The sequence below is a fragment of the Camelus ferus genome, chromosome 10, assembly GCF_009834535.1.
Source record: "Camelus ferus isolate YT-003-E chromosome 10, BCGSAC_Cfer_1.0, whole genome shotgun sequence".
NCBI classification, from domain to species: Eukaryota; Metazoa; Chordata; class Mammalia; order Artiodactyla; family Camelidae; genus Camelus; species Camelus ferus.
This window is the reverse complement of record NC_045705.1, coordinates 55,907,673-55,959,291: the sequence shown is the minus strand read 5'-3', so window position 1 is coordinate 55,959,291 and position 51,619 is coordinate 55,907,673. Positions and strand designations below refer to the sequence as shown.

At 35.9% G+C, this 51,619-nt stretch overlaps 2 protein-coding genes and 2 pseudogenes across 2 annotated transcripts; 1 reads left to right on the top strand and 3 right to left on the bottom strand.

Moving 5' to 3' along the window:
* Window positions 1–1,987: 1,987 nt before the first annotated feature.
* On the bottom strand, window positions 1,988–3,069 carry LOC102520031 (annotated as a pseudogene).
* An 8,934-nt stretch (window positions 3,070–12,003) lies between these two features.
* LOC102516620 lies at window positions 12,004–12,974 on the bottom strand (annotated as a pseudogene).
* Window positions 12,975–25,350: 12,376 nt separating this feature from the next.
* Window positions 25,351–26,330, bottom strand: LOC102516364 (olfactory receptor 51V1). The gene has a single exon (XM_006183087.2). The coding sequence runs from the start codon at window positions 26,293–26,295 to the stop codon at window positions 25,351–25,353; it is 945 nt and encodes a 314-aa protein (XP_006183149.1). The 5' UTR covers window positions 26,296–26,330.
* An 11,975-nt stretch (window positions 26,331–38,305) lies between these two features.
* Window positions 38,306–39,493, top strand: LOC116666682 (olfactory receptor 51G2-like). The gene has a single exon (XM_032490514.1). The coding sequence runs from the start codon at window positions 38,483–38,485 to the stop codon at window positions 39,491–39,493; it is 1,011 nt and encodes a 336-aa protein (XP_032346405.1). The 5' UTR covers window positions 38,306–38,482.
* Window positions 39,494–51,619: the final 12,126 nt, after the last annotated feature.

Here is a 51,619-nt window from a genome sequence, read left to right as displayed (position 1 = left end):
AGACTTTGTTGTAAACATACTGCATAAGTTATGTGTAACTATTGTTTTTCTTCTTACAATGTCCTTAAAAAGTAGGTCCATTATTAACTCCTTTTCACTAATGGGAATTTCAATTATTTATTTATTTATTTATTTATTGAAGTATAGTTGATTTACAATGTTATGTGAGTTTCAGGTGAACAGCAAAGTGATTCAGTTATACATATATATATATATTACATATATGTATATTCTTTTTCAGATTCGTTTCTATATAGGTTATTACAAGATATTGAATATAGTTCCCTGTGCTATTGTTGTTGTTGTTTATCTATTTTATATATAGTGGTGTGTATATGTTAATCCTAAACTCCTGATTTATCTCTCCCCCTATTTTCCCCTTTGGTATGTTTTCTATGTCTGTGAGTCTGTTTCTGGTTTGTAGATAAGTTCATCTGTATCATTTCTTTTTTAGAATCCACATATAAGCGATACATGATATTTGTCTTTCTCTTTCTGACTTACTTTACTTAATATGATAATCTCTAAGTCCATCCATGTTTTTGTAAATGACATTATTTCATTTTTTATGGCTGAGTAACATTCCATTCTGTGTGTGTGTGTACATATATATACATATATATATACCACATCTTCTTTATCCAGTCATCTGTTGATGAATATTTAGTTTGCTTCCATGTCTTGGCTATTGTAAATAGTGCTGCTATGAACATTGAGATGCATGCAACTTTTTGAATTAAGTTTTCTTCGAATATATGCCCAGGAGTGGGATTGCTGGATTATATGGTAACTCTATTTTCAGTTTTTTAACAAATGTCCATAGTGTTCTCCATAGTGGCTGCATGAATTTATATTTCCACCAACAGTGTAGGAAGACTCCTTTCTCTCCACATCTTCTCCAGCATTTAGCATTTGTGGACTTCTTAATGATGACAATTCTGACTGGTGTGAGGTGATACCTCATTGTAGTTTTGATTTGCATTTCTCTAATAATTAGTGATACTGAGTATCTTTTCATGTGCTTATTGACCATCTGTATGTCTTCTTTGGAGAAACATCTGTTTAGGTTTTCTGCCCATTCTTTGACTGGTTTGTTTGTTTGTTTTTGATATTAAGTTGTATGAGCTGTTTGTATATTTTGGAAATTAATCCCTTGTCAGTCTTGTCATTTGATAATATTTTCTCCCATTCCATAAGTTGTCTTTTCATTTTTTTTTATGGTTTCCTATGTTGTGCAAAAGCTTTTAAGTTTAATTAGGAACACTTATGCACAGAGAGCCTTGATCACTTTGTTCCTGGATACATAGCAGATACATTAGAGTCCTGATTTTAGTTTAAACAGCATACTTATCTTCAACTAAATGTGAAATCCAATTTAATATACCCTGAGGAAATTAATTATTCATTACATAGATGGTAAATTTTAGATGTAGTGCTTTGTTATATTTTTCTTTAATCTCTTACTGAATTTTTGTGTTGGGGGTTAGATTAGGGTGCTTTCAGAAAAAGAGTCATAAAGCATAAACAGATTTAAATAAAAAATATAAAAATAAAACCTCTCATCTTTCATTTGGAATATTTCCCTCTGTAACATCTCAAACTCCCCAAAGATAATAAATGTCTATGTAATAATATAAATATCTTTTTTTAAAATCAGATTTGAGCCATATAGCTATTTACAAGGGGGTATTCTGTAGAAAATATTTGTAAGACTATTTGGATAGAAATGGGGCTCACAGGTAAGTGGTGTGAACTCTATGGATGAGAAACATAAAGTAAAAGCCCAGGAACGTTTAGAAATATATTTCCTGATCTAATATTTGAAGTTAAAAGGGAAGCTCATAATTCCAGAAAGATTGTAGTAAAACCATACAGCAGTGTACCAAAGGACATCAACACACAGGAAAAGAATCTCCTTCTTTCTTCAACATCCCTCATACCTTTTTTTTTTGTACTTGAGAGCTACTTTTTTTGTTGTTGCTGTTTCTCAAAACACTCTTATCTTGAGTGGGAACAGTCTACATAGTGCACTTCTAATCTGTTTTGTTTTCACACTATAAACTAATGGGTTAAGCACAGGTGTGAGAAAAAGGAAAATGTTGGACATGGTGACATGGGGGAGAGGGGAGTTGTACCGGCCTATCCTGTGGATCAGAGCTAAGGCAATAAGTGGGACATAGAAAGTGAGGGCAGTGAGAATATGGGAAACACAAGTGTTGAGTGCCTTAAAGCGTCCCTCCCTGGAAGCAATGCTCAGGACTGTCTTCAAGATTAGAGCATAGGACAGAACAATATAGAGTCAACCTCAAAGGAGCAGAGCACCAAGGCCAGCCCATAGATAATGTTCACATGAATAGACCCACAGGGTAGCTTCATCACATCAGGGTGGAAGCAGAATGAGTGGGATAGAATGATGTTCTTACAGAAGGGAAGCCATTTGAGCAGGATGGGCAAGGGGGCCATCAGTGCCACTCCTCAAGCCACAGCAGCCAGTCCCATCTGAGTAATGTGGGAGTGGGTCAGGACTGCAGTATAGTGCAGGGGGTTGCGTATGGCCACAAAGCGGTCAAAGGCCATGGCCAGCAGCATGGCTGACTCCATGGAAGAACACGTGTAGATGAAGAACATTTGGGCCAGGCAGCTGTGGAACTCAATCTCTCGGTGGTTGAGAAGAAAGACATTAAGAACAGTGGGCAGTGCAGATGTTGACATGCCTGTGTTGGTGGCTGCTAACATGGACAAGAATACATACTGAGGCTCGTGAAGGCTGGGATTCTTGTGTACTATGTGAACGATGATGCCATTGCCCAGGATGGCAATCACATACATGATGCTCAATGGGATGGAGATCCAGGTATGAGATGCTTCCAGCCCTGGGATTCCCGAAAGAAGGAAGAAGGGTGGCTGAGAGTGGGTGCCATTGAACAGAGACATGATGGTGAGATCTGAAAAAGAGAACATGTGTAGGAAAGTCAAGCAGTAAAGTTAATTCAGGTTCATTCAATGGTTGAAGAGAGAATTTAGAGGTATAGGCAAGCTAAGTATCTGTTGTGTTTAGAGAAAATTCAATAGGGTTGAATTCAGTTTAATTCAGAAAGCCTAGGTGGATATTTTTAGGTGATTTATAACAGCCATTTTGTGGGTATATTTGTTGAGACAGTGGTAGCCACCAAACACCCCCGGATAAACTATGCCAAAAGATTTTAAACAGAAAGTTCTCATAGAACAAATGAAGGTTCACAAATCATGTGGTTAATTTAGTCAATTTAAAACATGCAGTGGGGAGCAGGAAGACGGAGGGGGTTGATTAATACACTTAAAATAGTATACAAGTGGGGAGGAAGGTCCATGGTATCTGAGTGCTAGATTATGCAATAGTAATATGTTCTGTCTCTCTGCTGATGGTGTTAGAAAGACGAGAGATGGTTTGGGCAAGGAGACCCAGCAGGTGGAAGATACCTGGACCCAACACTCACACTTACTCTACCAGACAGACAGCATCATGTAAACATGGCCACAGCTTTAATTTACCAATAAGACTGTTGGACATCTGTGAGTTTTGCCCATATCTTTTGTGCTGAGAACATGAGAGACCATAACAAAACCACAAAGGGTTTCATTAATGGGTGATTGATTTAGGTATAACATAACTGTCATTCTAGACATGGCATTATCATACCTTATGACTTTTTTTCCTATTTATTTTTATCTATAAATGACTCTTTTGTTTGTTCTATAATATATTTCACATATTCTGTATTTAACATGTCCTACAATTTACCTACAATCCACAACTTACTATAACTTATTATGTTGCTTATATCTTATAAGTTACTTGTTTGTTCTTCAAAACTGTACTTAACAAATATCATGCATCCTACCTATTTCTCAAAAAGGACTAGTTTATTCAATATCTGTGTTTAATGCATCTCGTGGGTTTTGTGTATTCCATTGTCTTTTTTTTCTATACTTGAATTGAATATTTTCAAATAATACAACAAATATCCATGACTACTTCTGGGGATATAAAGCTTCTTATTTTTTTTTTAAATAGGAACAGATTGTATAAACAAAAGAAACAATAAAAGAAGATTTATATAGACAAAACTGATCAAGGAGAAATAAAGATTAGCCATTTCTTATGACCAAACTCTTTCAAATAAGTACAATGAGAGACAGAACAATAGAAAGCTGAGTAACACAGAGGGTTGCCAAATATTTTTTGAGTACTTAATTTGTGATATGAGTGACATGCAGCTTATGATCCTTTCTCTAAAGTTCCTTGTAGAGTATGATCTATTTGGTGGAAGAAGTGTCAATTCAAAACTATGAACAAGGAAAGACATTATATTATGACCTCTCATAAATAACATAACTTTAATCAATATTTTTCCCTCAAACATTATTTTATTTGATAATGACTTCACCCCATCAAGGAGGAAGCAAGGCTTATTTTATCAAAGCCAAAACAAAAATAAAAGCAAACAAACAAGAAAAGAGCAAAGGTATGGTCATCAGAATAAGACTTATTGAGGAAGGGCACTAGAAATATTTTCATGAATTAAATGAAGAGTTGTAAAAGAGAGGGAAAGGAAAATAAGATCGAATAGGTAGAATTGAGTTTTGTTAGACACCATAAGGTCTGGTAAAGAGGGTATGGTATCATGAGGGTAACTAAGTATCAGAATGCAAAGTCATTAGTATTAAAGGCATTTTGGATTCAGTGCAAAGTTCTTGGCAACTTTTACAGCTGCTAAGAGGTCAAGTGGTGAGAACCTACACAAAAGTGTTTGATATACCAGAGAGAAACATAGGCAAGGGGATTTTTGAGGAGAGGAAGAAAAAGCAAACAAGACTCAGTTAACTAAATAAAGGGGAAGAAGCCCCCCACGTCTCATTTTACATCAAGGTTTTTAGCCTGGTTTCTTGGCTTAGAGAATGATACGAAAGGACATTTCAGACAGTTCATAGCAAGAGCTATACTTTTTCAAAGATAGAGTTGGGGAAAAAGTCTATTTTGAAAACATTTAAAGTTATTTGCTTGCATTATCTCTAATGCCTCTTGTTAGTTTGAAGCACTGGATTGGACATAGAGGTAGAACTTATGGTGAAGGGGGCATCACTCACGTGGGGATCATAGCTGTCGTCCAGGAAGCGGAATTCCCCCCTTCCCTCCTGGGTTCTTTTAGCTGTTCTAAAAACTAAATTGCCACAAAACAGATTAACAGGAAAACAATTTAGTGTGTATGGAGGTCTCCTTTATATGGGACCCAAGGAACAGCCACTGTAGGCAATTTTTATACTTTTTAGACAAAGAAACAATACATTTGTGAGGAATTAACACAGACAAAGAAACTTAGGCTTGGGTGCTTAATTAATAAAGAAACTAAATAGAGTTCGGGCTTGGAATAGTAAATTAGTAAGAAAGTAACAAGGTTTATTTATATAGTCTTCTTGGCCCTGAGTTTCCTGCCTCTGATGATAGGATGTCCATCTACCTCCTGGTTTAGGGAGGGTACCTTTCACATGGGAGATTTTTTTCCTGCTTTCAGTGGGCATTGTCTTCTTACAATGGCTGTTTCTCAAGTAAATTTAATTCAAAATAATCAATATGCCATTGTGGCAAATTTTGGGGAGGCCTGCCCTGAGCCCCAACACTATAATTTGGAATAGATGATGCCCACAATGGAAAGTTTAGTCAAGAGGATTAGGGTTGATGATGCTTAATAGATGTCCATTACAGGAACTTGGAGAAGGAAAAAGAAATAGTAATTAAGAATTGATTAATAGTAGTAAATTAAGGGGGAAAAAAAGAACTGAATAGTGAAATGTCCTAGGAATCAAAGAGTGAGAGGGTGCTTCTGCACAGCAAAGGAAACCATAAGTAAAACAAAACGACAACCTATGGAATGGGAGAAAATTTTTGCAAACGATGAAACTGACAGAAGCTTAATCTCCAGAATACATAAGCAGCTCATACGACATAATAAGAAAAAAAACAAACAACCCAATCCAAAAATAGGGCAGAAGATCTAAACAAGCAATTCTCCAAGGAATACATACAAATGATCAATAGGCACATGAAAAAATGCTCAGTATCACTAATTATCAGAGAAATGCAAATCAAAACTACGATGAGGTATCACCTCACACCAGTCAGAATGGCCATCATTCAAAAGTCCACAAATGACAAATGCTGGAGAGGCTGTGGAGAAAAGGGAACCCTCCTACACTGCTGGTGGGAATGCAGTTTGGTGCAGCCACTGTGGAAAACAGTATGGAGATTCCTCAAAAGACTAGGAATAGATTTACCATATGACCCAGGAATCCCACTCCTGGGCATATATACAGAAGGAACCCTACTTCTAAAAGACACCTGCACCCTAGTGTTCATAGCAGCACTATTTACAATAGCCAAGACATGGAAACAGCCTAAATGTCCATCAGCAGATGACTGGATAAAGAAAAAGTGGTATATTTATACAATATATGGAATACTATTCAGCCATAAAAACCGACAACATAACACCATTTGCAGCAAAATGGATGCTCCTGGAGAATGTCATTCTAAGTGAAGTAAGCCAGAAACAGAAAGAAAAATACCATATGAGATTGCTCATATGTGGAATCTAAAAAAAAAAAAAAAAAAAAAAAAAAAAAAAAAAAGAACATAAATACAAAGCAGAAACAGACTCATAGACATAGAATACAAACTTGTGGTTGCCAAGGGGGCTGGGGGTGGGAAAAGACAGACTAGGATTTCAAAATTTGTAGATACTGACAGGCATATACAGAATAGATAAACAAGATTATACTGTATAGCACAGGGAAATATATACAAGATCTTGTGGTAGCTCACAGCAAAAAAAAATGTGACAATGAATATATGTATGTTCATGTATAACTGAAAAATTGTGCTCTACACTGGAATTTGACACAACATTGTAAAATGACTATAACTCAATAAAAAAATTTTAAAAAATAAAAAAGAGTGAGAGGGTTTCAGCAAATAGTCAATGGAAGAAAATGTCCTATAATTGAAGTTGGAGAGCTGAGAAATCCCCCATGTTGTAGTTGATAATTAGAAGGTTGTTGGTAAAAGCAGTTTTGGAATAGAACACCAGAAATCAGGAATGAGAGGAGGCACCTAGGATTGAATGGATAGTGAGAAAAATTGAATGAATGGTAGCAGAAAAATATAAACTATAAAATATAAATAGTAAAAACAGTACTAGAGTTTTTTGCAAGATAACAGAGATAAGAAAGGCAATTTGAACAGAGTTTAAGAGTTTAAGCTCTGAAATCAGAAATACCCAAATCAGAATCCTACTACCACCACCCCAGCAATATACTAGATTTGTGATCTTAGACTAGTGGCTGAACCAGTCTGTTCCTCTGTATTCTCTTCTGTAAAATAAATCCATGGGTTCTATCACATTGCCATTAGGGGAAGACTTTAAATGAAGAAGGCAAGCAGAGAGTGCACTGTTGGAAGTAAGGAACTGTGAGAAGGAAGTAAGGTAGATAGAGCTTAAGAAGAAATATGATGATTTGGAAAGAGAGAACATCTTCCTTGCAAAGCCCTAGTTCTGTAAAGTCCTTCCATTGCAGAATACAAAAGAACAACTGCATTGTTATTTACCAGCTGTCATTTGTCATTCTGCACAATATACACGGACTTGCTTTCTCTTCTAGAGTATACCTGTACATTCAGAAAATACAATGTATCGCATATTTGCCCTGGGAAAGAGTGACAAAAAGGAGACACTTAGGTATGGCATCTTATCTTCTGCAAGTCATCTTAGGGCCATGGAACAATTGTCTCTCTGAACTATTCCTGGGTCAGGGGTGGGGAAGACTTTATTGGTTGTTATAGGGAAGAAACTTCTCCATGGATCAGGCATGAGGAACAATGAGACCAAATTACCTAGTAACTCTCATCTGATACATTATCCTCAAATATCCCTGCAAAATAAAGAAAGTGAGATTCTGCCTCACTTTCATAAGAGAGGGTAAATAGTACTATGGTAAACCATCTCTGTGACATTTAACATTTGGATAATTTAGTAAAACTCTTGAACTCAGTTGCTGCCATAGATAGTAAAGAATTAACAATAGGAAAAATAAAAATGTTTGGGAAACAAAAATAATGGATTAATGGGAAGCCTGTGGAAATGGAGATGTTAAAAAAAAAGAAAGAAAGAAAAGAAAGCAGAGTAGGAAGTATATCAGCCTCAGCAGTACTTCAGGGGATGGGAAGACATGCAAAGTAAAGGCGACCATGATAAACAGTCTTGATCTGGCTCAGCTAAATGAGGGAACAAACAATCTTAATGGTTTGTTTAACCCTAAACTCAGCCATCAAAAGAGTGTCTTTCTTTCCAGCTTTAACAAACCTATGCCCATCTTCCAGGAACTTCCCCTGAACTGTAATAACTTACTGCTTTCAGGTCTTCATACTTAAAGTTTAGTCAAATAAGTCCTGGGTCACATTTGGGGCCAAGACCCCTGGGAAGAGTTGCATCTGCCTGGACTCTGAATAGTGGTTGGATTTTTTATTCACGTGCTCCAGTATGTTGACACTGCTGGTGCATTTTCCAGGTGGAAAAACTTAGTTACAAAGCTGTTAGTGTGTCCACCTCCCTTGAGGATTGGCCAGGTCTTATGATGTCTTAGGAGATCTCAGAAACCGTCAGAGAATAAGGTTGGCAAGCTAAAAGTGAAGAAAATGGGCCAAAAAAAAAAAAAGTCCTCTCATTTTCCTTGTATGGGATCATTTCTAGCAAAAACATTCCTCTGCAGATAATGTCAGTAGCTAGATCTATAGTAAGATTTAGTGTTGTGTCTGCATGTGTGTGTGTCTGTGAGTGGAAGGGTGTGAGGACAAGAGATTACAATTTATTATTTTAGTAAAAAATTTGTTTTTCAAGCACCTTCTTTCAAAATGTCATTATCAATCATACTCAATGTGAAAAACACTGTCACACATTTGGGACAATGAAAGTGTATAGAATAACAGTTGAGCCAGATCAATTTGAAGAGAAAATTTAAAGCATGCTAGATAGTTTTGTTTTGGATAAATTAACAAACTCAAGATTATTGGAAGAAAATCCTCCCTGCCCCCAAAAACAAACAAACAAAACTATGCCAACTCAGTTATCAACAAGTCTTCTCTTAGAGGCATACCCACATAAAATGTTAGAACAAAAAGGGATTATAGAGACCATCATTATAGATTTCTCATTTTGTAGATACGAGACACTGAGCAGAGACATGAATTGTCCATGTTCATATGGCATGTTTATAGAGAAGTTAAGAACATAAATCCAAGTTTTTTACTGAGTTTAGTTTCGAGAGTCACTGAGAAGCAATTAAAAGCTCAGCTCCTGCTGCTGGACTGCCTGGAGTCAAAGCTCCACCAGACTTGGCCACTTACCTTTGGTGTCCTTTAACACCTCACTATGCTTTTGTGTGCTTATCTATAAAATGGGTATTTGTGAGTAATAATGCATTAATACATGTAAAGAATATAGTACATGTGGCAGTGAGTATTGTCTAAGCCTTATGACCATGGAACACAGCTGTTAACCTAAAACAATAAAACAGCCAGTTATTTTATGAGCAAAACAGGTCTATCCAGAAGCAGCAAAGAATTGCAGTTTGGAACATGAAACTGTGACAAGCCACATGCAAGTTCCATAAAGCGAAAGAGAGGAAACTTTTTATAGAGAAGGGGAAGTTGGGGGTGAGGGGTGTTGTAAACAAAAAATGCCATTGGAGGAAACTGGGAATTTGAAGCAGAGGCTTTTCATTAGCTGAGTTGTAGCAGTGGCTAATTGACTGAGCTCTTGTCAGGCAAGGAGAAACTTTTTCTTCCTCCTGCTAACAATAGTAAATTAGTGTCACTTCCTGCCAGAGATGCAAGGTATGCCTCTCCCTGTTGGGATCTGTATTGACATCAAGTGATATGTTCATGAGAGGTTCCCCTTTTGCCCTTCCACTTGCATTTTTGCAAGGTTTCCCTTTATTAATTTTCTCACAGCAAAGGTTAACAATTCCCTACACAATAGTTAAGGAAACTGTTTACACCAAGGAACCACATTTCCCCATATGACATAGATAAGCTTCAGTGATGCCTTCTTTTTTACTTGTGACAAGGCCAGACACACACCATTTAAATTCCCATTTTTAAAAAATCTCATTAATGATCAGCTGAACTGTTCTGTCTCCACTGATCAATCTTTCCTCCCTTTGCAATAATCCTTTAAAATAAATTCAGATTTGTTTTATACTTGAAAATTTCCTGGCACATATTAAGCACTACAAAAGTGTTACTTATAATTTTTACTATCTGAAGTTATTATTATCAGAAAAACTGAAACTTTATAAAAGAGGCTTACAGACTTTTAACCTAAGATTTTTAATGTAAATTATGGAAAATTTAAATTATTTAAGATAACATAACTGAAGTTTTAGATGACAATTATAAAAAATAACATTTACTAGAAGCCTGGAGAATTTAAAAGTGTCTGAATCACTCAAAATCTCCCCATTTCTAACAGAATTATTATCATTCTTGGTATCACCTTTTTATAGACAGTTAATTTTAGTTTCAATCATAAATATATACTTTTAAGAACTCTTCAAATTTTTATGCTTATGAACTAAAGAATAACTATGAAATTCACATACCATTGTACCCTTTTAAAGTGCACAATTCATGGTTTTCTGTATTTCAAAACGTTAAACATACATTTTTAAGTTACCTTTAAACAAACACAGACCCCTATTGCAACAGCAATGAAGATAGGAGTTGATAGGTTTTGATGTCTGATTTTGAAGGGACAACGGATCCTGCTTTCACCATAAAGGAGATATAAACACAATAGTATGTCATCTTTGATTTGAATTATAACTGCTTGAGTTCCAACTGGAGGTCCCGTTCTCAGGTGCTAAAGCAATTTGGAGAAAGGGAAGAGTTCAAATTTTCTTCATAAATACCCTCTCCCTTAAATGTAGATCAAGAGCACATCTCTCAAAACAAAAAACAAAAAACCCACAAGAATTTGAAGAAGTGTGGGATTTTTTTTTCCTTTTTTTTACCTCAGGGAAAGAGATACGTGTATGTGTGTTAACTAGGCATATTTGCTTGCCTAGCAAACAATTGTCACCTCATCAAGACCCTCTCCAAGACCCTTAACTCACAGGATCTGTCAACCCTAATCTATTATATCATGAATTTTGCTCAATCTTAATCTCTAGATTGACTTTACACTTAAAATCATTACTTTCAGATAGAGTCACATCTTATCTAGGGATTAATTTTCTCCTATAGAGTTCTAATATAACGATTACTGTGCCATTTGAAGGAGGAAGTTTTTAAAGTCCAGGTAAAACCTCCCTTTTTCTTGCACTCCACAGTTACATAATATCATGATATATTTTACTTTGCTTCAAATTTGGACATTAACTTTATCTGAGTAGATAGAATTTATTTTATGTGGAATTTCTAATTAATAATTCCTTTTTGTTGAAGAAGAAACATAAACTTCCTTTATTATAACCCTGTTGCTATCTGCCAATTGCACCCTTCATTCTATTATATTTCTTATTTTTCTTCTTTTTGAAAACAAAACAAAAATTTCTCAAGTTTATTAAGATTTGACATATAATATGTGTAAATGTAAAGTATACAATGTATTTATTTGATATACTTATATATTGCAGAATTATTATCATAGTAGAGATAGTACCTCCATCATGTCACATAGTTATCATTTCTTTTTTTGTGGTGAGAACATTTAAAATCTACTCTAAGCAATTTTCAAGTATATAATACAGTATAGTTAACTATAATCACCATGTTTTATATTAGATCCCCAGAGCTTACTTATTTCATAATTAGAAGTTTGCACACTTTGACCAGCATTTCTCTATTTCCTCAACCCTCTAGCTCCTGTCAACCACTGTTCTACTCTATGTTATAATCAGTTCAGCTTTTTATATAACACATCCTTGATTACTTAAGCAAATTTCCCCTACCCTTGAATATCTTGTGCACCACAGATCTTAACTGTTTGGTTTTTAGGCTATAAACCAAGGGGTTAAGGATAGGGGTCAAGAAGAGGAAGAGGCTAGCCATGGTGACATGGAGAAGAGGAGATGAGAAAGTACCAAACCTATGAATTAGAGCCAGCACAATGAGTGGCACATAAAAGATACAGACTGTGAAAATGTGGGAAACACACGTATTAAGTGCCTTAAGCTGACCATCTTTGGAGGCAATGCCCAGCACTGTTTTTAAAATCAGGATGTATGAAATGACGATGAACAGAGAGTCAACTCCAAAGGAGCAGAGGACAAGGGACATCCCATAGATGATGTTGACTCTGATAGGGCCACAAGCCAGCTTCATAACATCTGGGTGGTAGCAGTAACAGTGCAATAGAGTGACATCCTTGCAGAAGGGCAATCACTTCAGCAGAATTGGCAAAGGTGCCATCAGTACCACACCCCTAACCATGGCTGCAAGCCCTATCCCAGTAATCCGAGGAGGAGTTAAGACCCCAGCATAGTGCAGCGGGTTGCAAATAGCTACAAATCAATCAAAGGCCATGGCCAGCAGGATGGCTGACTCCATGGAGGAGAAGATGTGGATGAAGAACATCTGCGTTAGGCAAGAGTGGAACTCAATCTCTCTGTGATTCAGGAGGAAGACACTAAGTACTGTGGGTAGAGATGATAAAGACAGACCGACATCTGTGGCTGCCAGCATAGACAGAAAGATGTACTGAGGCTCATGAAGGCTGGAGGTGCTTTTGATCACAAAGAGGATGGTGCCGTTCCCTAGGAGGGCAGTTAGGTACATGACACGCAGTGGGACTGAGATCCATATCTGTACAGCTTCCAGTCTAGGAATGCCTGTTAGAAGGAGAGCAGGTGGCTGGAACCAGCTACCATTTATAAGCCCCATAAAGATGTTTCTTGGCATCCAGCCTGGGTGAACTTTTAAATGTTTCTATTGGGAGAAAAATACAGATTTTAAGATAGGAGGATATAATGCATTTGACTCCTCTGGGGCATCATTAATCCCAGCCATGTTCACATCAAGAAATTGTTCCTTAGAATGTTTCCAAGCCTTTCTGAATAACTACCTGGAGTTAGGGCAATGGACAACTGCTATCAAAGTGTAAGAGCTACTAGACTTCCTTTGGCCTAGAACACTTCGATCATTGATGAAGTGACAAAATTAAGAATTCATTTTTCATTTTTATCCTAATGCTTAGAAAAATTTCATTCTCAGTACTCTTATTTCTTATTGAATTATGTTTGTGAATACTTATATTTTTAGTCATCTTAGCCAAAACTCTGAAAGAAGTTTCTGTACTTTCCCCACATTAACAGCATACCTATAAAAATATTCAACATCTGGAAACTTGGGCATTTTTCCTATTATTTGTACCTGCAGAAATAAAGCATAGGTTATTTCAATAACCCACATAAACCCCAAGTCATTTTTAAAAATTTCATGAGATGCCATTCATTTTTATAATTAATTTCTAGGTTGTTTATTGTATTATTTTTAAATAATATGTTGATTTTTTTCTAAATGTGAGTGAGTAGTAAAATCATCAAAGTGGGTATTGTGTTACTTCTTAGCTGGTGCAAAAATAGTATCAAACATTAAGAAATAATTTCTTGAATAAAATTTTAACTATATTTCAATACACACAAATAATATACTAGGAAATAATAAACACCAATACTTTAGTAAATATCTTAAAAATAGCATAACTGGAGGAACATGTTAGCATTTATGTCTTTAGCCTACAAAGAAGAGTAGGAAGAGATTATATATGATTGAATACAATTAAACTTAAGTGTTTTATTTAAAATTATAAGCAGAAACAAAATAGATAGATGATAGATAATATATAGTTATCCCCCCAAATTTACATCTACAATAATTTCTCTATTTATCTACTTACTGAAAATCATGAATGCACACAAATACAACCTTGAATCCAGTATCAAAAATTTTCTCCCCTTTCACATTTGTGACTCCCTTATTTTTCAGTGAAAAATCTTATACACTTTAGCTTCAATCACATTCTTCATATGATAATTTTTTTGTATGTAACCAGTCTAGCATTGCTAAGGTCCTTTGCCCAGTGCAGATGGGTTCTGACATCCTGCATAGGTTCCCTATGTGGGTGACTCCTGCCATGTGGGTGACTCCTCACCCTACTTGGATTACAACACTTTATGTCAGGCTGCCATCTCCTTTTGTGGGAACACCCTTCTCAGCTCACACAGTTTCACCCCTCATTTCAGAACACCTCCCACGAGTGTCCACTCACCCCACTCTGCTCAGGCTCTGTCTCTCATCACTAGACCTCTACTTCATTAGGACCATATTTCAAATCCAGTTTCATGCCGGGCTAACACCCTCTCGTCCATACCCATCTGAACATCCTCTATGCTCTCTTGTTCTGACATCCTGTGCTGGTCTACTCCTCACAAGGACACCCTCCTCATGACTCTCAGGGTCCAACACCCTGTTTTGATCTATTGGTCATACCCACTCCCTGACCCCACGCACACCAGCATAGATGTCTACACAGCTGTGCTTCAATCAGTGGTTTTAGGACAAAATCATTCAGGATGTGAAAGAAAATAAAAGGAAGGGAAGGAAAGGGAAACAAAAGAGAAAGAGGAAGGGAAGAGCTAACTTTGTTTATATTAAATACAGTGTTTTATTTTACTACTCATTTTTATTAGGTTGATTTTGAGTTGAAGAATAACTTTATACGCCTTGACAATCAAGCCATTGTGTGATAGATATGTTTCCAGTTTATTCTGAGAATTGCTTCCTTAAAATTGACATTTTTTTTCCTATGTTGCCTTGAGCTAAGCATGAGCCTTCATATATCTTTAGTAATACAATCAATGCTTTTTTAAATTAGAGCTTCTGGGTTTATATCATGAAGTGAAAGGGGTTCCAATAGTTATAAAAGTATACTCTGATACAATATACTGATTTTATAGCTAACTTTATGTTCACAACTTTTATTAATATTGGTAGTAAAAATTAGTTGATGCTTTCTGTATGTCAAGCACTGCTGTAATAGTTTGCATTTTTTCTCAGTTAATCCTGACAGAATTTGTACTACTATTATTTCTACTTTACAGAGAAGGAATCTGAGGACTAGAGAGGTTAAGTAACATTAATAAATGATGGTGGAGGAATATTGACCCAGGAAGTGTGGATTCAGAATCAGCTGTTGGAGCCATTGTATTCTAGCTTCTTAGGTTGGTTGTGTCATTATAACTGCATATAATTCTCATTTTTTCTTATGGCATGATGAAAAATCTTACATTATTCATTTAAGGATTTTTCAGATGATTAACCCACTTAACAAATCATTTAAGGATATAATACCAACTTTTTAATAAGCTAAATTCTTATAGTTAACAGTGTTAAAAATGTTCAACTAAATCTCAATAATTAGGCGGCCTTTTTTTTTTTTCAAATTTTATAGTACTGTTCTCAACTTGATCATTGTTGATGTGTATGTAATAGCAAGTAGAGGTTTCCATGAAATAATCTCCTGTTTAAGGATTAAATCATGTCCTCTGAGTTAAAGAAAGCCTTTGCTAACCTTAAACAATCTTGCCATGAATAAATTCAGTCAACTCAAATTTGAATCCCTATATTGAAACCTTTTCCTTCTAAAAATTTCATTACACTAAAAGGAAAAATCAACATGAAATACTGTTATTACTGCTTAATACTTCCTTAGATCATAACACCCACTGCTGAATCTTCTGTAGCTTGTGTATCTTGTCCAAGTTTAATAATAAAATAACAGCAAAAAAAAAACCAAACCCCAAAAAACCCACTGGTGTCATTGACCCACTCCTTACCTTGGTTCTTTGTAGCTTTACTGAAACTCACTAATGATTTCAAGGAAGGTTGGCTATCCAGTGAATAGACCTTGGCTTTAAGATCGTTGTCCTTCTCAATTTGGCACTCACCTAGCAAGTTCAGGGCAGCACTCCCAGCTCTCTTAAACTACCTTCAGTGAGGTTCCTAAGGGTCCCTGTTTCACATGGTTGCCATATGAAAGTGAAGGGAAATTCAGTAATTGCTGTTTCAGATACCCCTAAACAAGACACATACCATTTATATTCTTAAGACAACTGTTTCATGCTAGCTCACAGCTGCCTGTAAACCAGTTTTATTCCAAATTTCTAATCTGAAACTGGACCATTTGCATTCAGTGCCTCCCTTAATATATCAGGTATTTATTAACATGTCCACGAAATCCATGACTGAAGACCAGAGGAGAGGAGAACTCTGGGCTTCATCTTCTTCTACTTTTTATTCTCCTTTAAAATTAACACCATCATTGTTCACAAGAAGGACTTTTTCCTCTTTGTATCTGGTAAGAATTTTCCTATACGACATCCACTGGATCCCTATGCTAGAACTGCTTTTACTCTAAGTGACATGCATCATACTCTTCCCTTGGAAATTAATCCACAAGACTTTACTACAGAAGGAAACAAACAATTTAGAAGAAAGAAAACATACACCAATATTCTTCAATTATCTTTCTTAGTATTTTACCTACCTATTTAGAAGTTCAACATACCTAGACTTTCACTGAAAAGCCTGCTTGAGCTTTTGAAATTTGATGGAAATCTTCTTTAAGGACCTCCACTGTGCTAAGGAAGTTGCTCTGCTCCATTCTGTGCTTTATCCAAATACATTCATCCTAAGGTTACAGTACACATATGAAGGGATCTTTGGACTCGTTTACAAAGAAAGTAACTCATTGGAGATTTCAGTTCTTTCTCTATCTGTAATTAAACTTTAATCTGGCTTCTCAACACCAATATCTCATTTCTGACAGTGTTGAATGGCAGCAGGACACCAGCCAACGTTACACTTGTATCTGGCTTTACTATACGGAAGAATTTTACTCTCCAGGGAATTCCTGGCTCTCTCACTGGAGGCTAGTATAAATCCCATAACAGTGGTTTCCATCAGGGCCACTCCTGAGATGTGAAAGTTATGGGAAAGTATATTTAATTGGTGTAGGGTCTTGTTAGTGTAAACAATTTGATTCTAAAAATGCAATACAAAATCCATGGGTCCACATGAGGCATAGTTAATTATCAATGAAGATTTAGAATAATGAGTAGAGAAAAAGAACTTATATATTGTTTATTGTCTATATCAATGCATGAGAAGATTTTTCACAGTGTTGAAGCTCTACCTCTTTATTTTCAGGTCCAAGAACTATCTCTTTGTGTTCTTTACCTATCACATGTCCTCTTCCTTGCTAATTTCATATCTTCTACCATAAGAGAAGGGAAAGGTAGTGACACAATTACAACTTTTAATATCTTGGCTCTTTAAGAATTGCTTTATATTTATGAACAATAGATCCTGCTGCCCTTTCAGTTCCATAAAACCACTAGTTACTGTTGGCTGCATCATTAGTCATGACCCCACATCATCCATTATGCTGCTGGAATATATTGGATTCCTGAAGACAAACCACATGTGGACATCAGAAAGAACCAGGGGTTGAGTTATGGCATAGGGCAGAGACAATCTCTGAGTATACCTAGGCAGTGATATTTATATAGAGATATATAGATAGATCTATTTTCACACTTATTTATCCCACTTCTTTCAAATTGGGGTCCTTCTTCTTAATCTTACAGTTCTGGGTGAGGTGGATGTGTAAAGGGGTGTTGAATCTTTGTCATATAGTGTAAATATAATCCATACACTCCTATACTCTGTGTAGTATTTCACATATAAAAAATAATAAATTGCACCTGAATACTTCCTGGCTTTAAACAAATTATTTTGATTCTATTGGAGAAGCAGTTCTTTTGATTGATCACTCTTTTTTTTTTTTTAATTGATAACAGAGTGTTGTCTAAGAAGAGCATGAGATTTGACAAAGGCAAACCTTCACTTAATTTTCAGCTTGATTTCTTACTATACGCACAGGTGAACTTTCAAGATGTCAATGTCCTCATCTAGTCATTGGGAAAATAATCGTATCAGGAATCACTGTGGTTTTAAAAGAACTGATACATCAGAAATGTGTTTTAAACCTGAGAAGTTCTATGGCAATGATGGTTGATCCTAAAGGCTGATTTCCTCCCATTATACATAGTGCATAGCTCCTTTCCTATACTAGACAGCAGGGGCTGAGGGTTGTATTATATATACTTATTTTTGACTCAGATTTAATAAGAAAAATGTTCTTAGAAATATTTGATGATAAATTGCTCTATTTTTCCCCTACATGGATTTTGTACTATTTTTCAGGAGATAGTAAATTCCTAAGGAGTGTGTTCCCTCAACACTAAAAGACAGACCCTCTAACTTTCACAAAAATCCATACATTTAATAAGTGGAACCTCAACAATACCCCATATTTCTATGATTTGTTTGCGTCTGTCAGAGCAGTCTCAGTATGGGTTGCTGCCAGTGATAGGGCTCTTGTTAATTCCCCAGGATTGTCTAAGAAGTACACTCTTCCCATAAGCCTATTTATCCATTCAGTGGGTCTTTCCTAGCCTTAATAAAAGGATCAGGGGCTCAGAGGACCACAGATAATTTTCTGGATTCCCCAGTTCTCTTGAGTTTTAGTTCTCCTGGTAAAGTGAAACACTGTAGAACCAGTCTCTGAGCCAGCATTGGGACCTAGATCAGGGACAGACTGCCTATCATGTGCAATGTCTGTGAGTTAACAATTGTGAAATAAAGACGGTAATAAGCACCTGGTATTCCATATTGGACGGTAAGTGACTGCTGGGTTCTGAAGGTGACCCATGTGTCTCAGATATCAGATCAGGCACACTCCTGGTCTGGAGGAAAGGACCTATGATTTTTCTCCCTGCCACCTATGCCCATATTACAGCACCTGGCCGGGGCCATGGCATAAACAGATCCACAGCTGGTGGGTGGAGGCATGTCCCCTGCCTGTGAAATAACATTTGTTATCAATGGGAATGTCTGGCTACCTGGCCAAATCATGATCTTTTGAGATAATAAAGGGTCCACTGAATGGTGGTTTATGACTCTTGAAATAGCCAATCTCTCTGAGGAAGAGTTATTTCAGAATGTGAAAGTTGGGATAATTTCAAAGTGGGAGGTCAGCAGAAGAAATAGGACTGGGATTTCATTGCCTTGACTGCAGTTACTCATAGATAAGATTTTCTGTAAGTGAAGAGAGATCCCTGATTTGTTTTTTTTGGGGGGGGGGCGGTTTAGGTTATATCTCATAGGTTTTTGTGTGGTTTTCTTTATTCACTGTCAGCTTGCCGGTTAAAAATCTCTTTGAACAATTTAGTGCAGAAGGGGTTTACCTCATGTCATCCAAAACAGAAAAGATGTTGAGACACAAAGTTAGGTGCCATGGGTGTGGAAGCCAGTTTCACAAGATGGTAAGTACTGGAATCTCAGGAGGCTCTGAGCTTTGCTTTGCTTTGCTTTTCCTTTTTTGAGTGGGGGGTAATGTTTATCTGTCTGTTTGGAACAGGGTAGAATTAGGGTAATAAAGAAAATGGAAATGAGAAAATATGACATAATATGACATAAATCGCAAGCTAAGGGTATAAGAAAGAAAAATACTCAAGGTTGGGAAGAAGGAGGAAAATAAATTTGAAGGAGAGCATTTAGTGAAACTCCCTTCTTGGTGAGTGATGAGCCCCGTTGGACTGCACTTGTCTGATGACATTCTGAAGTTTCTCAAATCAGTTGGCTTGCTCTTTATAGCTTCTCCTTCTGCCGTAGTTTGTGAGTCTGATCCCACAGCTGCAATGGGACGTTGCTTTGAGTGATGTAAGAGTGGGTATTAGGGAGAAAGGGAAATGATGTAAATTATAATAGAAAATACTGGGGTTCTGCATGACTTTTAGAATAGAACTGAATGACTGAAGGTGAGGAAGGAAGCCCAGACTGCAGACTGAGAGGACCATGCCATCTCTGCTTATCCTATGAACGGTTTTCAAGTTGATATCTAAACTGGTTTCTTGGGTCTGATGTACAGTTTTAATAAATGCTTGCAGCTCTTAGACCTTTTTTAATCAATGAAGCACTTTTTAAATTAATATTTTTCTTTGTAGGTAAAGGAGGAACAGTTACTCTCCATAGCTGTACATGTAACACTTTTCTTCTAAAGAGGAGTTAGTCAGTGCTCCTATATTTTTCATTTTTTCTCAAAAGCAAGAAGTAAATACTTCAGAACTGTTAAATATATAAATAAAGTAAATAAAGTTTTTTTTCAAGTTCCTGAGGCCTGGATATTGTGAACAATGGATATTATGATATATGGATATTGTGAACAATAATACCTTTACAGATTTTATTTTAATATATTAGTACATGTTCATTTAAAACGTGGTATCCTCATTACTTCTGAAAGGAAAGTGATCCTCATTACTTCTGAAAGGAAAGTGAATAGAGTGGGCACAAGAGAAAACGATATGAATGAGGAAGCTCAACTGCAGACCCGCAGTCAGAGAGGAAAGAGGTTGGAAGGACCCAGGACAGAATCTCTTACCTGATTAGTGTCAGATGAAGAGGGCAAAACATCACACCCTGAACAAACCTGCTCTTTCTCTTTTGGTTCCTTGGCATCTTATTGATCTTTAAGAACCACTTGTCCATCTACTCATCATTTCCTTCAAGTGCTAGACAAACAATGCTCTCCTGTGATTAGGCCCCTTCTCTCTTTCTGTTTAATTTTTCTTGATTCTGGAAAATTGAATACCTGGTGAAGAAAAATCAGTTGACTCTGGTCATGTGTAGCCTCTTCTGCCAGGATGCCGTCAGCTCTACTAAAAATCTTTCTCTCGCCTCCATTCAGTAGCCTTCACCGCTGTTGGACAATTGTTTATTCATTCATTTCTGTTCTATACACCTTTTCCTCAATTGTATCTCTTTTGTATCTCTCTCTCTCTCCTTTTTTTTTTTTTCACATAAGTTTTGGCACTAACTCTAATAAACTATTGCCTTTTATTTTATTATAAAGATCTGGATCAAATGTGAGTCTTTTGAAAATCTCCCATATGCTCCTTATCATTTTTCTGACTCCTTTTTGCCTCAGAAGAAGCAGCAGAACACCCACAAAATAACCTGAATGATTTGTATTTTGTCATGATGGGAACTTAATTCCACAAGTTGTTCACTTTCTTCCTTCAAATTCTTCTTCACTACCAGACTCTCTGACCTTAACAGACATGTTTATCTTTTTTGTTCAAAAGCAGATTTCCCAGTACCTTTTGATCCTGTTTATTACTGTTTTCTTTTCCTTCAGCCCCAGTCTTCTCAAAAGTTGCTTATTACTGCTGTTTTCAGCTGTTACACATCCAGCATCTTGCAATCTGTGGTCAGACTTCATCCTCACTAATTCCTTGCAATTGGACTAGACACTAGTGAAGACCTAATATTTTTCACTAGGTGCTAGTGAAGTTCTAATATTTTTGACACCTTACTCTCAACACAGGAAGTGGCACTGAATAATAATAATGATGATAATAACATCAACAGTGCAAATAGTAGTAAGAACAGCACTGGAAAAAAAAAAAACAAAACTGAGAATGTAGTAGGAAGACAGGAATATAATGGGACCAAGGAAACCAAATGAGAAGAAAGTTTAAAGAAGGGGTTGGTCAAAAGTGAGAAATGAAGTGGTATTAAAGGTATTTTACAGCAAGACAATCTGAGTTTGAATCTCTCCACTTAGTTAGATACTAGCTGTGACCCTGGACAAGTTATTCAACCTACTCCATAGTTTCCTCATGTGTGAAATGGAGAGCATACTAGTAGCCATTTTGTTGGGTGGTTATTATAAGTAAATGGTATTTTGTGAGCACCAAATTGTATAAAGTAATTAACACAGGACATAATTCATTTTTAAGTTCCTGGACATGTCTTCCTGTGGAGCTAAGTACCTCACAAGCTCTTATCACCGTGTCACATATTAGTTCACAGATTTAAATTACAGCTGTATTGTTAGCCACAGACATTGATAGCAAATAACAGTTCACAAGCACAGACCTTCTGGAGCCTTGGATAAGCTTCGGTTATAGCTCTGGGTGGGTGCTGCAGTGTTGGTGTACAAGGCAGGAGAAAAAGTCACAGGAAATACCCTCCTTAGGAGCATGCGTTAGCAGGTTCAGAATCCCCAATATCCTTTCTTCTTAAACTCAGATCCAGAATCTCATAAACATCAGTATTCTTGAAGATTAAACGAAATGGATAAAGCATGGATCACTGTCAAACACCATGCCTATTTGGCACAGTGTGAACCCTCTAGATGTTTTCTTTAAATTGATAAAATCCAAAGAGTATTCTTCAGGGATCCTCCAGGTTTACAGAGAAGCTAAAAAAATCTGGAAGTAAGATCATCCACTGGTAAGATAATAAAAATAAAAAGGGAAGTAATTTAATTAGAATTGTAGAACCAGGTTAAAGAAACAGGCTACTAGTTACAGAGGCAATGATTCTAAAGAAGGCTAGTCCATGATCCAACTGCATGTTTTTAAAAACAATAGGATTGGAATGGTAAGGGGTAAAATGGCCGTGTAGACATAGACACAGGGAGGGTTGTGAGAACTAATGACTGAGTAACAGAATCAGTGAGGTCTCAGAAGGAGAATATTGTCCAAGTGGATCCAGCAAGTGCAAAGATTTACCATTCCAAGAGGAAAGAACCAGCCCTAGAAAATTCAGCAGGAATTCAGAAAAAATAGAGTTCTCTACAAAGAGAAGATGAGTTAGTGTCTTGGAACTATGTAAGGGTTCTCGTAGGAATCTACTGATTCCTTGCTTAGGCGTCTTAATACAGCAGTCTATAAAAAGTATCCTAGATATATAGATATCATATTACTTAAAATGAACTTTAGAATGTACATCTGACATATCAGGGGGAAACTAAAGAAATGTATTTCATAAAAGGACTATTAATAGAGGAGTCAGGGAAATGTAATTGCCGTTGGAGATTACAAGACAAAATAGTGGAGAATACATAGGCTCGTAGTAAAACTTAAGAATGGCAAAGCATAGCACTTTAAATAATTTTAGTGAGTGCAATCATTTTCATGTAATTAATCAGGAAGTACTAGTTTCAGGCATTAGGGCACAGTATAAGCTTGCAACTAAGAGGACAGTCTCTGGAGTCTGACTTCCAGTAATCAAATCTCTGCTGCACTGTTTCTAACTACAAATTCTTAGGAAAGTTGCTTTATATATGTACCCATTTTCTTTAAATTGAGGAAATATATAAGAAGCACTTATAATAATATCCAGAACATAATAAATGTTAGTAATAATTTATAAATATAGTAATAAAATTTAGTTTGCACATTTGCAGAGTCATGTTGGGGTGGGAATTGATTTAAATGTGGTATAGTGAGAAAAAAGCTTAACTTATGCCAAAAATGCATTAGCATTATTTTTTAATAAGTAGAAGTTGCTAAAATTGGGATGTATTACTATAAGGAAAGAATTATTTGAAATCAGTCAGAATATATATATATACACACACACACACAAACACATATACATAGACACATACTATATATAGTGGATATATATGATGTTTATTATATTATTAATAGGAAATATATGAGCATTAAAAATAAACTATACCAATACTAGAGAAATAGTTTTATAATCATATGGTATATATGTTTTATAACTGCTTTATTCAAAATCAAAACTATAAGATGCTAAAATGTCCATCAATTAATGAATAAATAAACTGTTTGCTGTATGTGATACAATGGAGTAGGATTCAACCATAAAAATAAGCTGTGGATACAGGCAACAACAGGAATCAATCTCAAAACTATTTTTGCAAGTGAAAGAATCCAGACATAAAAGATTACATTATTTATGACTGAATTTACATGACCTTCTCTTAAAAGCAAAATGGGGTACTTGTAGGGTGATGGAAATATTCTGTATCTTGATTGATTATGGTGGTGATCACATGACAGTAAACTTTTTTCAGAGCTCATCAGACTGTTCATGTACATCTAAACAGAGTGAAATTACCATTTGAAATTACATTTCAAAAAAACTTGCCTTAAATATATATAGTAGACTATTTAAGAATCATTATAACAATATTTTAAGTAATTTTACACATACCAGCAGAGTCCAAATGAGTGCATATTACCATCCATAATTTACTTTATTATTTTTTCGCTTTTATTTATTTTATAAATTTTTGTGACGTTGCAGAACCATTTAACCAATTTTATATTAAAACTTACAGAGGGAAGATAAGAAAGAGTTTCACGTAATTTGAAAATAAAACAGAGAATATATCCAAATCTGATCCCCTACCACCTCCTAAAAATTTGACATATTGTTTAACCTTTGCGTGTTTTGAACTATCCACGTGTGTAATAGAAAATGGTATTCACCACAGTCTTGATGGGGAGATAAATTAGAACCATATTTACATTACTTGACCATAGTAACACTCTATGCATTCTCTCTCTCTCTCTCTCTCTCTCTCTCCTTTAATAACATAGATAGAGGATTTAAATAAGCTATGGACTCATAGGAAACACTTTCAAATAGTTTTCAAGTGGAATGGCTATTTGTATTATTATTTGGATAAAAAAACTAATCACAAAAGTCTATTTTTTTCCTACTCTGGCAATTACTGATTGTGCTTCCAGTTCAATTACACTTCATAGGATGAGAGTGGAGAAAGATTGTTTGGCTGATTGTTTGGATTACCCAGCATTAAGATTAGTTTTCTATTGTTTGTTTATTTGACTAATTTTTAAATTAGCCAAATAGCCTAAACTCTCTATGATGTTTACTCAATTACATGACCATGTGGCTAAACTGCATAGCAGGGACAATGGCTAAACTATAAACAAGAATGTTGCCTAGAGTAGTGAAAATCAACTGAAATAATTGTTGATCTTTTGGTAATTATTTTAAGGACTTTAATCAGCAAAACTTACGTTTTTCATATTGAATGAATTCCAAATTATCTTCCCTCAACTGGCCATTGTAAGGTGAATTTTAATAGCTAATCTGCCTCATACATCATTATGATTCTGAGCCTATTATATGTGTATTTTCTGATTTACAGAATTAAACACAGCATAACCCATCTCAATTTCACTGACATGATAATTACAGAAAAAATACAGAGAAAGATATTTGTAACATGAAAAGCATCATACAAATTAAAGTCATTAAATATATTTTAATTATTTACTGACTCTTACCCTTTTGAGCTCCAGTTGTTGACTTTTAAATACATCCACATTTGATGTCAAGACTTACATTCCTTTCAAGTGAAACAATCTCTGGACCCTCCTTCGTATTTGCTGGGTCTTGATACTGTAAATAATGGGGTTCATCAAGGGTGGGAAAAGGATGTAGATGTTGCCCATAAGGACATGAACCAAAGGTGAGAGGTGTCTCCCAAAACGATGAACCATGGTCAGACCAATGATTGGGATGTAGAATACCAAAACAGCACAGATGTGAGATACACAGGTCTGCAAAGATTTGATTCTCTCCTCTCGTGATGCAATAGCTAAGACTGCATGTAAGATCATGATATAGGAGATAATTATGAGCACTGCATCCAACAACAGGTTACTGATCACCAGGGCCAGACCATAGATGCTGTTGAAGCGAATATCTGAACAGGCCATTCGTATTAAGTCTTGGTGCAGGCAGAAAGAGTGAGAAAGGATGTGGGGACGACAATAATTTAAGAACTTCAGGCGGATAATGACTGGAGGTATGAGTAAAGAACTCCTACATAAGATTGCCAACCCAACTTTGATAATTTTGTCATTAGTTAAGATGGAGTTGTAGCGTAGAGGGTTGCAAATGGCAATGTAGCGGTCAAAAGCCATAGTGAGGAGAACAGAGGACTCCATGAAGGACAGACCATGGATGAAATAGGACTGGGCAATGCAGGAATCCAGAGTGATCTCTTGAATGAGCCCCCACAGAATTCCCAGCACTGTGTGCATGGTGGACAGCCCCACACACAGGTCAGTAAGGGCCAGCATGGCTAGGAAGTAGAACATGGGCTGGTGGAGGCTCGACTCAGTCCGGATCACATGGAGCACCATGCAGTTCCCCAGGAAAACCATAGCATAGATGGAGGAGAAAGGGATGGAGAGCCAAAGATAATGAACTTCTAGGCCAGGAAAACCAGTGAGAATAAATCTGGAACTACTGAAGTTCAAGGTAGAGATAGCAGACATTAATAGAGGCTTAAAAATCTTCCTAGAGAGGTATTAAAAATTAGATCAGTTTATGATCCTCTAATTTCTAGTAATTGTCTGCTTTTGAGAAGAAAATAAAATATAATACAGTTTCCTTAAATGTTATGAACATTTGATTGTTTATTCCTTAGGGCAAGAATCAGTTGTCTAAACATGGATTTCCCAGTGCTAGTGACTGAGAATACCAGCAAACTAGAGGGTTTTATGCAGAAACAATAATGTTAACAGGGTCATGGGATTTGCTGGGAGACTTCTGAGATCTGTTTATTTGTAAAGGAAGATAATATATGCCCACAGGTGTGTACTGCTGCCATGGCTGGCAGTATCATCAGGAAAGTGTGAAATGCATGGGTAATTTTTCTCTTGGGTACCACAGTGCTTCTTTTACTATCACCAAAGTATCATAAGATCCCAAAGGAAATGGGCTGGCTAAAGTAACCTAACTTCACATAAAGCAAAATTAGCCAAGAGGAACCTAACTAAGTGAAATCAGAATGCTTTTGTCACATTCCACACTTTTTAGCCACTCTGTAAGTTGTTTACCTATTTTATTGTTGTACTTTATTTCTGTTCTCTATTTTCATGTATCACTTTATCCTGTACAAGATTTCTATCTTTTCTGACCCTCACAATATTTTTATCTCTTTTATCTTTCTACAAGATATAAAAAGGCTTACACTTTAAACAGTAAAGCACTAACCCAATATTTGACCCTGAGTAATAACTAGGAATGAAATGGCTAGATCATATGGTAGATATTTATTTAACTCTATGAAATACAGTTTTAAAAAAATTTTGATAGAGGCCAGTTTTTTAAGGATTGTACTGTTTTTGTCATACCTACAAACTCATTGTCAAACCCAAGATCACAAGATTTTCTTGTATGTTTTCTTCTAAAATTTTTATATTTTACCTTTAGGGCCCATTTTGTACATAAGGTGTCAAGATTATTTTTGTCTTACAACAACATTTTTTGAAAAGACTCTCCTTTCTCAATTGAATTATCTTTGAACTTTTTCCAAAAATCGGTTTAATATATTGATGCGATCTATCTGAGCTCCCTGTTCTATTAAGTGTCTATCCTTTCACAAATAACACATGCCTTGACTACTGTTGCTTTATTTTGAAAAAGTCTTAAATCTAATAGAGCAAGTTCTCCAAATTTGTTCTTCTTTTCCAAATTTGTTCCTGCTATTATAATTTATTTACCTTTACATATAAATATTAGAATGCACTTGTCAATATGTGCATAAAACATGCTGACATTTTGACTGAGAATGTGTTGAAACTAAAAATCAAACTGAGAAGAATTTATATATCTTTTAATTCATGAAAATGTAGTATTTATTAATTTACTTGTATATTCTTTGATTTTTCCATTAGTATTGTGGAGTTTGCACTGTACAAATTTAGTACAATTTTTTTCACATTTAACCTTGAATATTTGATTTTTTTAAGTGTAATTAGAATTGTATTTTTATTTTTTGATTTCAAAATCAAGTTGTTAGATTCGTGCTTTTAGTTCTGACATACAGAGACTCGAAGTTATCACATTCATTTTTATAGGAGAAATAACAAAAAACACAAACAAACTAAAAATCATGACTTTTCTTGAACCCACCAGAGTGTAAAGTCCCAGGATGAACCACCACCCAGAAATAGAGAGAAACATAAATAAATATATAATATTTATATTTTATATATTATAATATTTATTTTCTATAAATAAAGAGAATGACAACCAACATCAGTTTCCCTAGAACAGAGACTGAGGGAACCATAAACTTGTAGAAATACTTAACCAGCATTTTATATAAATTTCTGGGGGCTCAGTATGGCTTAACATGAGAGTTAAAGGCTTCTGGGGCCTGTAATATTATGGTGGCATACTTTCATGAACTTTACTTCCAGAAGCCCCCTAAAGTTCTCAAGATGAAAATCAAATTAAAAAATAATCTTGCAGCTCTAGCAGGTTGAGGGTAAAGGTAAACATTTTAAAATGTACCCAGTGTGTTGTCCACAATAAAGACCTACTCTCCAGTGAAAAAATCTTTATCAGATCCTGTCTCTATTAGGTGAAAGAAAGAAAGAGAATTACTAATTTTAACCTCTTTAGCATTCTTGTCTCATGTAAAAGGAAGGGAGCTGTAAATAAACCCTGGTGAATGCTACAACCTGAAGACTCAGGCCCACCAAAAATCAGAGATTTACCATAAGATTATAGAATGCTTTCCCTAACCCACTCTTTACCACAATATCAATAGGACTCAGTATATTAACAGTGGTTTACAGCTGAAAAAGCTGCAAGACACAGATTCTATGTAGGGAGTTCTTAGAAAACCCAAAGACAATAATGGAGACAAACAAAAAAATAGAGGAATTTGGAGACCTTAGCACATGCAGCTATAGCAAATGTTAAACAGTCCAAATTGTATGCAGATTAACATAAAATCACATATTAAATATTTTCATACCTTAGTACCTATTACTCAATATATTTTGTCCATCTTTTTAAAAAAATTTACAAATCATGCTTAGAAGCAAGAAAATATTCTGAGGAAATAAAGACAACATCAGAACCAGATTCATATATGAGTCACATTCATAGACAAGGAATGAAAATTACTATGATTAATGTGGTAAGGGAACTAATAGAAAAAGTATATGATGTAGAGGAACAGATGGATAATGTAAGCAGGAAGATGGAAATTTTATAAAATAATCAAAAGGAAATGTCAGAAATTAATAAAAAAGACATGATAGAAATAAAGGATGACTTTGATGAACACATAAATAGACTGGAAATGCTGAGGAATAAATTGATGAATTATATATGCCAATAGAAATTTCTAAAACTTAAGTACAAAGACAGTGTAAAAAATTAATGAACAAAACACTCTAGAGAGTTAGGAAACCAGAAGGGAGAACGTCCATGCTCTGTGAAGATAACCCAACAGGAATAAGACAGGCTCCTTCTTCTTTACTAGTAAAGACTCAACCAATGAAAAGCCATTGACTTTTTGTTTACTGTAGTCCTCACAACTTCCTTTTCCCTTTTATAAAAGAGCTCTCTTTCCCTTGTGAGGGTGTTCACGCATGTAGCTCTGCCAGGGTTGCAAATGCCAAATTGCAATTCTCTGCTGATCTCGAATAAACCCATCTTTTCTGGAGAAATATCTAGCAGTTTATTTGTTCTAGATGAACATTTTGGTGGCCTATAGAGGGCCCAGAAAAAAACCCAAAGGTTCTGGAGCTGGTGAGCAAACAGGTGTAATACCCATAATTGAGCTCACTGAGCTCACTGCTTTAGTTGCCAACCCTGGAGTTTGAAGGTATGTATTTCTCCTGGATCTGAGCTCATCCCTTCTTTATATTTGAAGCTCTTCAGGCTTTATTTGGAATCTATTTTAAGGTTTTATCCTTTCTGGTTAAGATCTTGTTCTGTGTGTGAGTACTCATTGGATACTTCAGTCTGATCAGATTATTTCAACTGAAACTGGCTCAGAGCCTCAGCTCAATCCTTTGGAAACAGGGGCAATTTCACTGAAACTGTACCAGTTCAACCATTGGCTTATTCCTTTGGAATAGGGGCTGTTCTGTGGAAATAAGCTGAAAAGTCTGACTCCTTCTGAACTAAGCTGTTCCCCTAAGAGCTGGCTGGTATTAGGCCTGCAGGCTGTTTGAGCTGCAAGCTGTTTAAGCTGTTTGAACATTGTTATTTAACTCTAGAGAAAAATGCCTGAGAAATAGGATCCCATTAATAAAATATTTCGAGGGTGCCTCGCCTACAGGGACTCTGGCCAAGTTTATATTTAAGAACTGCAATCCTTCCTCATGCATATATCTAACTAAATGTACCAACCTAACCAAAAGCAATTTAGGATATCAATAGCCAATATGGGGATCTTTTGAAATCCATAAACCTAATTTTCCTAAAAACCATTGGAGTACAATAGCTTTAGAATTTCCAGAAATGAATGGAATGCCTATTTCAATTGATTTCATACAAACAGAACCACATAAGCGTGTTCTTTTGTGTCTGACGTTAACTGAGCATAAAGTTTTTCAGGTTCATCCATGTTGTAGCACATATCACTTATCACTACTTCGTTTCTTTTTATCCTGGCAAATTGGCTGTTAGATGTATATGAAACACTTTTTCTTAATGATCGAAGGGTTAATGTTTATTCACCAAAAGCTGTGACCATTTTCTAGTATTATTTGCATATGTTATAATATAGGCACAGAAAGAAGGAAACTTTAAATTGTTGTTAAAGAGTTTCTTTTTCCTATTTAAACATAATGCTATCTCTGTGATTACCATCAGCAGCAGCACTCTTACCATGATTATTAGCTTTATCAGTTCATATTTAAAGTTTTTTCAGTCATTTCTCTAATATTTAAATTTTTGGAGTATTGCAGTCTTCCTTAATTAATATACTATAATATAAACAGACCAGCATCAATCTTACCCAGCATTATTATACATACATATTTCCGTGGGATTGTTTGTTTGTTTGTTTTTGTGGTTTTTTTTTTTTTTTTTTTTTTTTGCTTAGGGAACTTAAAGAAATAAATTAACATGTTAAAAAAAGCAAGCAAAATTTTGCTCATATATTTTATAGTTAGTAAAAGAGTAGGATTAAAAACAAGTCTATATAGTTATATACTATTCACACAATAGAGGCATGAATTGCATAAAATTTCTCGTAAGTCATGTGGCTTAAAATCCTAGTTTGAAGAGAAAAATACTGTGAATGATAGTACAAAAGTAAGATTTATTTAGGCCTTATAAAGCGATCGAAGAAAAATAGCTGTCTGAGTTTTATGGACTCTAGGGACCCTCTCATGATAACTTTGACCTAACAGACATGATTCTCATGGGGAAACCTCAAAATAATTCAGATACACTGGTGACCACCCCGCCAATACACACACACACATGCCCATAACTGCCCACTTCTAAACATAATTTTAGGAGCATTCCCCATACACTTACGATCTCAAAGTACTGGTCTACCTGGTGGAAAACCAGATATCTCTTTTGTTTCTAATTGGGGTTCCAGGAAAAAAAAGAAGTTTTAAAACTTGTAATTCTTAACCCTAGATTTCATTTCCTCTTCAAGTCCATTTGTATAATTAGATCAAGGCCTTTGGAAAGTGGCTTTCTTTTGAGATCTTTGGTTCACTGTACCTTTTCTAAAGATGTAAATTTCTCTCTGATTCACCTGATTTCCAGAATGACCAATGGAGATGTTAGATACAAACAACAGATCATCAGTAAACAGACAGGAATTCCATGTCATCATTATAGGAGAATTTCTTGGAATCTTATTTATAAAATTTATGATCCTCAAATTTCTCCTACTTGTTTCTGCAGGCCACAACACAGATACAGGTGACATATTTTGTTTTTAAATATAGCAAAGAAACATGTGGTACTCTACTGAGAAATACTATTAATAACCAATATTTCTGAGAAGATTCTATGTACAGGGCTGGATTTTAAATTCTTAATATGAATCATCTAATCTACCCTCACTGAACTCCTATATTATAGGTACTATTACTGTTACTGTCCATAATTTATAGGTTTAAAACTTAGACTTGAGGAGAATAAATTTATCACCCAAGGCCATGCAACTATTGAACCCAAGCAGAACCTATTTTTTGTTTGTTTATGTGTAATAATAGAGTTAATTAAGGAGATCAACACTCAGTCTGGCAAAATTCATGGACTGCACACTTTCTTTTCTCCACTTAATTAAATTCTGTCCTACTGCTTAATAGTTATCTCTGAGGAAAGTCTCTTTACTTCTCTAAATCTGATACTTCATCTGAAAAATAAGTAAAGTAGAAATTTTTACATAGGAGTTTCATAAACTTCATGCAGATAATCTTAAAAAGTGTTACAGTCCTGGGGGCATAGTAGTATTCCTTTCAGTTGATGTTAGCTATCAGTATAAATCACAGTTCCCTTGAAACAGGGAAATAACCTTATTGAGAATAATAAAATATGCCCATGTAATTAACTGACCACAGTGCAAGTAAAGTTATCTATAAAAAGCATGAATGTGATCATACCATTGACCATCTCAAAACTCACACACTCATGCCCTCAAAATCAGTACCTTTATATTTATTTATTTGGGAATTATGTAAGAATGTCTTAAGATTACTTACTTCTCCTGCCTTGTTTCATAATACTTCTTAAATCAATCATTCATCCACATCCAAAAATCTATTCTGCAAATTACTATAGATTCCAAAACTTTTCATCCCCTGCTTTGTCTCATGGATTTTCTCCTTTTCTTTCCTTTCTCACTTCACAACCCCATATCGGCATTTTTTTCCCACCCTTAATATCTCAGCTTAAATGGTACCTTCCAGAGAGCTTTCTCTGATATCTCACACATGTACTTCCACAGTATTAATCAGTCTATATTTTGACAACAAAAAACAATGTCTAGAATGGGCAGTTTTGTAAGCACATAATCATTTATATATATACATACATATATATGTTTATATTGGTAAATAAACATCAGTATAGTCAAGTAGATATTTATGGCAAGAAGATTATTTATCTAACTCCACACCATTAAAATATTTTAAAATTAAAAAATACTTATTTATGAGAATAGAAGCAGTGTAGCCAACATCATGTTGCTAGTGTCAGATGTAGGAATAGAGTATGGATTTCCTGATCCCCAGTCTTGCTCTTTGGTCCACACTTTTAAAATTAAGTTGAGGGAGAAAGAAAAAAATTCAGAAAAAGTGGAGCCAGAATTTTATTTTAACATGACTCTGGGATTATGTATCAGTAGAGGAAGATTCTAATTTAATCATTTAATCATATGAGGCTGTTTTCCCTGAAAAGATATGGACTCTGTAGGAATGACATTCATGTTTTCCTGTTTCCATCACTCAATATACTTAATGAACATGAAAAGAGAGAATAAGCCTAAGTATAAGGGAGAGGTTTTCCTACTTCCTACCTCTTCCCCTAGTTTAATCTTGAAACTAGTTTTAGGTGGTCCTCTCATAGCATCCATAACATATATTATATTAAAAATTGAAGATAATTTCAGAAACACTAGATACATACGATATTTCATGTATTGAGTAAAACAGTGCTATGTCGGGAAAGCAAATAGCTAATATGAGTTTCATATTATAATTTGTGTATAAAACTTTGAGTGCCTGTATGTTTCTCTTTGACTATAGCTTTGGAAAGGTGGTGAAGGGGATTTATGTAGTAACCAGCATAAGCACATCAGCCCATAGACTCTTGTTTTTAGTAAAAGAAATAAATGTGGCCATAGATGAAAAGACTATAATAAATATGCAGAAGATAAAGATAGAACAGGGAAAAGAAGTCCTAGAGAGAAGGATACACTGGAGAAATACATAAGGAAGTAGATGATACAAATTATCCTCTCTGATCCCCTTTTTCCTCCTCCTCTACATCTGGTCCAACAGCAAACTTTGTTGGTTGTACCTTAAGTTGGTCTCAAATCATTTCATTCACTTTATCTTGACAACCATCATCTGAATTCAAACCACTATTATTTTCTTCTGGTGTACCCCAGTAGTCAATCATCCATTTGCTCCTGCCTCAAACTTAATGGTCATCCTTGATTCCTTTTTGTTCTTCACAATCACTTCATACATTTAACTCCAAAACAGATGCATAATCCATTCATGTTTTATATTTTAGCTACCTTAGAAAACTTGACATCATCTTAAACCTGGTCTTTCAAAATAGCCTTAGTATGGACTTTGTTTCCACTTTTGACATCCTATAGCAGTTCTCTAGAGAGGAGATCAAGTTACACATTGCTGAAAAAAAAATGGTATCTTATTGTGCTTAGACTGAAATTAAGCTTTTTTCTTTGATCTCTAAGGTCTGAATGACCAGACCTGTGCCTCCTTTTACCTTCCCAAGTACCCTCCTTCCCTTTGTGTACCTTGTTTCAGGTATCCTACCCTTTTTCTCCCCCTCAGTACTTAGCAAGAATTTTCCCCCGGTGTACAAGGTACTATTTCCATCATTTCTTTTTCTTGCAGTATTCTTCCTCAGTTTTTTGAATGGCTGGTGATTGCTTATTATCCAGGTCTCAATTCAATCATTACCTCCAACAGACTTCTCTCCTGATCCTTTTTCTATGCTCTTCTACCTCTAGTCAGTCTCTATTACATCACCTCTTAACTCCATCAAAGAACCTTATTTCCTGAAACATTACAATTTTTAAAGTTTATTATTGACTTTTTACACTACAAGAAATATTCCTAATATGAAGGACCTTGTGTGCTTTATTGTATTCCTAGTAACTAGAATATTACTGATTACCTAATGTGTAGAAAGAAGTCAATTTAATGAATAAAAGAGTTGTTTTCATGAATAAATGCAGTAATGTGAAAAAAGCTCCATGTGAATGTTGTGCAGTAAGAGATCACAAAGCTTCTTTGCACAGTCACGTTCAGAGCAGTAGATGCTCATAATTTTGTTTTTTCTTTATTTGTATTATTTCTGTCACACTTACCTAAAGAATTAATCTTCATATTTCTTCCTAATCATTGAAATGATTAAATAACACATTTGTTCAGGAACTGGAAAATGGTTAAATAAATTATGGAATATACATTCAGTGATATATTTTGTGACCTTAAAATTATAATGATGAAAACTTTAACATTAAAAGAAAGATCTTCGTTGTATATTTTCTCATAGGAAATTAGGAATTATGTATACTTAGCCAAGTCAAAAATTGTTACTTGAAGCCTATGTGGTTATAAATTTGAAACAATTTTGTGAAAAAACTATATATGTAAATTAATTATTTTGACCAACCAGTATGTCCCCAGAAAAATAGTTTTACAGTAAAAGAGATTCCACTGGAGAAATTATCTGTTTATTCCTAACTTCCAGGATCTTTAAGGAAAATAGCAGGAGGAAAACTGAGGACTTGTTTCTGTCTTCTGCTCAAAAATCTCCGCTCTGGCATATGCTGGGCTCCACAGGAAACCCATGCACACCTGGGCCACTTTCTTGGCTCCTGGGAGGCCGTGGCTCTAGAACCATTAATATAGTTGAGGTTAGCTGAGAAAGCAGTAGATTATAATGAAGACAGACCGGGAGCTTCTGGCGATACACGACAGGTGAGGTTGAGGATAACACAACCACCTCAATATCTCCCTTCATCACCAAAGGTATGGGGCAGGAGGCCCTGGGTTTTTCATCAGGGCCAAAGAGAATCAGAAAATGGAATGATACTGGAAGATTAAAAGCAGTGCAAGGGGTGAGTAAATGACATGGCGATGATGATAGTATCTTCTAGTAAGGAAACTCCTCATCAAGTCAAGAAGATGCCATAAAATCTTTTTTTATTACAGCTTTCTTCTTATTTTCTGTCCATCAATTCAGGGTCTGAATCAACAGTGGTATTTCTTGAATCACCAGATCTTACTTCTCTAGGATTTTCTTTTTCTCCAGAAGCTTTATATTCTTCCCATTTGATCTTATCTCTAGGAAAGAATGTCATTCAGTTGAGGTTTTCTATGGATAATTAATGCCAGAGGAGACACCAAAGTAACAGTCCATTGACCCCACCCTGTTCAATCAAACTGTAGGGCAGAATAAACACATCAGCATTTGGTATGTATCACAGATGCAAGAATAAGCCAGGTTATTGAAGATATTTATCCAGGACCTGAGACTGAAGAATTCTAGGCTGTGCTACAGAAAGAACTAGCTAGGGGGAGAATGTGTTTACTTTCTTTTCCAATTCTGCAAGCTCAGGAATGCTACCTACACATGTCAATTCTAAATTATATATTATTGTTGCTGAAGTAAGAAGCAGAGGCTTTGTGATCTATTGAAGAGAAGTCAGTTCCTGTAGTGGCAATGAGCCAAGAAAGAAATTCTAAGCAAGTATGGTGTCCAGGTGGCTTCTGGGGAAATAGACTAAATGATGGTGTCCTAAATACAGCCCAGGCTGTCTGACTCTTTGCTTTATCACACTCCACTGTAAAAATATCTTGATCTGAATTTTTAATTGAGGGCTTATTCACTAAATCTCCAGAAGTAAGTGCCATAAAACTGTGAGTCTGAGGGTTGATGAATATAGAAAGAAAATCTGGGCACAAAAGAATATCCTTTTGGCAGAAAAATAGTGAGCCACTGTATGGACCATTTAATCCCCTAAACTGCAATGTGTGTAGGATTTCACATTAAATATACTATTTGCTATTCTGCACTTCTAAGTTTGCTTAATTGGCTTTTATAGTTTTTCTTAAACTTGGTACTATTTTGCCAGGTTTGATCCTCTTCTAAATGGCACTCTCTTACTTTTTTACATTTCTGCTAAATCCCATTTTTTTTCTTCTCACTATATCCTTTCTCCTGTTTTTCTTGGGATTATTGTTGGTGTTGTTTTACAATTCTTAATTCAGAGTTTCTTTATTAAATTCATTTTTATCATTCATCAAAAAGCATAAGCAATGTAGTTAAGAAATTTATTACAAATATCAGAATTATAATTATGCCATTCACATGGCATATGTTCTCATATTTTATAATTATATAAGTGGGTATTACTTTGAACTTGGTTTACTCTTTAATTGAAGAGTTGTTCTGAAAAGCAAATTTCATTGCACAAACATGGGTGTGCTTTACCTATACTTTGTATATTAATATCTAGTTTCTAAACTACTATTTTATTTGCTTTAGTAGAGCTGCTATTATTCAAAATAAATCTTGAACCATATGTATCAACCAATTTCCTATTTTATTACCAAATAATTTTAGATTTTCCTTTTGCCTTTTCTCTGTTTCGTTTTCTAATGAGAAATATCTGCCCATGCTCAGTGGTTGTCAGCTCCAAAATTGAGAGATATGTCTACTTCTCTCATGCCACCCTCGAGGCTTTAGGACTTGTCGCCCTTTTTAGCTCTCTCACCTGCACTTGAAAGAGATGTTGAGGAGCACAGCTCTGAGAAGTTACGCGTCTTCTGTGTATTTCCTAATGGAGATGGGCTTTTCTGCTTAATCACCTTTTTGATCAAATTAGAATAATAGTGGTAGACTGCAAATTTTTTTTTTTGAAAAGGGTGAGTTTCCTAGATCTTCTCTCGGCTTCTCTATTTTTACAAAATTCAAGATTAAAAAAAGCTAATAAAGCTTCTGAAGCTAATTACAATTTTCTTAACTTTTAAAGATAATGTGTAGAATTGTAGTGGATGCCTTCTTACTATCTCCAAAAGAATCGTCCAAATTCACTCCGATTGTGATTAAAAAATTTTAGGCCTCTAATTAAAATAAGATGGATATGATTTTAAAAAATAAATAACATGTTAAAGATTTTAGTTTTTAAAACAAATAAAACTAAATTATCATTTATATATGAACTGACAAAAAATATGTTAGTATTCAACAATGAATTATATAACAGTGCTTCATAAACTGTATAGTGAAGGATCATTTCCACAACTTTCAATCAATCACAAAATAATTTTTTGTAAAATACATCTAAAGTGATATTTAAGAAAAATGAAATAAAAATACATCCAAAAGCAAATAATTACCTTATTATTGTATATTAATAATAACTGTTACTATGTATAAGAAATATAATTATTATGTCAAATTAATGCAAAAGTTTCTAGTGTTTATTTTAAATTTCTACACTGACCTCATGGCAGACAAAATAGGATATAAAGTGTAACCTTGAACTTCAGTTAGTAGTAGCAACATCTTATATGTATCGTGTTGACCAAGGTAGTAAGAAATACCATAGAATGATATATTACTGTAATTATAATTACAGGAATGAATTTGCATGAATTTTTAAAAGAAATTTATTTTAAGCACATTACTTTGGGCTTTTTATTTTAAAGTGTTATTTATCAATTAAATGACTTATGGAAATTAAATATCACAGGTATTTTTTCCTCAGTTTTTCTTCAATAAATTATAATCTCTGTGAAATTTGATCAGAAACAAAAAAGATCTTGTTTTCTAGTTCAAAGGCTCAGATGCTCAGTATTGGGAAACAGCACTTATTCTCATTAGACACATATCAGGTAAATAAGAAGAATTAAAATAAGAAGTATTACCAGTAGTCATATAAAAGCTCAAGTCAATTTCTAAGGTCTGTGTCTGACAATGCATTTCACTCTAGGAAAGGCATGCAGCCCTGGCATCATGTTTCCTACCAATAGCACCAACTCCATATTCTCCACCTTCCTGCTGACAGGCATCCCTGGGCTGGAAGCTGTGCACGTCTGGATCTCCATACCTTTCTGTGCCATGTTCTTGATGACCGGGGTGGGCAATGTGACCATCATGACACTTATATGGAAGGAGCACGCCCTCCATGTGCCTATGTACCTCTTCCTGGCCATGCTAGCTGTCTCTGACCTGGGTTTGTCCCTCTTCACTTTCCCCACAATGCTGAGGATATTCTGGCTGGATGCTCGAGAGCTCACGTTCCCTGTTTGCTCCACCCAAATGTTTTTCATTCACACTTTCCAGATTTCTGAGTCTGCTATCATGCTGGCAATGGCCTTTGACCGCTATGTGGCCATTTCTCGTCCACTGCACTATTCCTCCATCCTCACCAACAGTGTAATTGCCAGGATTGGTTTGGCAATTTTTGTGCGAACCTTGACTGTGCAGGTGCCCCTCCCGATCCTCTTAAGGGGGTTGTGCTTCTGTCACTCCAACGTACTTTCACATTCCTACTGCCTGCATCCTGATATCTTAAAGCTCTCATGCTCCAGCACTAAGATCAATAGCACTGTTGGACTGTTTGTGGTACTGTCCACCATGGGACTTGATTTTCTTCTCATTCTCTTCTCATACGTTCTGATACTGAAAACTGTACTGAGCATCGCGTCCCACGGTGGCCGCCTCAAAGCTCTCAACACCTGTATTTCCCACCTCTCTGCTGTGATCCTCTTCTTCACACCCATGATATGCCTCTCTATTCTGCACCGCTTTGGCCCAAAACTTCCTGCCCACGTCTACGTGACCATGGCCAACATGCATTTTCTCATTCCTCCTGTGATGAATCCCATTGTGTACGTGGTGAAAACCAAGCAGATACGAGATAAAATTCTGAAACTTGTCATCAAAAAAGGACCAGGAGAATCTCAAGTCACATTTATTACATGAATGAGCAGTATCCTAACAGAGAAAGACTGCCTCATGCAACAAAGAGCTTGCTGATATTCCAAATGCCTGCAAAGACTCTATTTGACCACTGATTCTTCTGAATTATATGGACTATTAGGTTGGATAACCTCAAAAACTATTTCTGCTCTATGATTTGAATGAAGATATACTGAACAATATTATCAGTAAAATAAACTTTGAAATAGGTAACTCTTCTCATTATTTCTTAGCCCAGTGGTTCATATATTTCAGTCAGAGAAGTTTGTAGTCTTAGAGTTCATTCTGGGCAAAGCAAAGTGCTCGTTGTTACCATCTATGTATGTATCACCCTTGACAGGGTGATAGCTATTTACTGAATCTACTTTATCCTTAACTTTTTGAAGAGCTGGAGATACACTGTGAATTAAACAAAGTTCTTGCTTTCACAGTGGTTTGTTTTCTTAATGTTGAAGTAGAAGATGACATGAAAGAAACAAACAATCATCTAACATTGCTGTTGAAAAGAACTATAAAACCATGAAATTTACAATGTCAACACTTTGATATATCAAAGTTTCTAGTACCAGATTCTAAAAACCACCATCATTTATAAAAAATGTATAATGTTTAAATTCAGTCTTTCAAGTATGCTCTCACTGACTTCACAGCATCTGGACTTTGGCCTTGAGATCTCTAGTCCCACTCCTTCAAAACCCTCACCTTCTATAAGTCTATGATAACCATTGTTATTTCATTGTCTTTGATATTTGCTATAGATCACACATACTCCAGAAAAAGGCCATCAATGTTTATTCTTTCTTGTGTTTTATATTTTTCAACTCTAAACATAACTTTGGAATCAATTTAAATATGTTTATATTTCCTACTCTTACACTCATGTGTTTGAATTCTAATTAAGACTAAAAAATGTTAATATTTATATTGTAGTAAGTATAAATGAATTATCTTTAATTTTTCCTTCAGTGCCTAAATACATATTTTTTAAACCCTTGACGACATTTTACATAATCTACAGTAGCAATTTCAAACGTTCACAACTCTTCACTAGGACGTACGTAAATGAATCTATTATCTAGCTGTGCCCTCAAATTCTTCCTTCCCATATCAAAGACGTATTGTTAAACTCCTTTATTCAAAGAAGATCAAACTTTCTCTACTTTTGAATTCATTTATTTCAATATTATCAGAGGTGTTCATGTTTGCCTGCCTCCCCATACTTTTTTCTCTTTTGTTTATATATTATTACATAATAGTTCAAGCATACAAAAGATGTATAAAACGATACAACAACCTGCATATATTTTTCTACTTGGTTCCATTGAACTTTTTGCCACCAACTGAGTCCAAATTTCTTAAGTAAAACAAGTTACAATGAAGGAAAAGATTTCTTGCTAAATCAGAGACCTCAAAGTCAAGTCACAAAAGTAATCACACAACTTAATCTTCTTGTTTGTTCTTCCCTTCCTTGTTTTATTATATTTAATGCATATGTGTGTATGTGTGTATAACAAGTATATGCATAAGCATATATAAAAAGAATATATATGCTATATAACATTATTTTAAACACTTTCCCAAAAAGTCACCACCAAGTATTTTTGTCACAAATATGTTTTTGAGTTTCACCTGTATTGTCACATGCAACATGAAAAATTCATTTTCATTGTTGTAAACATTCCTCCGTTGTTCAGAATACAAGAAGGAGTTCTGGAGATTCAGTTCCTCCAGCTAATCCTGCCTCTTTCTCTACCCTGCACATCACCATTCGTAGGATAGAACTCTACATATTCATCCCATCTGCTTAACATCCTGTGACTCAGCCCTGATCTCTGGGTGAGATCTTCTGGAGTAATTTCATTATACCTGCTCTTCCTGTATATATGACTCTCATCTCATCCATTGGCTTTAATTCTCATATGGCTGCATAAAATTCCTTTTGACTTATATTCTGCTGTTTCAACCAAATTTTTATCCTGCCTCTAAAGTTTCCTCCAGCAGTAGGCTTAATCTTGGCCCATGAAATGTCTCCACATCAGAATGAATGTGTTACCTACATGGCAAAAGGAACTTTGCAGATGTGATTAAGTTAAGGATCTTGAGATGAGATTACCCTGAATTTACTAAATGGGCTTGAGATAATCATAGGATTCTTATAAGAGGGAGGCAGGATGTCTGAGAGAGAGAAGATACTACATTGATGGTTCTGAAGGTTGTGGAATGAGGCCATGAGTCAAGGAAGGCAAACACTCCTGAGAATCTGAAAAAGACAACAGTTTCTTCTCCATAGTCTCCAGAAAGAGCTTGTCCTACAGGTACCTTGATTTTAGCCCAGTAAGGTTCATTGTGGATATTTAATCTCCAGAACTGCAAGATAACAATACTGTGTTGTTTCTAGACACTGAGTTTGTGGCCATTTGTATCAGCAGCAACAGGAAATTAATACATTTTTCTTACCAAGGCTGAATTTACTCCACTTCTGTAACTAGAAAAAAATTATCTCCAGTGACCCCTTTTCCACTAGCTGCTTCACAACAGTTTAAAAACTTATCTAGGACTTTTCATCAGATAAAGTTGTATTAATCATATGGCCATCTCTAAGCACTTAATCTAATTTTTCCCTTTGGCCCACAATTAATCTACATAAAAACATTTGCGTAAATTGTTCTACTCTTTTTCTTGTCAAATCATTTTAAAATATATTATGGGGGAATATAAAACACATACAGAGAACTTCATGTGATAAACGTGCAATCTGACAAAATGTGATAAATGTGCATTTTTGTAAAATGATAATCCATGTAAATATCACCTTAGTAAGGAAATAATAAATTGTCAACATCCAAATTTCCTCTGCAGCTTTCCTGAATATAACCTCACCACTGTCACTATATTAAATCAGTATATTGACTTTTATAGTGTTCATTTCATTTTTTATTGTGACTATTTAAGTGTACCTCCTTAAAGAATATAGTTTACTTGTAATTAAACTGAAGTAAAAATTGTTTTCTCTTCCACTCCACATACAATCATATTTTGTGTCTACTACTCCATTGAAATTGCTTGGGCAAAGGTCACCAGTGAACTCTAAATGACCAAAATCAAATACCCTATTTGGAATCCTGCCTCTTCATCACTGGACCTCTGGTTGATATTTCACGCTAATAGCTATTTACTTGTTATTAAATATCTGTGCTTTGTTGGCTTCTCCAGTATCTCTGCATTCTGGTTCTTCTCTGATCTCTCTGGATAATTCTACTTACTGCATTTTCTGCCAGCCCCCTGAATACAAATGTTTCCCTCCTCAATCCCAAACTCACCCTCTCCCCTGGATTCTAGGCAGGTTACTGCCTCACTCCTGGATAACTCCCTGTGTGTGCTACACAGAAATCTTAAACTCAAAAGCCCCAAATACAACTTCCTGTCTCCTGCTCCGTCCTCAGTGCTACTTCCTCATGCTCCCACTTTTGAGTTCTGCATTGGTGTGAATGGCATGTCCATTCACTTCTTCACTCCAGCCATAAGTATGAATTATCTCCTAGGTGGTCCTCTCCCTCCCTCACTCATAATTTCCAATCACTTACTAATATTGTAGATTTTCTTTCTTAGTATTTTGCCGTCAGTGCTCACTTTTACATTCCACTGTTCCTGCCTCAATTTAGACCTGAATAATTAAGCAGATTATTGAACCGTTCTGCTGGTTGGCTTCTCTGCCTTCATTCTCAACCAACTCCAAGAAGAACTGTAAATAGCTTTCAAATCTAAACATGATTATGGAGCACACTTGTTTAAGCTTTTTCATTGTTCCTCTTCACTTACAGATTAGTCTGTGCACACAACTACGTCTGTTATTCTTTGATAATTTTCTAACTTGTCATGTTCATCTCTGACTATATATTCTATGCTCTGAAATGAATAACTTTCCCATTTAACCATCTGATTATCTCTAGCAAGCTCTTACAATTGCTACTGCAATACTCTTTTCTTTAAATATTCTTCTTATTTTTTAAGGGCCCATAAAGTGCCACTTAGTTTTGAATTGATAATTGCAGTCCTAGTTTGTCACCTAAGATTAGAATGATTTTTATGTCATATTGGAAGCTAGTCATGTTTCACACATGCTGAATGAAAACATTTCTAACACATGATCAGTATGGTCATGGCAAACTCCTGAAAATGCACAGAAGATCCGCATAAGAAAAAAGTTAATGCAACTGATCTGTTTTACTCAGCTCTTGCTTTTCTCTGTAGCCATATCAATGGCTGGTCCTTGACCAGATTCTGAGAACTAATCTTCTGCAATCTTCATATAGTCAGTGAGTAACAACAGCATTATTTATGCCCAAAACATTAGGTCAGGATGAACCAAGTTAGTAGCATGCATAGGATATCATAGAACTTATTACAAATATCACATGTGTTGCCTGGTTTGGGGTCTGCATATTCTGGTCATGTGATGGTTGACATAACCAGCTTCCTTTAAGAACTCTGGAATCAGAGACCCAAGCAGACTTCCCTGGATAGAAACATCTCTCATGCGTCTCTGAAGTTTGTAGCTAGAGTGACCCTAGAAGAAAGAGAGGAGATACTTGGAAGGCTGTGTGTGACTTCTCCAGCCTTCCTCTATACATACCTTTTTTCTGCTGTTCCTACACGGTTTCCTTTGCTGTATGAAATCTTAGCCATGAGTATAACTTTATTTTGAGCTGCACGAGTGTTTCTAGTGAATCACTGAACCAGCTCATGGTTGTGGGACCTCTGAGATGGTTCTTCTACTTCATGCCCAGTGTGGTCCCTACCTCACTTTTCTGGAACATTCCTGTCTATCTCCACACAAGATTTGTGTCTTACAGCACTCTTCCCTCTTCTTCTAAACAAAATCCAGCCTCATTTCATATGCTGTTAATAAAACATTTTATCTTCTCACCCCAAACCATTCCTCAGTAAATATAAAGAACTCACTTTGAGGAGGGATGGAGGGCAGATGGGACAACACAAGGGGAAAGTAAGCTCTATGTTATTGTAACAAAGACCAGTTCAGTGTAAATGAATTTATTTTGGAGGAGCTGTATTAATAGTATCTAATATTATGATTAGTGCTGGAGATACTCCACTCTCACTCAGAAAAGATGTTTATAATTCAAGGAAAAAACACTGCTTGATTTGGAGGAGGAGGGTTGGAGGATATAAAGGACTGTATGTCCCAAAGATCTAAATGTCATGCCAGATGCTTCTAGGTCTAGAATATCTATGACCTATGTGATACATTCTATCTCTAAGAGTTAAAAAGGTCTTTGTCTGGAAACAGAAGAAAGCAAGCCTGAAGCAGAACTGGGTGTGTGTTCTAAGCTTATGTCATCTGGAGAGCAGGCAGAGACCCACCAAAATGAACTATGGACCACTCTATCTGGCACATGCACGTTTGATGCTTCTCTCAGACCCTATAGTACAGGGATTGGGTGTAAGTCTTCAGGGAGAGCCAGAACAGTGCTTTATAAACCTGCTCACTTGCCACTGAGCTCAGGCCAGGGAGCCTCATGGATCCCCAGCTGCACCACCATCCACAGAGGTTGTGTCCCTGACCTGGGTCTGGTGAGTGACAGAAATATCTTAAGTAAGTTTAGCTCATATCATGTTGTAAGTATACTCGGGATGGGAGTCAAGAGAAGTCACACGCTAGTCTAGATATGGTTGGAAAAGAATGAAGGCAGGAAGGCAGAAAGGGAGGGAGGAGGAAGGAAGCAACGAACAAGCGAACAAACAAAGGAGAAGATAGAAAACTGGAAATACGATTTTTAAATTTCTCACTACATTGTGAAAGAGGCAACACCAAATATTTACCAATGAACCCATCAGAATGAAGTTATGGAGTGTTCTTCTCTTTAATAATCAAAAGGACTGACAGTACTGAATCTAGGCTATAAGATTTTTTAAAAGCATAACAGCTCTGTACTTATGCTTTGAAGAACTGTTAGACTTAGTTTAATGCAGTGTTTCTTAGGGCCATGTGAGAAACTCCAGGACTCCTTTTGGGTGGTGCTAGTGCTGTGGAGCAGCATTGGAACCTTTAAAGATTTGTAGAGCTCGAGAGCCTCCTAGCATATGGGCAATGCAGCAAAGTTTCTCAGAAAGTTGTACTTTTTTGGAAGAAAAAGACTTTTGGAAGTCAAACTTACACTATCTTCTACACATATTAGACACTGTCCAACAAAATGTCATAACTATTTGGTTTCTAATGATGAGACACTTAGAGGGAACATTATCCAAAGAGAGATGTGCAATTGGCCTGCACCGCAAGCTCTGGCCTTTGTCCCGAGGTGTCATCTCTTCCGTTCCTCAGTAACTCCTGCCATTTTGGAATTTCTTTGTGAGCAAATCCAGACATTTTGTAGTGTGTGTTTCTTCTCCTCATGCAGATGAATTCTTAAAAGTGTATAGCTGCTGTTTACTGAATATTAGAGCTACAAGAATCTTGCAGTCTTTGGGAATAGAGAAAATATCCAAGTGGCTGATTTTTTCAGACAAGAATGCAGACTGGAATCCTTCAGCACAGGTAAAATCTAAACAATCAGTTATCAAGTGAGGGCTTAGAATATTCACAAATTCCATGCAGGAAGGTAGATTTCCTTAATTACTTATCACAGTAGAATGAATGGCTTTCTACGACAGAGTTGCACATTCTCCTTAGGGATGTTGCAGAGTCAGTTTAGCAGAAGTTGGACAAGATGACCTTGAAAAATATTAAAATTTTGTTTTTATGATTTTGGGGGAGCAAAGCTGAAACAAAGAAGTTGGCATTTTTGTTGCTCCCTTTGTGACTGAAAACATCTTGTCCAATATTCATATGGGAGAGATAATACTCCCATCCGTTCACCCTCAGCAGTGGACAGCAGAGAAAAATAGGCAGGGAAATGCTGTTGACCTGTGTTTGATTGTATCTACTGAGTCCTTAAACACTTCCCACGTGACTGAGCCTCCTACGCATACTTCTCTCTTCTCATCACTAATGTTCACACCTAACTCCGGTGACGTGCTGTTCTTTGGATAACTATGCTTGATCAGAATTTGGCTTCACATATCCCATTACCTCTCTGCAAGTCCTGCAGTGTGGTCAACCCACAATAATCATTGGATTTGCTGAAAGAAATAGTTCTTACCATTCACAAGTGCCCACTACTGTTTTTATTCCCTTGCTTTCCTGATGCAAGTTAACTGCCTGCATTCCAAGCGTGCCTGATTCTTCTCACCCAGTTTCATGTTTTGTGGATCCATTCTTCTTGGTACGGTAGAAATTGCATTTCTGATGTGACTGGTTCCTTATACGTTCAGTACCTCTCCCTGAACAGAATGAGACACATGGATTGAAACTACACCCTGAGTCTATGCTTAAGAGCCTGAGAGTAGCAGCTTCTCCTTTCTGATACGTGTGGACAGTGGAGCCAAATCAAAGCCTTCCAAGTAGCCCCGAAGACTTTTCCCGTTTGTGAATTGATCACCAGCTTGTCACATACCATCTTACGTCCTCTGAATATAAAGTATCTTCTTTCCTACTCTTGTGATGTTTCAGGAATTGATTTGCTATTTTATTTATACCAGTGTGTTAAATATTCTCCTAGGAATATTCGTGCTGAATCTTAGATATTTTACTTTTCTTAATAACAATACATTTTGTACATTTATGATAATTTCAGTCTATACATTTTGTGGGGTTGCCTATCCTATTTGTTCAAAAAACATTGTGATTAAAAGCCTATAATAAAACTTTTCAGAAGCACGTTCATGGATACAAAGTCTGCTCATCACCCACCTCTCCCTCTGTAACCACAATTCATAGTTTTTATCAGGACAATATAGATGATTCATTAGGACTCACCCACCCTCACATCCAGATAAGTGTACCCACACAAAAACCCAATTTTCTTCTTTCTATAATAAATCTTTTCTCAAATATGATAAGCCTGCCTCTGCTTTTTGCTTTTTTTTTTTTTTTCATAAATGGTTCTTCTTTCACCATAACTTGCCTTATAGTTTCTGCTCATCCAGCAGAGTGTTGTCCATTGCCTCCAAGGCTGAGAGCTAGAAAGCCCGCAACACCTGTGTCTCCCAGGTCTGTGCTGTGCTGCTCTTCTGTATGCCCTGCACTGGCCCATGATCCACAGATTTGGGAGGGGGACTTGCCCTTCCAGCCGCGTGCTGCTCTCCTATCTGCACTATCTCACACCTTCATGGCTCAACCCCAGTGTGATCAGGCTTCTCACTGGTGCTCTCCTTCCTCTCCCACTCCATCTTCTCTTTCTTCTTCTAATCTGTCCATAGAAATCAGAAAAGGAAAAAAAAAAAATGGAACAGCACTTTAGACAGAGGAACACCAAAGTTCTTGAGCTCCACTTTTCTCTCCTCCCCACTTTCTCTCTCGTCTTTACTGTCCATTCACTTTATACTATCAGGGCTGGGCATTTGTACAGAACATACGAAGACTTCTGGGATAAAATATCAGTTGAAGTTCCCTTTCTAGGGTTGTGACTTCACTAATTAAAGGACCTCTCTTTACTTTGAACTTTTCTTCTCTCAGAAGAATTTTCAAATATGACGTTGCTTTGGGACTCCGACATCCACATAGACAATGGCAGCTACATAATTTTGTTTCTTCCCATGGAAATTCTGATTCAGGAAACAAGACTTAAATGCAAATTCCTCAATTAGGTAAATGCCTACAGGTCCTCACACAGACTGTTTCCTACACATTAGGGAGTAAGGACAGGTTGAAAATATTAGTTAAAAAAAGTAAGAAGTTTAAAGTGTACATGATGGAGGAGACGAGAGAGCTCGGATGTTTCACTGGGAGAGTGATGAGAAGGATGTTGCAATAGTTACAGGTAAAGTTAAGGGAATGAAGTTGGAAGGTTATATCTCCATCTGGAGGCAGTGCTGAAAGATGTAATCCTTGTATAGAAATCAAGACTACTTACTACTGAAGGGAAGTAGAAGGTTCTATTTTTTTTCTATCTTCTTTGAAAGCTGAAACAAGAAAAATATGAGGGAGTGGGCCTCTGTGAGAATCGTAAGATATTCCATGAAGAATAACTGACAAACACATAGGTACACTGAAGTGCCTTGGGAGGCAGCAGAGACAGGAAGAGAAGGCCCGAAACAAAATTCTCGTTGCCATACAAAGGTTGTTGCTGGGAACACCTGACACTTTTCAGTACCTGAACACCAGTAATGAACTACATAGTTCAGCTGTAGGGATGACAGGAGTATACATCAATGAAAAAAAATATATGTATACGTATGTGTGTATATATATGGAGAGAGAAAGAGAGAGAGCACAGAGGAGTTGCATAAGTAATTAGCTAAAACTAAATCAAGGTGATCTATATATTTTTAAGTGCTGTTGTTCTAAGCATTCTGAAACATCTCTCCATTAATCAAGTCATCACTTCCAAATATTATTCTGAGTAAGAATTCAGTGAAGTGTAGAACTAGCCCCAAACAACCCTAATTTCTTAAATTGTAAATTGTAAATGTTTAGGAGAGTATTTTACCAAATTGCCCTCTTCAAACAGAATTCTTTAGTGTAGCTTCTTGACAGCTGGCTACGTGTATGTCAATCCCTTTCCATGACAGTCTTAATTACTGAATAACTTTCACAAAAAGACTTCCTTACATTGAGCTAACACGTTCTCTGTAACTGCTGTCCTCCTTTTTGAAATATATATCTTTAGAAATAATAGCACAAAGATTCAAGTTACTTATGATGCTCTCTCTTTCAAGCAAAACATCTGCAAGTCTACCCAGCTTCTCCAATACCATGCTGGTACCTGCCCTTAACCTCTCAATGTTCCAAATCAGATTCTCCAATTTATTATGACTATTCTTCAGTTGTAGTTCCTAGAACTTCGAAGTCAGACTCTATCAAAAATGTATTTATATACTTTACTTTCATAACTTGGATTTTTGTATGCAGTCCATATGAATTAACTATACTTGTGTTTGTACTTCAAGATATATCATTTCAACTCCACTTAATCTGGTACACATTTTTAGTGATCCACTTTCTCAGTATCCAGAAGCAGCAGTGGGGAAGGGACTAGCGCAGAAGAAGGTTGTTCTTTGCTGGTCCCTGTTGTGGAAGATTTATGTTTCCTAATATAATTTTCCCTGCTGACCAAAGTTCATTAGCCTTTTGCAAATCCTAAGAGTTATTGTTTACTCTCCAGGGCAAAGAAGAAGGTTTAGGGCCAGAGGGGCAGGCAGCATTTCTTAGGACTCTCTTCTTACTCAACTCCCAGGGGACCTGATCTCTCTAGTCCAGCCAGGAGACAGCAGTGTTCTCTTTGTCAAACAGTGCAACTGGGTTTCTCACAGCACCAGAAATTGAGATTCATCTTGTTCTTCCATACGTAACAGAGAAAAGGAACACCAAAGTGGAGGGGTATATATAATAGGACTCCATTCCTTGACTGAGCAAATTGGCCTGCTTTAGCTCATGCTTTCTAAGGAAAGGAAATTGGAAACCAAACAAGTAGTTGCCTACTCTTATTTGCTCTACTCATTTACTCTTGGCCATATATGGGTATTCAAAGGCTATCTAGATACACTTTAGTGATCCCAGGGAGGAATGTGCTTGGAAATAGTAGGGGGGACGGGGTTTATTGTGTAGGAAGCTCTGTAAGAAGTAAGACTTGATAAAACTAAGGGAAAAAAATCAGCAATGCACAGATGGCACATTTCCTATCTACATGACGGGGTAAAGGAAGATAATTCTTCTTAAAGAAGGAAATGATAGGCTTTTTCAACAATCTCTTGATCAAAGGAACTTCCATACTCTTAAATAGCTTTAATATATAGTTTAATTTAAGGGGTGTGTGTGTGTGTGTGTGTGTGTGTATATATGTTATGTTTTGGCTTTTACTTTCTCATTGTATAAAATTAATGATATAACACTGTTCATTATTAACTTAAGACAGTCTCTTTAAACTCTCATTTTAAGCTTCTAGAAGTAAGTCCCTCATTTAATATGTTCATTGCATTGTTTTATAATAAACCACAATGGAAAAGAATATGAAAAAGAAATATATAACTGAACTACTTTGCAGTACACCAGAAACTAACACAATGTTGCAAATCAACTATACTTTAATAAAAAAAAATTGTTCATTGCATTATATGCCAATCTGAGACACATTCAACTCTAGCTGCTGCAAGTAGTGTGCCTGTTGCCCTGGGCTCTATGTCTAATTAGCTTAAGCCCTCAGTTGAAGGGCACATCAAACCTGGGTGTGAGGCAGACCCTCAGGGCCTGTGTATGCAACATCACTTTGGGGCCAGGTCTTCTTTATACCTGAAAAAGTGTATATGTTCCTGGATCTACAGCACGGAACAAATCTGACCTGGAAAGGAGACCAAAGACGACCAGAATGCCAACTAGATCCATGTGGCAACAGTTAGCCTACCTGAAACCAGCTGTCACGTGATTTGAGAAACAGGTTATATTATCTAATGATTTTGGAAGATGTTAGTACCAAATGAATTAGCAATTTCACTTTTAGATGCAGAAATCAGCATTCTAAGTGCACCAAAATACATATACACAAATGTTTATAAATATATTCTTCTTAATTGACCCTTATCAACTCCCATAAACAGAGGATAGGTAAAGAAATTGTAGTATATTTATACTATGGTACATTATGTAGGGAAAGAATGAGCGTTATAGATATTACAAACAGTATCCTGGATAAAAATTCTTAAGAAGAAAAACAGAAAGAATATATACTATGTGCTTCCATTTATAGAAAACTGATAAACAAGCAAAATTTAACTATAAGGTTTAAGAATGCATGCTTAGGTTGTAAAAGTATACAGAAAAAACAAAGAAATAATTATGTTAGTTATTAGTACAGAAATTACCTTTGGGGAGAGTGAGAGATTGTAATGACAAAGGGACACTTACAAGGCTTGTAGGGAATGAGAGATGGTTTATTTCTTCAACTAGATGGTGTTTTCATGATTGTTTCCTTTACAGTAACTTGTTATTTTCACTGTTCTGTATGAGAATTATATTCCAAAAGACAAAGAAAATATGCCTGCACTAGTGGCTATATTACTTACTGGCTTCTAATCACC

Bases quoted from the DNA above. Each gene is read 5' to 3' on its own strand.
- LOC102516364 (XM_006183087.2), bottom strand. From the start codon at position 26,295: ATGTCTGCTATCTCTACCTTGAACTTCAGTAGTTCCAGATTTATTCTC.
- LOC116666682 (XM_032490514.1), top strand. From the start codon at position 38,483: ATGCATTTCACTCTAGGAAAGGCATGCAGCCCTGGCATCATGTTTCCT.